At 35.7% G+C, this 72,089-nt stretch overlaps 1 protein-coding gene and 2 pseudogenes across 1 annotated transcript; 2 read left to right on the top strand and 1 right to left on the bottom strand.

Moving 5' to 3' along the window:
* Positions 1-13,378: 13,378 nt before the first annotated feature.
* LOC145822082 (7-deoxyloganetin glucosyltransferase pseudogene) lies at positions 13,379-41,548 on the top strand (annotated as a pseudogene).
* A 3,125-nt stretch (positions 41,549-44,673) lies between these two features.
* On the bottom strand, positions 44,674-55,952 carry LOC114279444 (7-deoxyloganetin glucosyltransferase-like; annotated as a pseudogene).
* Positions 55,953-60,231: 4,279 nt separating this feature from the next.
* LOC145822979 (beta-galactosidase 6-like) lies at positions 60,232-66,129 on the top strand. The gene is made up of 7 exons (XM_082921610.1): positions 60,232-60,537; positions 60,646-60,740; positions 60,930-61,038; positions 61,178-61,262; positions 61,340-61,458; positions 61,563-61,727; positions 65,826-66,129. Exons 1-7 carry the CDS (start codon positions 60,352-60,354, stop codon positions 65,859-65,861), a joined length of 795 nt encoding a protein of 264 aa, XP_082777736.1. The 5' UTR covers positions 60,232-60,351; the 3' UTR covers positions 65,862-66,129.
* The last annotated feature ends 5,960 nt before the right edge of the window (positions 66,130-72,089 follow it).

The following is a 72,089-nucleotide window of genomic DNA, read 5'->3' as shown; positions in this document are numbered from 1 at the left end:
TGTGTCCTTGATTTTCAGGGAGACTGGGAAAGTCATCTGCCATTAGTTGAATTCGCCTACAACAACAGCTACCATTCGAGTATAGGTATGGCGCCTTTTGAGGCATTATATGGCAGAAAATGTAGATCTCCAATTTGCTGGGCAGAAGTTGGAGATGGGCCTTTGCTTGGGCCCGAGATGGTGTATGAAACAACTGAAAAAGTGAAACTGATACAGCAAAGACTGAAAACTGCACAGAGTAGACAGAAAAGTTATGCAGATGTCAGAAGACGAGACAGAGAGTATGAAGTGGGTGATCACGTTTTTGTGAAAGTGACACCAATGAAAGGCCAGACTCGTTTTGGAGTCAAAGGCAAGTTAGCACCGAGATACGTCGGACCATATGAGATCATTGAGAAAATCAATCCGGTGGCGTATCAAGTTGCGCTTCCTCCTGAAATGGAGCATATGCATAACGTCTTCCACATTTCTATGTTGAGAGACTACCTCCGGGATCCCTTCCATGTGATTGAGCCTACTCGGATAGTGTTGAGTGATGACTACACTTACGAGGAACGGCCTATACAGATTGTAAACCGACGGATCAAGAAACTGAGGAACAAAGAGATCCCGCTAGTAAAAGTTGACTGGCAGAACCACGGTGGCGTGTATGCCACTTGGGAAAGGGAAGATGACATGGCCAAAAGATATCCTGAACTGTTTCCACTGAATCCTGTTTTCTTCCAGAATGAAGGTAACTCGAGTTGAGAGGACTAAACTCTTTATAAGGAGGGGAGACTGTAACAACCCTCATACTGATTACTGATTAATGACTGATTGATTACCGATTACTGCTAAACGGAACTGATAATGACTGATAACTGACGGATAATTGAACTGATTAAAGTACTGAACTGACTGACCGAACTTTAAACTGAATTAAATGAATACATCTGTTTGAATTGCATTCTATCTGTTTGACTGTATGATTATCTGTTCATGCTTATATGTTTAGACTGCTAATTGAAGGCCTTATCGGCGGCCGAATCCGGAATCGATTGATGTTTAATGATCCTTAGAATTAATGTGATTTTATAGTATAATTATCTGAAAACTGATTAGGTATGATTAAATTAGATTAAATTAAGCTAATTAAAGAGTTGGACTTAATTACCGTTTTGACCTTGAGTGGGCCACTACCTCTATACCTTGAGCTCATTATACTTGAGCCAAGAACATTTCATCAGCCATTTCTCATTGTGCCTAGCCGACCTTAGAGAGAGAGAGACTTGAGGAGTTGATTTCATCTCAATTTTGCTTGTAGAATTGCTTGGTAATTGAAGAAATTGTTGAAGTGATTGCATATTGAGCTCCCTTCTTGAACTACAAGACTAAAGGTAGCTCCATTGTCTTCTTGTCCATGTTTTGTGTTGATTGTTGCATGATTCATGCTTCATTGTAGAACTAAGTCATGTTTTGGTTCATTGTGGTTGAATTGAAGCTCAATCTTTGCATGCATGTACATATATTGAAGTTTTGAGGTTGTGGTTCATCATACCTCACATGCATGTCCATCTTTTGGTCATACTCCATGAGTTCATCTTGGTTTTGACGGCTTGAGCTCTTTTGAAACAGCATTAAAGCTTTGAAAATGATTTAAGATCATGCATGTCATGTTTGAAGATTGTTCTTGAAAATGATTTGAAATTGGTTTGAAATTGGGTTTGAATTAAACACCCTTGGGCTTTGATTTCTCAAATTGCGCTTTGAAACATGATATCCTATGTGTTTTTAAATGTTTTCCAGAAAATGGGCCCAAGAGGATTGGTTTTGATGCTTTTGAGCTTGGTTTTGGACCTGGAGCTCGAATCTGGGATTTCCAGATTTCAGTCGTCCGCTCGAGCGGGGGAAGTGCCGCTCGAGCGGGAAAATCGAGCTTCCAGCATCTTGCACTGTTTTACAGTCCGCTCGAGCGGAGTCATGTCTCAAGCTCGAGCGGGCGTCGAGCGGGGATTTCACCCATCCAGTACTTTTACAGTACGCTCGAGCGGGAAAGTTTGCGCTCGAGCGTGTACCTTTGTTTGCCTGTACGCTCGAGCGGGGAAACCTGAGCTCGAGCGGGACTCTGTTTTTCTGAAAATCCTGAAAATGCTTTTAAATGTGCATTTTTGCATCCTCATCCCATCCTAGGCATTCTTAGGCCTAGTTTAAGGCATTTAGATGAGGATATCGTTGTAGAACACACCAAGGCAAATTAGGGATTAAGTTATGATATTGCCCAACTGTGTAGCTTAGTGTGTGTTCAACCTGTGAACTGTGTAGGGTTGGCAACTGGGGAGACACGCTCTAGCATACTGTAGCCCAGAACTCTGTGAGTAACAATTGTGTAAAGATATGTTCAACTGATTATCTTTTGAATACTGAACTGAACTGTTTACTGAACTGGTATTATTTACTGAATGAATGTATGTCCTTTATTTCTGAACTGTACTATGGCATCCTTAGTACCTACTGTTTACTGTTACTGTTACTGCGACAGAATTCTCTGTCGGTTCCCTCGTGGAACCACTACTGTTTACTGACTGATGGCCATCATTACTGTTCGGTCTTTTAAGACCTACTGTTACTGTTATGCTAATGGATGTACCACATATGACTGTTTACTGTACTGAACAACTGAAATACTGGTTGAATTGAACTGTTTTCATTACTGTAAGGACATTCATTCTAAACCCCTTTACGCATTATGTTATTCACTGGGCTTTAGCTCACTGCTCATATATATATGTAGGTGTACAGGCATCAGATCGGAGCTAGGAGCGTCAGGGTAACTCCAGTTTTGTCAAGCCAGCCTTTGTGCCTCACTGCGAGGTTCCGAGTTGCCATGCTATGGCTTGGGGGTGTTTTGTTTGTTTTTCCCCCGCCTGTCTCCATACTGTCTGACTGTTCTGTATAGACTGACTGTTACCGTACCGTTATCAAGGGATTAGGTCCCTGTACTGTGTGATTGTAAATTTTGTATAGACCGTACTGTTTTGTACAGACGGAATGCTTTCTGTACTGTTTATGTATGAATGCATGAAAAAAATCTTTTTGGCATACAGACTGTCACAGCTCATTGGACATTGTTTAATTACTGTATTGGCTTCCGCCAGGCCCTGTACTCTGTTTTACTGTATTACTGTTAAGCAGGCCTTCGGTAATCTCGGATTACTGGCCGGTTACGGTACCAAACCCATAGGGCCGGGTTTGGGTCGTGACAGGCGGCGACTCTGAAATCTGACAATGCAATTATAGCGATCCCGGTTTCCCCTTTCTGTGTCTGTTGTTTTCCGGACTTTGGTTCCGTGATGTTGGTGGTAGTATACCTTGTTGTCATCCTTTAATTCCGCTTGATTGAGTTTTAGGATGTATTGGGCAGAGTTGTTACAGGTTGGTTAGACTTTGGTTTCAATTCCTTGTTGCCTAGTTTTTAAGAGGTCCGCTTGAGCGGGTATACTTGCGCTCGAGCGGAGATTGCACACTCCCAGTATTTTGGTGCTTTGCAAAACTTCTGCAAGCATGTTTATCACGCTCGAGCGGGTTTCTTTAGGCTCGAGCGGTTGCGCTCGAGCGGGTACTCTGGCGCTCGAGCAGGTAGTACATTTTTGGTTTAGGTTCTGGGAGGGGGAAATCTACGCTCGAGCGGACTGGTTTTCGCGCTCGAGCGGATGTACTTTATTCTTGTGTCTTGGCGCTCGAGCTGGCTTTCTTGCACTCGAGCGGACCTATTTTTTTGTTCTTGACGCTCGAGCGTTGTATTTTCCGCTCGAGTGGGAATGTCGTATAACAGAGGGCAGCTGGGCATTTTTGAATCATTTTCTACACTTCCACTCTCTCTCTTACTTTCCCAAAACCGTTTTTGAGAGCCTCTCTCTCTAGAAACTCCTTTCTCTCTAAGGTTTGATCTGGTTAGAGTGCTTCCCTCACCTTTGGCCTTTGTAAAAGTCGGGTTGATCGTCGAGGGCTACATTTTGATCCGAGAAACTTGTGGTTTGGGGCATTTTGGTTTTCTTCATCCTCTTCTCTTGGGTTTCGAATTTGAGGTAGGGATTCCTACTCACTACTATGGGTTTTAACCTAGATTTTTGGGCTTTTTGTTAAATGGTTGATTTTGGGACTTAGGGTTTCAAAAAGTATAAACGGGGGTTTTGTCATTTTGATTCTTAAATATATATTTTGGGTTTCAAAAAGGTGTTATTAATGTTGGTTATTGATATATAGACCATTGGGTCAATATTGGGAAATGGGGTAGAAAACCCTAATTGGTCGTATAAATTAATTGGTATAATTAATTTGGGAAAATTGTGATTATATGGAATTGAGTTGGAAATAATGAAATTGGTTCATTGTATAATAGAATAGTGGAGTTGGATTTATTAATCGCTCACTTTTGAAAACATTGATATTTTATCTGTTGGAGCTTTTATTATCTGTTTATAAATAATTGCTTGGGCTACCGGTGGAGGGTAGTTGTGATTGTTGTAGACAATGCATGATGATTAGGCAAACTAAAACTAATCATTTGGATATGTCATAGAGTATGACGGTTGATAGAATACATTAACGTTATGTATTGATTGATTGTGTATATGACCTATGTGTATATACGTTGTGTGTGTGGGAGGAGATAGGGGATGCACTCCGCGGTTTAGGGAAAGATAGAGGATGGACCTCTAAACCGGATGTTGTTTGGGAGGAGATAGGGGATGGACTCCACTGATACAGCTCATATGCTTGTCAGTTAATGTGTTGATATAGCTCATATGCTTATCTATGGAAGTGTTGATATAACTATTATGCTTATCTGTTGAAATGTGGATACAGCTTGTATGCTTATCTGTTGAGATGTTGATACAACTAGTATATTTATCTATTGTAAAATGGGAAACGTTTGATATGAGTCACTGTCTCATATAAGTGGTTGGCCAGGTTCTGAGCTGTTGATGTAAATTGTGAAATTGATAAGAAATGGAAACTGAAATGAAACATGAACATAGTGGTCATGAAATGGAAATGGGTTATGAATTGGTTTATGGAAATTGAATATTTATTAATTGCTAATGTCTTAATTATTGCTCATACTGTGTTTAGCATATTTCTACTGGGCGTTGGCTCACCCTTTATGGGACACTATTTTCAGGTGCATGTAGTATGCCACCTCCAAGGACATAGATTGGATGATGATAAGAGTTGAAGACTCTTTTTTGTTTATTTTGTCTGTATTACATGTATATCAAGCCAAGGGCTTATTTTGTATAGAGTTAGTACTCTTCTTTTGTGTAACCAGGTGTTGACTTGGAAAGCTGTAAGCCCATAGGGCACTTGCTTTTATTGTTAACATGTAACACGGTTGTAAGAACTACTCTGATGAATAGAAATGGTTGGTTTCTTTTATATCAATGCATGTATTAATTAATGGGTTTTATGTATTATTTTGAGGGCGTTAATTTCGGGGACGAAATTCTTTAAGGGGGGAAGGTTATAGCGATCCCGATTTTCCCTTTCTGTGTCTGTTGTTTTCCGGACTTTGGTTCCGTGATGTTGGTGGTAGTATACCTTGTTGTCATCCTTTAATTCCGCTTGATTGAGTTTTAGGATGTATTGGGCAGAGTTGTTACAGGTTGGTTAGACTTTGGTTTCAATTCCTTGTTGCCCAGTTTTTAAGAGGTCCGCTCGAGCGGGTATACTTGCGCTCGAGCGGAGATTGCACACTCCCAGTATTTTGGTGCTTTGCAAAACTTCTGCAAGCATGTTTTTCATGCTCGAGCGGGTTTCTTTACACTCGAGCGGTTGCGCTTGAGCGGGTAGTACATTTTTGGTTTAGGTTCTAGGAGGAGGAAATCTACGCTCGAGCGGACTGATTTTTGCGCTCGAGCGGATGCACTTTATTCTTGTGTCTTGGCGCTCGAGCTGGCTTTCTTGCACTCGAGCGGACCTAGTTTTTTGTTCTTGACGCTCGAGCGTTGTGTTTTCCGCTCGAGCGGGAATGTCGTATAACAGAGGGCAGCTGGGCATTTTTGAATCATTTTCTACACTTCCACTCTCTCTCTTACTTTCCCAAAAACGTTTTTGAGAGCCTCTCTCTCTAGAAACTCCCTTTTCTCTAGGGTTTGATCTAGTTAGAGTGCTTCCCTCACCTTTGGCCTTTGTAAAAGTCAGGTTGATCGTCGAGGGCTACATTTTGATCCGAGAAACTTGTCGTTTGGGGCATTTTGGTTCTCTTCATCCTCTTCTCTTGGGTTCCGAATTTGAGGTAGGGATTCCTACTCACTACTATGGGTTTTAACCTAGATTTTTGGGCTTTTTGTTAAATGGTTGATTTTGGGACTTAGGGTTTCAAAAAGTATAAACGGGGGTTTTGTCATTTTGATTCTTAAATAAATATTTTGGGTTTCAAAATGGTGTTATTGATGTTGGTTGTTGATATATAGACCATTGGGTCAATATTGGGAAATGGGGTAGAAAACCCTAATTGGTCGTATAAATCAATTGGTATAATTAATTTGGAAAAATTGTGATTATATGGAATTGAGTTGGAAATAATGAAATTGGTTCATTGTATAGTAGAATAGTGGAGTTGGATTTATTAATCGCCCACTTTTGAAAACATTGATATTTTATCTGTTGGAGCTTTTATTATCTGTTTAGAAATAATTACTTGGGCTACCGGTGGAGGGTAGTTGTGATTGTTGTAGGCAATGCATGATGATTAGGCAAACTAAAACTAATCAATTGGATATGTCATAGAGTATGACGGTTGATAGAATACATTAACGTTATGTATTGATTGATTGTGTATATGACCTATGTGTATATACGTTATGTGTGTGGGAGGAGATAGGGGATGTACTTCACGGTTTAAGGGAAGATAGGGGATGGACCTCTAAACCGGATGTTGTTTGGGAGGAGATAGGGGATGGACTCCACTGATACAGCTCATATGCTTGTCAGTTAATGTGTTGATATAGCTCATATGCTTATCTATGGAAGTGTTGATATAGCTATTATGTTTATCTGTTGAAATGTGGATACAGCTTGTATGCTTATCTGTTGAGATGTTGATACAACTAGTATATTTATCTATTGTAAAATGGGAAACATTTGATATGAGTCACTGTCTCATATAAGTGGTTGGCCAGGTTCTGAGCCGTTGATGTAAATTGTGGAATTGATAAAAAATGGAAACTGAAATGAAACATGAACATAGTGGTCATGAAATGGAAATGGGTTATGAATTGGTTTATGGAAATTGAACATTTATCAATTGCTAATGTCTTAGTTATTGCTCATACTGTGTTTAGCATATTTTTACTGGGCGTTGGCTCACTCTTTATGGGACACTATTTTCAGGTGCAGGTAGTATGCCACCTCCAAGGACATAGCTTGGATGATGATGAGAGTTGAAGACTCTTTTTTGTTTATTTTGTCTGTATTACATGTATATCAAGCCAAGGGCTTATTTTGTATAGAGTTAGTACTCTTCTTTTGTGTAACCAGGTGTTGACTTGGAAAGCTGTAAGCCCATAGGGCACTTGCTTTTGTTGTTAACATGTAATACGGTTGTAAGAACTACTCTGATGAATAGAAATGGTTGGTTTCTTTTATATCAATGCATGTATTAATTAATGGGTTTTATGTATTATTTTGAGGGCGTTACAGCAATCTATTTTTAGCATTTCTTGCAATTAGTGGATTTTTTTGTGATTTGCTGGATTTTGACTCTTATTTTCTTTTGTTTCAAATTGCACTCGTGAAACCAAATTCAGAATCACAGGGTCTGAACCGTAGGGAATCACATTCGATGAGACTAAACTCTTTTCTGAGGAGCCCGAAAAACCAATTACAACAGCACTCAGAGCCACTTTTTGCTGAGGTGAGCTCGGTTCAACATGTGAACTTCACCCATGAGACCATCATCTTGCTGCTGCTTAAAGCCCGACTGCACAATTAGCTCGGTTAGAGAAACGCAATGGCAACTACCAATGGTGGAATTAGCTCGGTCCTTTTTTTGTTCGGTACAAATTCCCTTCTCAATTATCATGAGCAGAGCAATTATGGAGGAGAAAATTTAGAAATGAGTTATGTTAGAGATCCCAAATAATTTATCAAACTTCTCACATGGGTGTAGGGCCCACACCTATGTAGATTTGTGTGGAATCCATACACGTATGAAAGATTTGGTAGAAAATTTGACAGATTATTTTGAATTCATAGCATTTTCTTTTAAAAATTTGAAAATATATCATTGCATTAATAATCACTATGTTTGGTTTCAATTTTCTGAAAATTGAGTTTTTTTATTTTTTGTATTTTTGTATTTTTAGTGAATATTTTTAAAAATTTAAGCAATTTTTTTACTTTTTTATATGCACCTTACTTACATGTATCTAAAAAGTAAAATATTTATAAAAAAAAATTAGTAAATACACAAGAATACAAAAAATGTATTGAATTTTCTTTTTTTTTTTTTGAAAAATTCACAAATATTATACTTTTTAAGTGTATTTATGTTAGGTGTTGATGATACAGTTTATCCCAGTGAATGAAGCGAACTGGTCCGAGCTCCTCAAGCCCAAGTCCAAATGATCAAGCCCACCGGATATCCTGCAAACAAGTTCCACGGGGAACGAGGTAGTCCCCCAGTGAACCCTCCGACGAGCAAGTTAGGAAGAGAAGTAAAGTATAGAGGGAGAGATTAGAGATAGAAAGCTTAACCTTCTTCTTGTCTTCAACGTTTGCTTATATTCTTTGGTAATCATTTCGTTGTCTCTTCCGACCTGCCCTCCTCGCCGAAAGTCTATGCTGTAGCTTACCTTGTTCAGGGTAAGGGGACCCTGTTCTGACGGGAGGTGTTGTCGTAATAAATGCTGTGACGCGCTGCATTAATGGTGATGCGCAGTGGCAATAACTTTGTAGATCTTTGTCTGCTGATGTAGCTCGTCCTTCACCCACCACGTGCCTGAATGCCATTGGTTCTTATGCCATATTGGATTCCAACTGTTCTGGACTTCTTCAGCTGGGTTATGTATTGGGCTCCGATTAATGGGCTTGGGTTGTTTATAGTGGTTCATGGCCTTTGTGGGCCTGTCAATGTCAGGTGTATTTAAAAATTTTAAAAAATTACTTAAAGTATTAAAAAAAATTTAGTAAATATAAAAAAAAAATAAAAAATAAAAAGGGTTAATTTTTAAAAAAGTGAATCCTAAAATAAAAAACCAAGCAAACTGAATGATTCCTTAAAAAGTATATAATTGCAATAATAATGATTCCTTAAAAAGTTGAGATTCTTGAAAAAGGATTATTATTTTGGGATAGAATAATTCTTAAAAACACTTTAGATAAAAATTTTAAATTCATAATAAAGCATTATTATTTAAATTTAAAAATTAAACATATTTTTTAAACTTAATAATATGATTACCAAATTTCTAAAGTGTGTCTAAAAAATAAATTTACATGTCATTTTCCTTTGTAATATACATCTAGCGTTGCTGCAAGTTGACCGTTGTTGTTTAGCTTTGCACAACAATGTTTGCGTGACATGTTTACTAATTTTAACATTTTTTTTAATAGATTGACAATTTTAACGTTGAAAAATAAGATTAAAGAATCCTTAGTTTGCCTTGACCGGCGTGAGTCTACATACACAATGTGAACGAGTTCTCGGTCAGAATTTCGGATTTGTCGACGACGCCGACTAACGTGTGAATAAAGTTTCGGTTGTTCCAGCCATCAATTAAGAGTCCAGATCGTCTGCCGTGTTTTCCTACGGTTCTTCCTGCGGCGGTCCAAAACGACGTCGTTTTGGACCCTTTTTTTTTTCTTCCTTCTTCTCTCGTCTTCTTTTGCTTTTCAGCCTCTCTTTCGTTTTTGAACCTAACCCCTCTCAGAGAGACGAACAGAGACCACAAACGGAATCACCTCTTCTTTTCGGGTTGATGAAAGTATTCATCTAATTCATCATCTACTACACTGTCTTCTTAATCGAACAAGTGGAAGAACGGTCGGTCCGTTCTTTTCCCCCATTAACATCTTCAAAGTTAACCATGGACCTCAAATCTGATACACAGACAAACAAAACAATATTTAGACCATTTTGCAACCAAAACTATACATGTTAAAAAGTTAATAACCATTTTTTGACATGCTTATGGAATCTGAGGACTTTTTGAAACATTGAGTTTTGTATAAATCTAATAATATATATATATATATATATATAAAATATTAAAAAAAATCAAAACCAAAAATCACAACATCACAAATTGCTCAGAATCAGAAATCACAAAATCACAAATTGTTCGGATCAACCAAAAAATTATTGAATTTAGATGTCAACTTTGACTAGAACAGTCCTTCAATTTTCCCAGAACACAAACACACACAAAGTTAAATCATAATTTCTTTATGAAAATAAAGAATAAAAAATAGGGAAATGAATAGATTTTGCTTGTTAGATATGAATTAAGAAAACCCCCAAAAAAAATTCAGGTGTAAATAATGAATCAACAAGCAGAGCAAACAATCAAAAGTACCATATAAAGAAATCAAACCCACAAAAAAAAAAAAAAAAAAAAAAAACAAGACCAACAACACCGGTTGTACCTCACCAGACCAACAACAAAACAAGAAGAGAGAGATGGGTTGATTGATTACAGATAGGAGGAGGAAAGTAAGGATTTGAGGGCAGCCGTGAAGTCAGATGAGAGAGAGAGAGAGAGAGAGAGAGATGTGTTTTGTATGTGAAATGAAGACAACTTCAATGAAGAGGATAGGGATAGCGGGCCCGGGGGGGAATACACTAAACAAAACGACGTCGTTTTTGAAAAAACGACGTCGTTTTTGTGAGCACCGCAGGAAGCGCTGCAGGAAAGCACGGCAGACGATCTGGACTCATCAATTAATATATTAATTAATATATTAATATGTATTGTAACATTATTATTTTAAAATTATGATTTTACCCACGATATAAATTATAAAAATGTAAAACTTTAAAAATTATATTATATTATCTGTTAATATACTAATTAATATATCAATTTGTGCATATAACATTATTCATAAAGTTTGGAGACCAAAAATTGAGTGGTGTTTAGGGAAGATGATAAAAAGTAATTTTTTAGCTTTTAACTAATCTTTTGACTTTTTTAGACAAGTGATTTGAGAAGTTGGTAAAAAGTTACTTTTGCCTTTTTTTATTAATATTTGTTTATGATGTCTAATCACAATAAAATGACTAAACTACCCCCATTCAATTTAAAATATTTACAATTTCACTCATGTAGAACATTTTGACCCATGAGAGGTAAAATTCTAATTTCACCAGTGGCTAAAAATTAATTTCCCTAATGTCTTCAAATACAAAAAGCCAACTTTTAACTTTTTCTACGAACACACAAACGTGGCTAAAAGCCAAGTACCCAAAAGAGGCCTGAATAATACTACAGAGTGTTTTGAGAAGATGGTTAAAAACTGTTTTTTGACTTTTTTATGAGAGAGGAAAGTGGGTTAAAAGTTGAGAAGTGGCTTTTAACTCACTTCCCAAAATAACCTTATATGTATCAATTGGTATACTTAAATATATTAACAGATGATATAGCATAATTTTAGAGATTTTAAATCTTTATAATTTATATAATGAGTGGGAGTCACAGTTTTAAAATAATAATATCATAACATATGTTGGTATATTAATTAGTGTACCAATTGGTGCTATACTGCAAAAAATTAGATCCAATTTTTAACAATGGTGCTACATGCACTATTTAGTACACTAATTGGTGCATATAATATTAATTGGTACACTAGTTAGTTCAATAAACAAGTAATGTGAGAATCAATTAGAATATTAAATGCAACACTTTTTCTCATATATTCTCTAACCATCAACCAATCATATCACTTAAACATCATTTACTTTAGAAAATGAGTTTAAAAAGTGAACTTGCATGTCATTTTTGTAAAAAATTTTTTATGTCCATATGGAAATATTCAATAGAGTGATATAACAATTTGTAGTGATTTTTTTGAATTTTTAGCTAAACAAAAAAGTCCCTAAACAAGACCTGAGTATTAATATTTAGATTCAAAAATTAAACACGCATTCCATAATTTATATAATGAGTGGTAGTCATAGTTTTAAAATAATAATGTCATAACATATATTGGTATATTAATTAGTATACCAACTGGTGCTACACCGCAAAAAATTAGTTTCAATTTTCAAGGGTGGTGTTACATGCACCAATTAATACACTAATTGGTGCATATAGTATCAATTGGTACACTAGTTAGTACACTAAACAAGTGATGTGAGAATCAATTAGAATATTAAATGCAACACTCTTTCTCATATATTTTCTAACCATTAACCAATCATATCACTTAAACATCATTTAGTTTAGAAAATGAGTTTAAAAAGTGAACTTGCATGTCATTTTTGTAAAAAAAAAATTTATGTCCATATGAAAATATTCAATAGAGTGATGTAACAATTTGTAGTTATTTTTTTTGAATTTTTAGCTAAAAATAAGTCCCTAAACAAGACCTGAGTATTAATATTTAGATTCAAAAATTAAACACACATTCCATAATGTAGCACTATATTAAAATATCTACATAAGTTCTTTTTCTTATTTATTTTTTAATTATTAACTAATCATCTTGATTGCATATATCACTGGATTTAAAAAATAACATGTAAATCATTTTATTTAATGAATAGTCAGTTAGCACATATGTCGTTTTCGGTCTAATAGTCGGCAGAGTTTTTTTTTTTTTTAATATAAAAAAATGATATACAAACTCACTTTCTAAATCAATTTTTTAGATTTAATAATGTATAAGTGATATGATTAGTTGATAATTAAAGCATATATATGAGAGAGTGCTACTTTTAAAATTCTAATTAATTGCCACATCACTAAACTTAAATAATTTTTAGGAGGAAGATCCTTTCAATTCCAGATATTGGACCGGAGCATGTTGTTTGCGCTCGTGGGGTCTTTCCGTTTCAATAATCCGAACCGTTCATTTTGTCGGACACTCGTGTATTTCATCAAAAAAAAAAATTAAGTCGATTTGATAATCGTAACTTGTTTAATTTTTCACTAAAAAAATAGACAACAATTATAAGAGAATGTTATCTTTAATATTTTAATTAATTGCCCCATTACTAAACTTAAAAAATAAATATAATTTTTAATCATAAATAAAAATGTTCTTTTTTTTTTTTTTTAATGTGCGACTGCCCATTTTTTAAATGTGCGAATGCCCACTACGCTCCATCCCCCATCCATCACCAAGAACCATAATGCGTGATTCATAAGCAATTAAGAGAAGAGGAGGAAAGCGAATGGGTTCCATGGGCAAGTCAGAAAAACCTCATGCAGTTTATATACCATACCCAGCTCAAGGCCACATCAAGCCCATGCTCAAACTCTCCAAACTCCTCCACCAGAGAGGCTTTCACATCACCTTTGTCAACACTGAGTTCAACCACAAACGCCTCCTCAAATCTCGGGGCCCCGACTCCCTCAACGGGCTCTCTTCCTTCCGGTTCGAAAGGATACCCGATGGGCTCCCCGAGTCCGATGCCGATGCAACCCAAGACATCCCATCACTGTGCGAGTTCACCAGGAAACACTGCTTGGCTCCTTTTAAGGACCTTCTTTCGAAGCTAAACGACACTGCTTCGTCGAACGTCTCGCCGGTGACTTGCATTGTCTCCTATGGGATTATGAGCTTCACTGTGGATGCTGCTGAAGAATTGGGCATCCCTGAAGTTCTTTTATGGACAGTTAGTGCTTGTGGCTTCATGGGTAATGAACACTATCGTAATCTTAAGGGTTTTATTCCACTTAAAGGTATTATTGATTCAATTAATATGTATATTAATAAAATTACATGTATACATTACATGCACACATATACATGTACATGCATTTAAGTATGATAGATCAGCACCTTTTTTTATTAATCAATACCTTTTTTTATTAATTAAAAATAATTCATTTGTACGAAAAATGCATAAACAATACTGCATGAGAGACATTTTGTTCTTTTTGTGTGAATTTTTTACATAAAAATTGTATTTATATAACTGTTGGCTTATTTTTCCTACGAAGGAAAATATCATAAATGCGAGCGTGCCAGCAAAGACTAAATAATTCTTACAGATTAAATTCAAGCCAATTATCAAGCGATTGCGTTGATGGTTCTTTTGCCTCAACAAAGAGGACTTCAAAATTGCCAAGTGTAGTGAAAAGAAAAATTAAAAGAAGAATGAGGGAGACGGAGAAAGACGATTGAGTGAACAATCAAAGTAATAATTACTTACCTCTACTCCTATGTTTCGAAAGGAAGTGCATAAAATGCTTTGAAAATGAAATGCTGAAAATAAATACTTCGAAATATAAATCTATGTTAAACTACTCCTAAGATAAGGAAAATGACAAGAAATATTGAAATCAAGTGTCTTTGATTTGAGTGCTGGATCCTTTACAATGTAGTCATGAATGGCTATTTATAAGCAAATATTTGTAGGAAAAAACTTACAGCAATAACTACCCAATAACCACCTAAAACTACCCACTCTTCCATCTTCATTCCTACAATGCCACATATTCTTCCATGTCTTCATAACTTCCTTTAACCTCCAATTCATGCTCCATGTTCTCTATTTTATTCTCCATCATCTTTTCATATTTCATAACCTCTCATAACCTCCAAATGAGTAGGAGGATGCCACATGTCCTGCAATTATATAAATAATACATAATAATAAAATTACAGATTTATGGTGCCAACATTACCCCCGCGGCCCTTAAAAGTGATGTTTATTTGAATTTTTGAAGGGCCGAACCAAGCACATGACTAATCTAAGCAATAAAGTGCTTCGAATAATATCAACAAAGTGTTTCGAATGATATAATAGCACCAATAAAGTGCTTCGAATGAGTATGAATTTATGACTAGATGACCAATAACAAGCTTCGAATGTGGTATAAAAGACCAAATTCATCGTTCGAAGGTTTTGCGGCACAGCTTTGAAGGAACAACATCACCTCTTGAAGGTTGGAAGCATTGATATAGGATGATGATACTTACAATGAATTTTCAAAGTTAGGCTTGATGTTTCGAATGTATCTTCGATGCTTTGATTGTGTACATACAAACAACTGGCCATCAATTTGAAAAGATAAGTCATTCTCAACCACTTATTTAAATGCATAGGCTTTTCCTAGCCTAGTTCATGCATTTTAAATGATCATCCCTTGTTCTTAGTGCTTCGAACTCATAAGAACAATTTGTTAATTTTATTAGCCACATCATCAGAATTATATTTTGGTGTGATCCACAAATCCAAAGCAGGTTTTGAACACCAAGAACCATAGTACAAGATGGCCTTAAAAATTCAAACAACTTGACATTTTGAACAATTTCAAAAAATTCAAATTCATGAACATCAAATTGTTCATCATTCTTAGCCATGTTTGAAGATATGTTATTTTCATGACTTGACTCTCTAAAATTTGATTTTTGGACCCCCCGAGTCATGCATGGAACATCATTCTTCGCCAAATTTGGTTCAAAATCATGCTCTTTCGTTATGTTAATTTCATAATTTGGCTCTTTAAAAACGGGCTCTTGAACCCCCCATGCCATTGATGAAATCAACTCTTTGTTTTTGATATTTTCAACCATGGAAAAATTTTGAAAAAATTCACCAATTCCGATCATTAAAGCCTCAATTAAAGACTTGGTAGTGAGAGTTGACAACTCATCATTCCATTGGCAAATTTCCATATCAAGTTCATGAATTTCTCCAACTAAATCATGTTTTTTTTCTTCCACCAAATAATATTGTAATTGATAGAAGTTTGTTTTACAAATAAAATGGATCTCTTCTTGAAGATCCAAAAATTTTTATTTACGCCAATAGATTTCATCTAGGCTATTTGAAATGGACGAATCTAATTCATTTTTCATTTCTTACACTTGACGTCCCACTAGGCGTGCCAAAAATTGTTGGCTTAGTTTTCTTACAAAGGAAAATATCATAAATGCGAGCGTGCCAGCAAGGACTGAATAATCCTTACAGATTAAATTCAAGCCAATTATCAAGTGATTGCGTTGATGGTTCTTTTGCCTTAACAAAGAGGACTTCAAAATTGCTAAGTGTAGAGAAAAGAAAAATTAAAAGAAGAATGAGGGAGATGGAGAAAGACGATTGAGTGAACAATCAAAGTAATAATTACTTACCTCTACTCCTATGCTTCGAAAGGAAGTGCATAAAATGCTTTGAAAATGAAATGCTGAAAATAAATGCTTCAAAATATAAATCTATGTTAAACTACTCCTAAGATAAGAAAAATGACAAGAAATATTGAAATCAAGTGTCTTTGATTTGAGTTCTGGATCCTTTACAATGTAGTCATGAATGGCTATTTATAAACAAATATTTGTAGGAAAAAACTTCCAGCAATAATTACCCAATAACCACTTAAAACTTCCCACTCTTCCATCTTCATTCCCACAATGCCACATATCCCTCCATGTCTTCCTAACTTCCTTTAACCTCCAATTCATGCTCCATGTTCTCCACTTTATTCTCCATCATCTTTTCATATTTCATAACCTCTCATAACCTCCAAATGAATAGGATGATGTTACATATCCTGCAATTATATAAATAATATATAATAATAAAAATTATAAATTTATGGTACCAACAATATCATTACTATTTTTTATTTTTTTATTTTAATTGGATTGATAACACGTCTTCTCCTATCTAAATTAGATTAATTTCTGTGATGGGTCACTACACTACAAGAAATGTCACTTTTGGCTACCAAAATATTGGTCGCCAAAAGTCACTTATTTAGTCGCCGAAGGTGTTTAGCGACCAAAATTTTTTGTCGCTAAGTTCGTCGCCTTTACCCTGTCGGCGATAGTATTGGCGACTAAAATTTGTTTGGTCGCCGAAAGTGTACACATTTGGCTACTAATCTTAGTTTAGTCGCCAAAAGGTATGTTTCCGCCACTAAAGTATTAGTCGCCGAATGAGACTTTTTGGCTACTAACTTGTTGTGGTCGGGGAAGGTATCACTTTTAGCTACTAAATAATTGGTTGCCGAAAGTACACATTTGGCTACTAATCTTAGTTTAGTCGGCAAAAGTTATGTTTCCGCCACTAAAGTATTAGTCGCCAATTGTTTTTTTCTCTCATTCTCAAATCTTTTAGCTACTAATTATTTGGTGGCAAAAACGTTTTGGGTTATGTTTTTGCTACTAAATTATTAGTAGCCAAAACTTTTGATTACCTATTTGGCTACCAAAACATTTGGTGGCCAATAGTTTCTTTCTCTCATTCTCAAATCTTTTAGCTACTAATTATTTGGTGGCAAAAACATTTTGGGTTATGTTTTTGCTACTAAATTATTAGTAGCCAAAACTTTTGATTACCTATTTGGCTACCAAAACATTTGGTGGCCAAATAATTTGAAAAAAAAAAAAATTGTAAACAACCTGTATTCATTTATATTACAACCTGTACCCTGTATAAAACAATATAATCTATCAACACCAAAATATGTTATCAACCATTAAAGCATTCAACAACGTGCACACATTTCTGTTCCAAGCATCCAAAAAAGTAATCTTCAACGTCCAATTCTATATATATTACAAATTCCATACAGTCCAAATCTAATCCAACGTCAATAATTTAAATCCATACATAATTTAAAATCTTCAAGAAAACACTTGAAGTGACTCAAAACATCCATATGGCAGCCTAAAGAATTCTACCACAAAGCACAACCACATCCAGACTTCAAACAATGGCTAAAGAATAACTAAAATGGTCTCTTCTCCGCGATACATTCACCTCTCATACACAAATCCTTCGATAGCGTTGAAATTTTTTTTTAGAACTCATATTAACTAAAGGAGCACGAAAAATGATAGCAAAAAGCTAAAGTCATGAGCATTAGTCAAATGCATCGTCATCATCATCAGGAAGGGGCTGGCTAGCCGCTGCAGCAAGCTCAGCTTCGTGCCTGTAAAGAATACCAAAGGGATAAGAAACACCACAAATTGATCATTAACAGCAACTCATAAATTTTCATTCCTGGACTCTAATGTTCCCCACAAGTTAAAAATTTAAGAACTGTGAACCACCACCACCACCACCACCAAAAAATAAAATTTGAAATTTGTTTACGAAATTTTGTTTTTTGTATTTTTTAATCTTTGGTGGATTTTTTTTTCATATTTTAATCAAATTTTTCTTATATGTTTAAATGCACCTAATCTAGATGCAACTAATGATATTATCACACTATTTTTTCATTACATCATGATGCAACTAATGATATTATCACACTATCTTTGATGGATTTTTTATCACACTATTTTTTCATTTTTCTAATGATATTAATTCAAAAGGTTCCTTTGGAGAGTTCCCCTGCAAAGATAAAGATAATTATTTGTGATGTTTTCTTGCTTATCTTTATCTAATAGTCTACAACTCCACCAGTATAAATAAACAAAAAATAAAATAACAAACAATGTACTATTCCGTTACCCTGCAAGCTTCCTGGCAAGGTGCAAGAAAGGTTTTTCAAAGTTATAGTTACTCTTAAAAGAGATTTCATAGTTGCTGCACATTGCCCATGAATGCTGTAAATAGAAACAGAAAATTCCAAAGCAAGTTAGAATTGATAATAAAGGTGGCCTCAAATGCCAATTACCACAAAACTGACCTTGATAAATTTCAAAATATTGCAATGGATCTACATTCTATTGAATAATAATATTAGAGAAATTATATTCACTCTCCCCCGTTAGCCTCTCACACTCCCGTTGTGAAAGGTTAAAAGAAAAGTGTGAAAATCATTTCACAAATATTATCTAAAGAAAAAATAATAAATTTTACAAATTACAAGTATTTCCAAGTAAATCAACCCATAGAAAATGATACAGCTCCATTTCTTTTACCAAATTTCTAAATATGTTGGATGTCTTCTACATAAATTTGAAAAAATTCACTTCTTTGGTTGTGGTGTTGCCTTGCCAGACACGAGAATAGTATTTTTGTACTAGGGCTACATATCCTGAATAATCTCACTCCAACTGATATTATAGCGAGCCAGTCATAAATCAAAACTAATGGTGAGATGACCCATTAGAAAACCTGACTTAAAATATAATCTCACTACATATCCTGATGTATAGTGGTCTCTGCACAATGAATTACTAAGCACCCATAAATGAAAAATATTGTTAAATGGCCTGACATAAGAGGGATTGCTTCAGCTATTCTGCATATTAGCTTGAAACACTTATATCACAGGCCAAATATATATATATATATATATATACACACATTAAAATTTCCAATTTGGAAATTTTAAAGGGGGTGTGCATATCCATTTGCTTGAGGTAAGCAACCAAACATTCTTATGTACCTATTTTTAAATTTTTAGGATTCTGGAAGTATGGGACCATGTACCTATATCATATTTATTACAGAAGTATGTTGAGTTACCCATCAAATCAAGTTCAATCCCACTGCTACAATCCAAACTTTTTAAAGAAAATATGATGTAATTCCCTCTATAACTAAAAACATGCTCAAATTAGAACCCTTAACATGTTTAATTTTTATTGCACAGTTGGGTTCTTCTTCCTTTTTGGAAAAAAGAAAAAGAAAAATGGGTATTCAGACCGATGACATGAACAACTTTTTCAAAAAAAAATAAAAAATCAATAAAATTGGCCAAAGTCCTGAAACTGACAATGAAGCATTGCAACCTTTTTACTTCATAACAACAGAGGTTCACACACTTAGCTTCAATCAGAAAGTGCAAGATCATAGACCCAATTAGAAGAAATAACAATACTTTAATAATAGAGAGTCAAGAGTCTTACTTGCCAAACTTCAATGCCTACATATTTTATTGGCTTCAACACACTGCTAAAATAGAGAGTCAAGAGTATATTGATTAAGATATTTCCTTGATTTTTTTTTTTAAAGGGAAATGATATCAACCACACTGCTAAAATATTATGAATCAAGAATATCAGCACCCATTGTTCCATTCTCCAAATCAGGTGGACTTTGTAATCTAAGACAGTGCACACACTACTATAAAACTAATACAAACTCTACTATAAAACTAATAAGCAATTCATCATCTCTTTTTCCTCTACAGTATAGTCTTGTTTGGATGGGGTTATTTAGTGAGAAATAATAAGAAATGAAGAGAAATAAAACTTGTTATGTGTTTAATGTGTTTAAGTGATATAAACGTATTTTCCTAAGTGTCCGCAACGTGTCTGCGTTAGAATTTTTTAAAATTCAAATTTCCTGCTCAGAAAGCATCACCTACACCATCCCCATCATCTCGATATCAATTTCCTGCTGTAATTGTGACCAAACTTCATTACAACATGCACTAAATATGCTTGATGCAAAATGTCAGCTGTGTTTTTCCTATTCACATGCTTTTTGTCTTCAAGTTATGCCTATATGAACCAAAGAGGTCAAATATCAATCCTAAATTTCAAAAAGCAACACAAACAGGTGGTGGTTTATCATAATTGAGGACTACAGGATCTGATTCAAAAATGTATCACTATAATACCACAAAAGTACAGAAAATCCCACTAACTTATTCCTCTTAACATCTATTAGTTTATGAGACCACATATGTATGAAAACATCAGCATCCCTGATTCTAAGGTGAAAAACTGAACACAGATGAACAGGTACTTGAGTTATCTACATGGACAATAGAATAGTCATACAAGGCAAAAGCTAAGAATATACCCATGAATAACTTGAATGAAGAAGGCATAGATCTTTTCTCTTTGGCCCAAAATACACCAGATTTCTGTGAATGGTATAAGCCTGGATCTATAAGGATAGGCCTTGCTCTTTGAATCCTGCAAATATACACTCAGAATGTTACTCCATATTAATGTTTCAAAAGATATGTAATATTTTTGACTGAAAGGTCAAAGGTAAAGACATAATGTTCTTGAAGGACAAACTCAAAACACAAATTAAAGACTATTGTAAAATGAGAAGCAAATATACAACTATAGCAAACAGAACAAAAAATTTATAAATAAAAAATAAAAAATGAAGAAGAATAAAAGATTGTGAACCAGTGAATTAAATCAAGTAAAACTTTAAAATCTTAGTATTTTGTAGCCTAATTAGTAGACAATAGATTTTACGTGGAGCCTTCTATAAACATATCCATTACCTTCCCACTTCTCAACTTCAAGCACTTAAAGCAAACCAGGCTCAACAACCGCTTTAGTTCGCTCACATGGGAAGGATGATATACTGGAATTGGTAATTCTATATACCCAAAGTGACCTAAAAGGTAAAAAAATGAACAAAACTTTAGCAATACTTCAATGTGTCCAGCGGTCATGACCATTCAAACTTCTAAGTGTAATCAGAAAATAAAAAGGATTAAAACATGAAAAATACCTTCGCATGTCCCCGGTTCCGCAGCACCACATGATTCACATCGAACAACTCTTTCCCAACAAAACAAAATCTCATAAGTTATTGGCAAAAGTGGCACCAAACATTCTAATAAATCAGTGAAACAGATAAAGCACAATACAAATTCTTGGATGAATTGTATTTGTATAATATAAATCAAACTAAATTATGGAAACAATGTAGTTGACAGAATACATCAGAGACAATGTAAATTGCCCTCCATGACGAATCACAAAAAATTAAAAATAAATAAGTAAATAGTGTATTTGTAAATGTATATTTGTTCCTATTTCTTTTTTTTGGCCAATGACACAAACAATAAATAATTTAAATAAAAAGTTAACCATAAGGAATTCAGCAGTGGATAATTTGATAAGAAATGAATCATGACCATAGCTTTGCTCTGTTACATGAGCCATTACAAGGCAAAGTACTCAAGATTTTCAACCAACTTATAACCTCTATGGACGTGTTTTGTGATGCATGCTTTAACAATTTCTTTTCTTTTCTTTTTTTTTTCTTTTTTTTTTTGGGCGGGGGGGGGGGGGGGACTATTGAATTTAAGGAGTTTATGCTTCTGTAATACACATTATTCTTATGCCATATCCTTACTGCTACCTACTTCAACTCTCCAATGGAAAATTATTGATTTGATTCGTCTAACATTTCCGGGCTTCAGCAGTAACACAAGATTAGAACTTCTTTGTTGTATGTATTTTTTATCAGCACATCTTAGCTGTATCTTTTGAATTCTAATAGTATTGAAATTTCAGTTCTTAGTGTCTATTATTCAGAAAAAGCATTTTGAACAACAAACCTGAATGAAAGTTGCCGGATCAGAGGAAATATTTAGAAAGCCCTTAATGCAGTCAACTATCTGGAAAGAAGAAAATAGACATAAGTTTCATGTGAAACATCAAGGGAATCATGGTAAATTTGAAACAGAGCATCAGTAAGAAGCATCAATATCATTTCGCTTGCCTTACATATAGTAAGCACAGTACAAACAGAATTTTGATAAGAAAATTTCAAATGAAAAAAGGAAGCTCATCATCTTCCTTGTCATTTGAAAACAATACACCACCCAATACCAATAAATATACCAATTTTCCCTGCTTCAATCCCATTTTTAAAATCAGTTTTTTATTTAAATTTCCTTTGAGAGAGGAAACATTACTTCAATAGGCAACTAGTATACTATAGATTGTATTTCTGGACATCCTGAACCAATTGATTAAATAATCATAAATTGATTTGTCATTGCTTTATTTTCAAATTGCCTTACACTCTAAGCATCTATTTTTTGAATTGGTAACATAGGATCCTACTATATTGGGTGTACTTTTTAGTTAGGGATATACCACATTAAGATTTCTAAAATGTACTTCAAATGCTATTTTATATGAAGTTTCAATGTCCATTGCCACTAGGTTATATAAAATAATGAAAGAACTAAGGAATAAAAACCAGCAATCTTAAGAAAAGATCAGTGGTCAGTCAACCACACCATCACAGAAGGACCACCTGCAAATATCAAAACCTGTATTGTTTCCTTAGCACAATATTCATGTTGGATTAGGTGGCATGGTAGTCATAACAGATGTAAAATACAGCTTTGATAGGTTTTTGTTTTTTTAGGAACAATACCACTTCATTTTAGAAAGACTCAAAGACTAGAATTTCCTCACAACTTTACCACATTCAATGAGAAAATAAAAAAGCAACAGCTTGTTGGTAACAACTTCAAGTACCAAGCCTCAAATTGGATAATAGAAAATTTTCTATGCCACTGTAACGTAGAATGTAATTTACAATGCCTCTGGAAAGCCAAACATCTAGTAAGAATTCCTTCTCTTTGTGTTGTTAGAGCAGATTTTTTTTTTAGTAAGACTACTGTTGTTAGAGCGATAACGTAGAATGTAATTTACAATGCCTTTGGAAAACCAAACATCAAGTACCAACTCTTTCCCAACAACTCTTTCCCAACAAAACAAAATCTCATAAGTTATCGCTCACCTCACTTTTTGAAATTTCAAATTTTAAAACACATACTCACTCTCTCTCTCTCTCTCTCCCCCTCAAAACACGCTTTGCTACCCCAAGAAGAAGAGGCCAAATCTATAAAGGCCAACAAAATAAAATAAAATAAAATAAAATAAAACAAAATAAAGAATTCTTACGAATGGTTCAGTTTAATTTATAGCAAATTTTTTATGTTAAATTTTGGATACTAAAACTTATAACGTTATAATTTAGATTTATGCAGGTAAGTCTTATTTAATTATGTGGTCCTTTTTAATTATATAAGTGGTGGGAATTATCGTAAGTCCATCTAAAATATTATGTACCTTAATCTCAATTGATTAAATTATGTTCCATCCGTAATCAACTAACTCACAATTATGTTCCATCCGTAAGTTTGTAAGTCCATCCGTAAGTCCATCTAAATTATGTTCCATCCGTAAGTCCGTAAATTATGTTCCATCCGGATCAACCAACTCACAATTCGTAATAAAAGCATCAAAATCTCTCATACGCCTTGAGACTCCATCCTATTCAACTTTTTTGAAGCAAATCCATTAACGTTAAAATCACCTCCCACAACAATTTGGCGAACACAACCCAAACAAACCAATTAACTCCAACAAACGACCATCTAAACCTAGGACTTAGGACCATAAACCCCCATAAGCTAAGCCACTCATCGTTGTCATCAAAATCTCTAAACCTTATAGACAAAAAACACCCTAAATACTACTTGTAGCTTACCGACCAAAATCCCCGAAGGATCTACTACTGAAAGATAAGGCCTCCTAACTCCTATTCCAAGTCCCCCAAATGCTCCTAAAAAAATTTCAATTTTACTTTCTAGAAAGATTACAATATCTGGATTATTCTTGATCAAAGTATCTTTCACTGCACTTCTCCTACTCCTAGACCCAAGACCCATACAAAATCAATGTGGCCTAGAAGATGAATCGAGTAGGGCCATTCTTATAAAGGTCAGGGGAAAGCAAAAGAACACAAACAAAAATATGTTAGTTTTAAAAGAGTCAATTATCCCTTATAAACATAATTAGGTCCTAGTCATAGGAAAGCACTAAAAATATACTTGAAGAGTAATGCCTATACAAACTAACAAATTTTACAAACTTTCCTTGATGGAGGAGGATCATATCATCTTTACTCACTTATTTTGGAACGGAAATGATTTGAAGCAGAAAACATAAGGAGATTAAGGTTCTTCTTTTCCGCTAACTTATACAGAAGGGATAAAGTCGACACTGTAAAATCAAAAGCAATGAGATAGAATCCGTACTAGATATCTCCGGTTAGGGATATAGGTGTAGGAAAATGGAGCTTTAACTAAGTGTGTAATTGTTGCAGAAAATTTAACCACAAAGGTAAGAGCGGTATTGACATGTAAATTAAATATTCCTTTGCCAAGAAAGCAATTGTAGAGCAAAAATTAAGTCAGATGAGTGGTTGAAAAAGAATAGAAGAAAATTAAAAAAGCCAAACTTAGAAATCAAACCTGCAAGCAAGCCAAAAAAAAATACCCATTAGATGCCTAATTCAAACTGTCGTCGAACATTCAGTCCCTTGCTTAGAACTCAATGGACCTGTCGGTATAGTTGGTCCAAAATCAATGAACAAACAGAGCAAAAACCAAGATATATATATATATAGCGATCCCGGGTTTACCCTTGTTGTATAGTGATCCGGACATGTGTCCGTGGATGTTGGTAGTTGTTTATTATCTTGTTTACATCCTTTCTTACTTTGTATTTGAGTTATAGGATGTATTGGGCGGGTTGGTTACAGGTTGGTTGAGTTTAGAAACCAAAACTAGTTGCCCAGATTTTTGGCCTGTACGCTCGAGCGGAGGTGTTGGCGCTCGAGCGGATAATACACCCATCCAGTATTTGTTGTGCAGTGTTGTACGCTCGAGCGTGGAGTTGGCCGCTCGAGCGAATCTGTGTGAGTGGCCGCTCGAGCGTAGGGATTGGGAGCTCGAGCGGAGGCCTGGTTCTGCAAAAGTGCTGGGCGAGTGCATTCTGCGCTCGAGCGGGAGGTTGGCCGCTCGAGCGGAAGTCTGTGAGTGGCCGCTCGAGCGGGGTGTTTTACGCTAGAGCGGAGACCTGGGTTAAAGTCCCGAATTTGTGACTCTTTAAATCACTTTTTCACTTTCTCTTCTCTTTCTTACTTTTCCAAAATCACCATTGTTGAGCCTCTCACTCTAGACTCTACCTTCTCTCTAGGTTTTGATCTAGTAGGAGTGATTTACTCACCTTTGGCCTTTACAAAAAAGTTGTTGATCGTCGAGGGCTTCATTTTAATCTGAAAATCTCGGGTTTTGGAGCACGTTGGATTTTGTCGTCTTCTCCATTGGAACTCCGAATTTGAGGTAGGGATAACCTACTCCTCTCTATGGGTTTTGTCTTTAAATTTTGGTATTTTGAGATGTTGGGCTTGGTTTGGTAATTTTGTGAAAGTTTGGGGCTTTTGTGTAATTTTACAAAAGTTGGGGTTTTATTCATAATAAACCTAGATGCATGTTTGGCATAGAAAAATAGAATGATTGTTGAATCATTGATGAAAATGGGACCTAAGGGTTGAAATGGTAATTATGGAAAATGGCCTAATTACATTGTATAATTAATTGGTGAGAAATGAGGAAATGAAATGTTGATTGAATATCCATTTGTGCATTTATTTTCTGTTTTAGAAATAACTGCTTTGGGCTATCGGTGGACGATAGTCGAGATTGTTGTAGACAATGCATGATGATTAGGTAAACGGAAACTAATCAATGGAATGTGTCATGGAACTTGACGGTTGATAGAATACATTAATTGTGTGTATTGTGTGATTGTATATAGAACCAATGTGTATATATACGTTATGTGTAGAGGAGGAGATAGGGGATGTACTCCACGGTTTAGGGGAAGATAGGGGATGTACCTCTAAACCGGATAGGTATTGGGAGGAGATAGGGGATGAACTCCGTAGACAGAGCTCATATGCTTGTCTAGAGAAGTGAAGATAGAGCTCATATGCTTATCTTTGTGAAGTGTGGATACAGCTTATATGCTTATCTGTGGATATTGTTGATATACATATCTGTTGTAGAGTGTGGATACAGCTTGTACGCTTATCTGTGGATATTGTTGATATACATATCTGTTGAGAATGTGGATATAGCTTTTATGCTTATCTGAATGTGAGATATAGTTTTTATACATATCTGTGGAAATGATGATAGAGCTAGTATGCTTATCTGTTGAAAAAGGGAAAATGAAATGTAATTGGGACGTGTAAGTCGTTGACATAAATACGTAATTTATGTGATTGTATCAGTGTTGACCAACTATCAATTGCTAATGTTTTAGTCATTGTCCATGGTTGGTTTAGTGTATTTCTACTGGGCTGTGGCTCACCCTATATGGGAATATCATTTTCAGGTACAGGAAGCATGCCACCTCCAAGGACATAGCTGGGAGGCTAGTGGCGGGCATAGTTTTGTCGTTTTACTTTTGATGTATTACATGTAATTTCAAGCCAAGGGCTTAATGTGTAAACGAGTTAGAACTCTTTGTTGTAACCAAGTGTTAACTTGGAAAGCTGTAAGCCCGTAGGGCATTTTGTTATGAGGTTAACATGTAATACTTATGTCTTGGAATTCTAATGAATGAAAGGAATGCAGTTAGTTTAAATGTAAATGCATGTCTTATCTGATGGGTTTATTGTTATTATTTTGAGGGCGTTACAACTTGGTATCAGAGCGTACCGGGTTCGAATACTTTGGGTACGTGGGAAGTGATTAGGATCACAATGGGTTTGTCTCGCTTGATAGAGACGTAGATGTAGTACCATATGCTATGTGTTTATTTGATAACATGCTTATGTGACTATGTGGGTATGGGATTTAATTTCTTGGATGTTGATCGGATCCTTGAGTTTCTGGGAGTCTTGTTGGAAAAGCACTTGATCAACGCTGTTTCTAACCGGAACTCTAGTAACGCCTCGGGACTATCATTATCCGGAAATGAAATTCGTAAGTGCTTATGTGTTTATGTGCTTATGTGGGGTGAATTACAGTTGTCCAGGCATTAGGACGTGAGTGTTTAGTTTCGGCACATTTATGAATGTGCTAACGTTCTGTGTTGCCTTTATTAGGATGTCAAGACGAGGAAGAGGTGCTAGGCGTGGTAGACCTGCGAGGCAGGAAGTACCGTTACAGGGTGAGATTCCGGCAGTGCAGGAGGGAGTTGGGCAGGCCAATGTGGCCGAGCCAGTAGGTCAGCAGGCTATGGGTGCCTTGGCCAGAGAGATAGCAGGAGCTTTGGGTATTCTTAGAGCTGGGAATCAGGCAGCTGAGACAGGGCCTTCCTTCTTGAAGAGGGAGTTCTTCCGGTGTAATCCGGACGAGTTTATCGGGGATCCTAAAGAGCCGCTTAAGGCAGATGAATGGCTCGAACAGACAACGAAGACGTTTGAGATGCTTGGCATCGAGGACGGAGCACTGAAAGTGACCTTGGCATCCTTCCAACTGAAGGGAGATGCGGGTCAATGGTGGAAGTACGAGAAAGCTCGTGTTGGTGGTACTTGGGAGGCGTTTGTGAATGCTTTTCAGGAGAGGTTTTTATCAGCAGCAGCTAGGGAAAAGCTGAGGGATCAGTTTAGCCGGCTTAATCAGCAGGGCTTGTCAGTGGCCGAGTTTGAGGCTACTTTTACCAGTCTGTCTAGGTTTGCACCTGAACTGGTGGCGTCTGAGGAACGCCGTTGCTATGAGTTTGAGCGGAAGTTGAGGCGGAGCCTCAAGTTGAGAATTGGTGGGTCTTATATTCGAGAGTATAGACACCTAGTGGACGCTGCAGCTCATATGGAGCTTATGATGCAGGAGGAGGATGAGGGCCAGAGAGGCTCCAAGAGGAGCCAGGATAGTCAGGGTGATGGCAGGAGGCAGAGGGGTTCTAACCCTCAGCAGTCGCAGGGTGGTGTTGCTAGATCGACCTTCCCAGTGCCGAGTGCAGGCTCCGGGAGAGGTGGTCAGGGGGATTTCACCTGTTACAAGTGTGGCCAGCTGGGTCACAAGGTATCTGTGTGCCCGCAGAAGGGTGGGGGTTAGAAAGCTGCTTCTTCTTCAGCTAGACCGCAGAGTCAGAGTTTGGGCAGGGGGCTGCTCTTGACTTGTTATCAGTGTGGACAACCTGGGCACATGAAGAGGTTTTGCCCACAGTTGAGTGCCACTTCGGGAGCGTCTGGTTCTAGACAGGCGCAGGGTTTTCAGCCAGCTCAGTCTGTGCAGGCCTCGAGGGCCAATCCGGGAGCTTCGTCATCCCAGTCTGTGCAGCAGTCTTTTGCTCCGAGAGGTGAGCAGGTAGACCAGGGGCCTACGGGGCGCGTGTATGCTGTTACCGCGCAGGATTTAGTACCGGCTCCATCAGTAGTGAGAGGTACTTTTCTGTTTTGCAACTCAGTTGCTAATGTGTTGATAGACACGGGTGCATCTCATTCTTTTATATCTGCTGCATTTGCATCTGTTTTGGAATTGGAGTTAGCACAGTTAGCATCTCCTATTTGTGTGGTATCGCCTTTGGGTGGTGAGTTGATTCTGAAACAGGGTGTTAGAGGATGTGATATAGAGGTCGCCGACTATAGGCTTCCTTTTCCGTTTGTTGTCATGCCCATGAAGGGTTTTGATGTTATTTTGGGTATGGACTGGTTATCGTCATACCGGGCTGTTATTGATTGCTACCGCCAGAGGGTCACGTTATGTACCTTGAGCGGGGAGTGGTTCCATTTCTTGGGAGACCGGGTTGGTAGTGTTTTGCCACCGGGGTATGATTCGCGAGGGCGAAGTGAGCTTAGTAGTTTACTTGCTAGCTTTGAGAGTGGTGAGCGTGGTGAGACCCATCTTGTATTACCGAGGGTGGTTTGTGAGTATTCGGATGTCTTTCCCGAAGATCTTGTTAGTTTGCCACCTCACCGAGAGATAGAGTTCTCTATTGATTTAGTGCCTGGTACGGCGCCGATTTCTATGGCACCTTACCGTTTTGCTCCAGCAGAGTTGGTTGAGTTGAAAGTTCAGCTCCAGGAATTGCTCGATAAGGGCTTTGTTCGCCCTAGTGTTTCACCGTGGGGAGCACCGGCACTCTTTGTTAAAAAGAAAGATGGTGCCTTGAGATTGTGTATAGACTACCGGAAGTTGAATCGGGCTACGGTTAAAAATAAGTACCCTATGCCCCGTATAGATGATTTGTTTGACCAGTTGAAGGGTTCCCGTTGTTTCTCTAAGATAGACTTGAGATCGGGTTACCATCAGTTGAGGGTCAGGGAGGAAGATATTCCTAAGACGGCATTCCGTACACGGTATGGCCATTATGAGTTTTTGGTGATGCCATTCGGACTTACCAATGCACCGGCAGTCTTTATGGACTTGATGAACCGGATTTTCCGGGAGTTCTTAGACCGATTTGTGGTTGTTTTCGTGGACGATATCCTTATCTATTCGTCTTCTGAGGAGGAGCACGAGGCACACTTGAGAGTGGTGCTTGAGTTACTTAGAGCCCATAGGCTGTATGCCAAGTTTGGGAAGTGTGAGTTCTGGCTGGGGGAAGTCAAATTCTTAGGCCACGTGGTATCCGGGGAAGGGGTGTCAGTTGATACATCCAAGGTTGAGGCAGTGCAAGATTGGGCACAGCCTAAGAGTATGTTTGAGATCCGCAGTTTTCTGGGATTGGCTGGGTATTACCGTCGGTTTGTGAAAGATTTCTCCAGGTTAGCGTCACCGTTGACTAGACTGACTCGGAAGGGAGTCAAGTTTGTGTGGAGTGAGACTTGTGAAAAGTCGTTCCAAGAGCTGAAAGTTAGATTGACCACCGCTCCGGTATTGATTATTCCGGAGAGAGGGTTGGGTTATGCAGTTTATTGTGATGCCTCACGAGAGGGTTTGGGTTGTGTGTTGATGCAAGAGGGAAAAGTGGTAGCTTATGGCTCACGTCAGTTGAAAATACACGAGAAGAATTACCCCACACACGACCTAGAGTTAGCAGCTGTGATTTTTGCCTTGAAAATCTGGAGGCACTACCTTTATGGTGAGAGGTTCGAGGTATTCTCGGATCACAAGAGTTTGAAGTATCTGTTTACACAGAGAGACTTGAATCTGAGGCAGAGGAGATGGATAGAGTTCATCGAGGATTATGATTTTGAGTTGCATTATCATCCGGGAAAGGCCAATGTTGTGGCCGATGCCCTTAGTAGGAAAACCATTAGTGATGTAGCTTGTATAGCCATCCGGGAATGGGTGATGTTGGGAGCACTTGGCGAGTTTGATTTGCTACTGGGCGAATCTGTTGAGGCTGCGGCCTTGTTTTCTGTTGTTGCGCAGCCTACACTTGTGGTTAGAGTGTTAGAGGCACAGAGAGGTGACTTTGAGGTAGAATCCCTCCGAGAAAAGATCTCCAGTGGGAAAGTTGAGAAGGGTTTGACGGTGTATCCCGACCTGAGTGTGAGATACCGAGACCGTTCGTTTGTACCGGAGGCTTGCCGAGAGGAGGTACTCCGAGAGTTTCACCATTCGCGCCTTGCGGTGCATCCGGGAGGTACTAAGATGTATCAGGATTTGGGTCGCCAGTTTTGGTGGCGGGGTATGAAAAGAGATGTGGCTGTTTTCGTATCGAAGTGCCTTACTTGCCAGCAAGTGAAGGCCGAGCATCAGAGGCCAGCGGGTTTGTTGCAACCCTTGCCTATTGCCGAGTGGAAGTGGGAGCATGTCACTATGGACTTCGTTGTAGGTCTTCCGAGGACTCAGCGGGGTAGTGATGCTATTTGGGTGGTTGTAGACCGGTTGACTAAGTCGGCGCACTTTATTCCTATGCGCGTGAGAGATTCGGTAGATCATCTTGCCGATTTGTATATTCGGGACGTAGTGAGATTGCACGGGGTCCCAGTGACGATCGTCTCAGATAGAGATCCTCGTTTTACTGCTAGGTTGTGGCAGAGTTTGCAGAGTGCCTTGGGCACTAAGTTGACCTTTAGTACGGCTTATCATCCTCAGACTGACGGGCAGTCCGAGCGTACTATTCAGATCCTCGAGGATATGCTTCGGGGTTGTGTCCTGGATTTCAGTGGGACGTGGGAGAGGCACTTGCCATTGGTAGAGTTTGCCTACAATAACAGTTTTCAGTCTAGCATCGGTATGGCACCGTTTGAGGCTTTGTATGGCCGACCGTGTAGGTCTCCAGTTTGTTGGGCCAAGGTGGGTGATGCACCTTTGTTGGGTCCGGAGTTGGTTAGGGAGACGACGGAGAAAGTTGAGCTTATCCGTAGGAGGCTTGTTACAGCCCAGAGTCGACAAAAGAGTTATGCCGACCGTAGGAGGAGGCCTTTGGCGTTTGAGGTAGGTGATCATGTCTTTCTAAAGATATCACATAGGCGAGGTCTGATGAGGTTTGGGAAGAGTGGGAAGTTATCCCCTCGGTTTATTGGTCCTTTTGAGATCCTTGAGAGGATTGGTGAGGTTGCTTATCGATTAGCCTTACCACCGCAGTTGTCCGGAGTGCATGACGTGTTTCATGTGAGTATGCTTCGGAAGTATGAGCCAGATCCATCACATGTGTTGGATTGGACTGATTTAGAGGTAGATGAGGATGCCTCGTATGAGGAGAGACCGGTTCGGGTCTTGGATAGGCGGGATCAAGTCCTGCGTGGCAAGACCATTCCTTTGGTGAAAGTCTTGTGGAAACATCACGGAGTGGAGGAAGCCACTTGGGAACGTGAGTTGGAAGTCCGTGAGAAATATCCGGACTTGTTTGTTGATGTGTGATCTTGTATTTAAATTTTTTCATTATGTTGAACTTAAGAGCTTTTATATATGTCTTAAGTTGTAAAACATTGAGAATGTTTTGATTATTGGAAGCATGTTTTGGAACTTGCCTCATATGGTAGTTGGATGTAACACTATATATGTTGAATATATTGTTGAAATTGGAAGGATAGTGCATAATGTTGATGCATGTTGAAAATACATATGTTGTTTACATATTGTGATATGTCTCTTGTTAAAGGGACGGGATGACCGGTAATGGGTCGAATTGTTGAATGTTAAAATGTAACATTGTTTAAAATGGAGGAAAACTTGTTTTTGAAAACTTGTGTTTAATTTCGGGGACGAAATTCTTTAAGGGGGGGAGGTTATAGCGATCCCGGGTTTACCCTTGTTGTATAGTGATCCGGACATGTGTCCGTGGATGTTGGTAGTTGTTTATTATCTTGTTTACATCCTTTCTTACTTTGTATTTGAGTTATAGGATGTATTGGGCGGGTTGGTTACAGGTTGGTTGAGTTTAGAAACCAAAACTAGTTGCCCAGATTTTTGGCCTGTACGCTCGAGCGGAGGTGTTGGCGCTCGAGCGGATAATACACCCATCCAGTATTTGTTGTGCAGTGTTGTACGCTCGAGCGTGGAGTTGGCCGCTCGAGCGAATCTGTGTGAGTGGCCGCTCGAGCGTAGGGATTGGGAGCTCGAGCGGAGGCCTGGTTCTGCAAAAGTGCTGGGCGAGTGCATTCTGCGCTCGAGCGGGAGGTTGGCCGCTCGAGCGGAAGTCTGTGAGTGGCCGCTCGAGCGGGGTGTTTTACGCTCGAGCGGAGACCTGGGTTAAAGTCCCGAATTTGTGACTCTTTAAATCACTTTTTCACTTTCTCTTCTCTTTCTTACTTTTCCAAAATTACCATTGTTGAGCCTCTCACTCTAGACTCTACCTTCTCTCTAGGTTTTGATCTAGTAGGAGTGATTTACCCACCTTTGGCCTTTACAAAAAAGTTGTTGATCGTCGAGGGCTTCATTTTAATCTGAAAATCTCGGGTTTTGGAGCACGTTGGATTTTGTCGTCTTCTCCTTTGGAACTCCGAATTTGAGGTAGGGATAACCTACTCCTCTCTATGGGTTTTGTCTTTAAATTTTGGTATTTTGAGATGTTGGGCTTGGTTTGGTAATTTTGTGAAAGTTTGGGGCTTTTGTGTAATTTTACAAAAGTTGGGGTTTTATTCATAATAAACCTAGATGCATGTTTGGCATAGAAAAATAGAATGATTGTTGAATCATTGATGAAAATGGGACCTAAGGGTTGAAATGGTAATTATGGAAAATGGCCTAATTACATTGTATAATTAATTGGTGAGAAATGAGGAAATGAAATGTTGATTGAATATCCATTTGTGCATTTATTTTCTGTTTTAGAAATAACTGCTTTGGGCTATCGGTGGAGGATAGTCGAGATTGTTATAGACAATGCATGATGATTAGGTAAACGGAAACTAATCAATGGAATGTGTCATGGAACTTGACGGTTGATAGAATACATTAATTGTGTGTATTGTGTGATTGTATATAGAACCAATGTGTATATATACGTTATGTGTAGAGGAGGAGATAGGGGATGTACTCCGCGGTTTAGGGGAAGATAGGGGATGTACCTCTAAACCGGATAGGTATTGGGAGGAGATAGAGGATGAACTCCGTAGACAGAGCTCATATGCTTGTCTAGAGAAGTGAAGATAGAGCTCATATGCTTATCTTTGTGAAGTGTGGATACAGCTTATATGCTTATCTGTGGATATTGTTGATATACATATCTGTTGTAGAGTGTGGATACAGCTTGTACGCTTATCTGTGGATATTGTTGATATACATATCTGTTGAGAATGTGGATATAGCTTTTATGCTTATCTGAATGTGAGATATAGTTTTTATACATATCTGTGGAAATGATGATAGAGCTAGTATGCTTATCTGTTGAAAAAGGGAAAATGAAATGTAATTGGGACTTGTAAGTCGTTGACATAAATACGTAATTTATGTGATTGTATCAGTGTTGACCAACTATCAATTGCTAATGTTTTAGTCATTGTCCATGGTTGGTTTAGTGTATTTCTACTGGGCTGTGGCTCACCCTATATGGGAATATCATTTTCAGGTACAGGAAGCATGCCACCTCCAAGGACATAGCTGGGAGGCTAGTGGCGGGCATAGTTTTGTCGTTTTACTTTTGATGTATTACATGTAATTTCAAGCCAAGGGCTTAATGTGTAAACGAGTTAGAACTCTTTGTTGTAACCAAGTGTTAACTTGGAAAGCTGTAAGCCCGTAGGGCATTTTGTTATGAGGTTAACATGTAATACTTATGTCTTGGAATTCTAATGAATGAAAGGAATGCAGTTAGTTTAAATGTAAATGCATGTCTTATCTGATGGGTTTATTGTTATTATTTTGAGGGCGTTACAATATATATATATAGATTCAGAGAGATTCAAATAGATATCAATGGACAAACAGATCAAAAACGGCCATGGCTTCGATCACCTTTTCTTCACTTTGTTCTTGCACCTCCATCTCTAAACGCTCGCCTCTCATCTCTTCTCTTCCTCACTCGTCGGCAGTAGTCGTGGCTACAACCGTTAGTACAATCGTGGAAAATGAATGGCAAACGACCATGGCTTCGATCTCCACAGATTGGAGCCTGGATACCATCTTAGTCAGATCTTCTCGAATTCGGTGGAGCCGTAAGAATTAGGGATTTTTGATTGAAGGGGATTTTTGGTTTTTCAGATTGGGTATTTTGGTTCAAGAGATGGGGAGGGGGGGAAGCCGAGCGGGAATGGAAAAAAGGGGGTGGAAAATTGAGCGGGAATTTTTTTTTTTTTTTGGTAATATTTAAACAGAAAAATGATTCTTTTTTTTTAAAAAAAAATAATTTTTTGTTAAAATAATTTTTTTTTTTATAGTTAATGAATTTATTTTTTTTGCTTTTTTATTTTTTCCAGTTATAAAGGTTGAAAATTTATTTGTTTCATTTTTATTTTAATGAATAAAAAATTATTCTTATTTTTTTACTTTGGTAGAAGTAGGAGTAATATTTTAATGCAAAATAATTTCCATAAATTTTATAAATTGGTTTTTGTTTATTTTTAGAAAAACATAAATTACAAACGCGTTTGGTTTGAACAAAATGTTTAAAAAAATTTAAAAACATAAACTAAAAAGCATGTTTGTTTAGGCCTAAAATATTTATATTTATTTTTTGTATTATTTATGACGATGGAATTATACACATTATAATTGAAAAAAAATATTTGAAAAAAAATATATTTGAAAAAAGATGAGAGAGATAGAGAAGAGAAATGAGTAAGAGAGATGAGTGAAAGAGAGAGAAGAGAAATGAGTAAGAGACATAGAGAGTAAGAGACAGAGAGAAAGAGAGACCCATTTCATTTTTTGACTTTTTCCTCTTTCAATAATAATGGGCTCAGAGAAAGAGATGAGTGTGATTGAGAGAAATGAACGATTGAGAGAGAAGAGAAATGAGTGAGAGAGAGAGAGACAGAGAGAAAGAAAAAAAGAGAAAGATAAACAAGATGAGCGAGAGATAGACAAAGAGAGAGGGAGAGAGAGAAAGACAGCAAAAAGAGATGAATAAGAGATATAGAGAGAGTGAGAGGGAGAATAAAGATAAGCAAGAGAGATAGAGAGAGCCAGCGAGAAGAGTGATGAGTGACAGAGAGAGAGAAAAAAAAAAGAGAGAGAAACAAGATGAGCGAGAGATAGACACAAAGAAAGAGAGATAGAGAGAGAAAGATAACAAAAAGAAATGAACAAGAGATAGAGAAAGCGACATAGAGAGAGAAAGAAGAAAAATGAACAAGAGAGATAAAGAGCGAATAGATATGAGAGAGCCAGAGAGAAGAGTGATGAGTGGGAGAGAGGGAAAAAAATTGGGGAAAGATAGAGGGAAAAAGATAGAGAGAGAAGAGAGATTTTTTATTTGGCGACCAAAACTTTTTGGTTGCCAAAGGTAAAAACAAATTTTTATTTTTCATTCGGCGACTAAATAGTTTTGGTAGCCAAAACTCAATATACGGCAACTAAAATGGTGGTGGTTGATGTGGTTGGCGGTGGTTCTGGTAACGGTAGTGCGACGGCGGCATTACGACAGGTTTGGCGGCATCGAGAGTGAGAACCCTAGAGAGAGATGAGAGAGACAGAGAGAGAGTGTGTGTGAACACAACAACACCCATCTCTTTCTTTCTCTGTACTACAACACATTAACAGAGATCCACCAACGTGAGAGAGAACATGGAGAGATAGAGTTCTAAGAGACGTGTTTGGCAGACGTGGGCGAGAGAGAGGGTAGAGAGTGTTTGGGCGGGAAAAAATTTAATCTGGACCCTTAGATATTGATTAGGAATCATCCCAACCATTCAAATGAAATGTATCTCTTATACATTTTAACATATTTTCAAAAACCTTCCTCCCTTATTATATAGATAGATATATATATATATATATATATATAATAAGAAAGAAAAGAAAGAAAGAAAATTAAAAAAAAAGAAGGAAAATTTTTTCTCCAAAAAATTATGAGCCAACTCAACCCTTGTTTTTTTTTTTTTTGGGGACTCCTGCATGACTAACTAGGCACTAATCAATTTTTTAGAATTTTAGAACATGCAATATGTATATTTTCTCATAGATAAAGACAGATGAAGAAATCATGTGTCAAGTGGATTTAATTAATTTATTATTCAGTTGTAACTAGCAGTCAAAATCATTTTCTGAAGCATATCTTAGCAGTCAAAATCATTAACATACAACTAAAAAATATATACGCACAGCCCCAGCTTAGGCCTTTAGTTCAATTAGCATTAAATCGCCAATTACTTTTATAAATCCCTCAAATTTTAAAAAATATATATATCTAAATTAAGTGAATCTAAAAAATAATTAAGTGAATCTAAAAAATAAACAAATTTGCTTTAAATATTTAAAAAAGTTGAAAAAATTAATTATTTAAAAATTAAGAAAAATTTTAAAATCTGAAATAATATCAATAAGTCTTACAAATATGTATTATTTACTCATAAGTCATGATGAGTGAATTTTTTTTACACACTTAGCCCTCGCAAAAAGTGTGAATTTTTTTTACACACTTAGCCCTCGCAAAAGAGATTAGTGGTGAAGTTGTGGTAGTGGTAGTGTAAATGGAGTGGCAGGGGTGAAAGAAAGGTAATGGTAGTAGTAGTGGTAGTAGTGGTAGTGGAGTGGTGGTGATGATAGTAGTAATAGTAGTCGTAGAGGTGAAGTGGCGATAGTGGAAGTAGTGGTGGGGGTGGAATGGCGTTTGTAGTAGTGGTGAAGGTGGTACTGGAGATGGATGGTGAGAGACAGAAAGAGAGAGAGAGAGAGTCAGAGAGTGAGAGACAGAAAAACGAAATCTGAAATCGGTCCTAATATTTGTCCTAAAATTATAAATTAAAAATATTAAATTATCTTAAATATTTGTCCTAATATTTTTTTTACTGAAAAATATTATAATATATTTTAAAATCAAACAATTCTTATATTCTTATATTATATATATATATATATATAAAATAAGAAAGAAAAGAAAGAAAGAAAATTAAAAAAAAAAGAAGGAAAATTTTTTTTTAAATTTTTTTTGAGCCAGCTCAACCCGTGTTTTTTTAGTCGCCAATTACTTTTATAAATCCCTAAAATTTAAATTAGAAATGTCTCCCTCCAAATTTAAATTAACAATAGTGTTTGATTATTGTTAACCGTGTATAACGTAAAAATAATTTTAAAAAGTTGAAAAAATTAATTATTAAAAAATTAAGAAAAATTTTAAAATTTGAAATAATATCAATAAGTCTTACAAATCAGATTTATTTACTCATAAGTCATGAGTGAATTTTTTTTACACACTTAGCCCTCGTTTTGATAATGAAATTTTTTTAAAACTTTTTAAATATATGTTTTGTGTCTGTAAAATGATTATTTCATTAGTACTGGTAATAATATTGAAAAATTTATTAAAATGATAAATAATTGGGATATTTTGTCTTTTATTTGTGAATTTTGATTTATTCTTAATTTATTAGTGTTATTGAAATATGATGATGTAAAAAGTATAAATCGTTTAATTGTACTTTTTAAAAATAATAAATTTATTATTAAAAATTAAATTCATCAGACTGACCTGTAACTATGCCTTTAAATTTTTGCAATGTAAAACTATCGACAAACAGACAATAACAAGTTGCCCATTTTAGCATACCTTTCGCGTGAGGGCCCAATTATTAAAAGATGTGTTCAACCCATCAGATGAAAGCCGACAACTTCTTCCATCTAAAAATAATAGTCTATTTTCAGAATTTAATTTCTTTTTATAATACAATTATTACATTTTAAAAATATTAATTTTTCAAAATTACCTTTTGATAGTATATTTTTGTAGAAATATCAATTGTCATAATTGTACTTTTTGTATTATTAATGGATTTAAAAAAAGGACAAAATAAGAAATTCATATTATTTTAATAATTAATTTTTTTTAAATTAATATTTTGAGATAATAAAAAATAAAATAAGATATTAATAATTTTGGATGGTGGGTGTACAACCTAAAAATAAAAATAAAAATAAAAATAACTATTTTGTTTAGTCAAATTTTCAAGTGGAGACTAATGGTATTGTTATTAATAAAATAAAATAACTATTTTGTTAATTTTTTTATTTTCATTCGGCTACCAAATAATTTAGTAGCGAAAGGTAGGTCTTTAGCGACTAAAAGGAATGTTGTCGCCAAAAGTTAACATTTGGCGACCAAAATTTTGGTCGGCAAAAGATTAAAAATTAATTTTTTTATTTTCATTCGGCTACCAAATAATTTAGTAGCTAAAGGTAGGTCTTTGGCGACTAAAAGGAATGTTGTCGCCGAAAGTTAACGTTTGGCGACCAAAATTTTGGTTGGCAAAAGATTAAAAATTAATTTTTTTATTTTCATTCGGCTACCAAATAATTTAGTAGCCGAAAGTAGGTATACAGCGACTGAAAGAAATTTTGTCGCCGAAACTTGACATTTGGCGACAAAAAGTTTGGTCGGGAAAGATTAAAAATTTATTTTTTTATTTTCATTTGGCTACCAAACAATTTAGTAGCTAAAGGTACCTCTACGGCTACTAAATTTTTATTTAGTCGCCAATTGTCATATGTTTAGCTACTAAAAATTGTTTTAGTCGCCAATTGTAATATCTTTAGCTACTAAATTTTTTTTAGTAGCCAATAATCAACATTCCCCTACTAAAAAAAATTAGTAGCTAAAAAGTTGACTTTTGCCGACTAATATTATTTTTGGTAGCCAATTCCGTGACTTTTGCCGACTAAATTAGTTTTAGTAGCTAAAAGTGGTCGGCAAAAATACTTTTTCTTGTAGTGCTAGTTTGACCTTAAAGTCAAATAAAAAATTTGAAAATTGACATTATTATACGCGCAAAAAAAAAAAAAAAAAAATGACAGTAGAGAAATAAATTTTAAAAAGATATTATGAGTCTACATCTGTACTCCTAAAAAAGTGTGGCAACTGTACCTAAGTTTGCGATCTCTTAAAAAAATTTAAAAATTCGTTATCTTATTTAAGTCATATTATCTTATTTAAGTCACAATATTTTTCTATCACATCATTTCAAACTCAACTTATTTTTTTTTTATAAAAAGTCAAAAAATGTATTTATTTAGAACATTCTAAACAACCCTTAAACTGTTATCCTATCTATATTTACCTTTATTAATTGATTTAGGTTAGAGATTTTGAAAGTTTTATTAAATTTTTTATTGAATGTTTTATATGGACATGAGATTCATATGGAATTTATAAAATGTGGGTCTCACATTTATACGAGATATTTGATAAAAAAAATTTAATAAATTTTTTAAAATTTCTAACATTAACATTATTAATTTATGAATTTATCGAGATTTTCAATACAATATCATAAGTTTGGTGATGATATTATTTTTTGGGGGTGATGTGCAGATGAGAAAAGTTAGGGATCATGAAATTTTTTTCATGAAAATGATCATGAAATATTTATGATCCTTAGATTACATTGATTAGTGTGTGGTGCTTTATTCTAAGTGTAATTCAAAGGTCACAAACCTTTCATGATTATTTTCATGAAAGGTTTTTCATGATATCTAGCATTGCTGTGTGCAGATAAGAGTTGCATGACAAATGGGTATTTGGATACAGTTATCGATTGGATACCCAGTATGCAAGGTATACGTTTGAACAATTTTCCAAGTTTTCTTCGAACCACAGATCTAAGTGATTTTATGAGTGATTTTGTGTTTGGTGAAATTGAGAGAGCTCGCAGAGCCTCCGCGATTATTTTCAATACATTTGAGAACTTAGAACATAACGTTTTGGAGGCTCTTTCATCCATGTTCCCTCCAACCTACACCATTGGCCCTTTACACTTACTAATGAATCAAATCAACGATGATAGTCTAAAGTTGATATGATCAAATCTGTGGAAAGAAGAACCCGAGTGTCTCTAATGGCTAGACACAAAAGAACCCAACTCTGTTGTTTATGTGAACTTTGGAAGCATCACTGTCATGACACCAAACCAAATGGTTGAGTTTGCTTGGGGACTTGCTAATAGCAACCAGACCTTTTTACGGATAATAAGACCTGATCTTGTCACTGGCGACTTGGCTGTTCTTCCACCGGAATTCATGGAAGCAACAAAAGAAAGAGGCTTATTGGCAAGTTGGTGCCCCCAAGAGCAAGTTCTTGACCACCTGTCTATTGGAGGGTTTTTAACTCACTCTGGGTGGAACTCCACACTTGAAAGCATTTCGAGTGGAGTTCCAATGGTCTGTTGGCCATTTTCCGCGGATCAACAAACAAATTGTTGGCATTGTTGCACCCAATGGGGCATAGGGATTGAGATAGATAATGATGTTAAGAAAGATGAAATTGAGAGTCTTGTGAGAGAGTTGATGGTTGGAGGGAAAGGGAAGGAGATGAAAAAAAGGCTATGGAGTGGAAGAGATTGGCTCAAGAGGCCACTGAGAGTTTATCTAGTTCATTTTTCTTGAATCTGGACAAGGTGGTCAACAAAGTTCTTCTCTCTCCAAAACATTAGCATTTTGTGAATTGAGTTAAACCAAGTTTACAATTGTCTCTACTATGTTTTCAATTTATTGTCATGTTTTGGGTTGTGTTGTGTTGATCTTTTATTTTATTTTTTATTTTTTTGTTTGTTATTAAGATTGAGATAAGAATAAACAAAAAAATATCTTTTGTATATATATATTTGTTATTGAGATTGAGATAAGAATAAACAAAAAAAACATCTTTTGTATATTTTTGTGTGGTTGATTTGGATATTTTGTCATTGTTCAGAGCGGTCTTATGGGACAAAAAAATTTGAAGTCATGAAGACAATTACAGTAAGTTTTTGGTTCATATCAATGATATCATGCAAGTTTTTTTGTTGGCGCCGTCGGAAGGTATTGTTTGGATGCAAGAATGAATGATGAGTCTTAGAATTATGACCCAGCAGAATGCATGGGGACTAGATATCGTTTTAGTAGACGAAAGGGGTTCTCGAATTCACGAGAAAAATAGAACCTTGAATCCACAAGGAAGAGAAATATTATTGAATGAATGAATAAAAGTTGTATAAAAGTTGTCTTTACCATAAGGCTTACATAGCTATTTAATAAACACCAAGGATCCTCTAGAGTGAAATTTCTTTAAAGTTTCCTAGAGTGCTCCATTGTGTGGTTGAGATTTACTGACAAGTCACATCAGAAAAATTGATGTAACTTGTCAATAAATCTCAACCACACAATAGAGCACTCTAGGAAACTTTAGGAAAAAATCACTCTAGAGGATCCTTGCTCCCTAAGAGAATAGGAAACTAGAATTCTAAACTATTTAAAATTCTAATCAAAATCTAATTCCAAAATAATAAAATTAAGAAACCTAATAATTTTAAATTATATATACTAAATTACAAGAATCCTAATAAAATAATATATCAAAAATATTAAAACTAAAAATATAAAAATTATTAAAATCTTGTCCTCCGTCAAATTATCTTAGCCTAAAGTTTTTGAAGTCCTCAAGCAGAACTTATGGGAACTGCTATGGTGAAATTTCAGTTTATCTCTTATTTATCAACATTAGGTTCAAATTAACTGTGACAATTTTTTGAACTTAATTTAATAAAAGTTACTTCCTCTATCTCCAAATATTAGTTTTTTATTTTATTTTTTATTTTCCCAAAATATTAATTTATTTCCAAAAATTAAGGACTAAAATAATATGAATTTTCTACTTTGTCCTTCTTTTAAATTTATTAACAACACAAAAAGTACAATTATGATAATTTTAGGATAATTTTAGAAAATCAATTTTTTTATAGTGCAATAATTATACTACAAAAAAAAAAAGTTAGATTCCCTAAAAGAGACTATTATTTTGAGGCGGAGAGAGTAAATTTTTTTACTTTTAGTAAATTTTTTTAATATTTTAAGAAAATGTTTTACTTCGTGAATATACTTCATATAAATACAATTAAAAAGTATAATATTTGTAAAAAAAAAATCTTTAAAAAATTTACTAAATCCCAAAAAATATGAAAATTTAATACATTTTCGTATTCTTGTGTATTTATTGATTTTTTAAAATATTTTACTTTTTTGGTATATCTAGGTTAGATCCATCTAAAAAGTAAAAAATTTGCTTAAATTATTTTAAAAAATTACTAAAATTTTTTAAAAAAAAGTGAAATTTTTTTTAAAAAAAAATCAAATTTCAAAAAATTAAATTCAAAAAATTGTGATGTGTTTATATTTTCAGAAGTCAGGCTCCTAGATGGAATAAAATATAATGGGGCAAATTATATTTGAATCTAAAAAGGACGAAAATGTCATAGGCATATAATGGGATTATATATGTATAAATCTGTATAAAATTTTATTTTTCGTTTAAGTCATTAACAGTGAACTTTAATTTACAAATTATAATAATAATAAAAAAATTGTGATATAAACTAGAGAGTGTTAATTAAGATTTGCCCAATTTCTATTAATATATGGAACCACTCCATGAATGAATCTTTAACCCTTGCTTCTAAATTCTTGTTAATTTCATAGAATAGATTTTTTTTTTTTTTTTCGTATATAGTCTGTAAATTATATGGTTTGATTTTGATGATATCTAAACTGTTATGGAATAATTTGTGATTTTGTAATATACATATTTTGCATTATTTGACACAATATTATTTGTTAAAATATATGTTGTATCATATATGTGTTATAAATATTATTTAAATAGATTGTACTGTGCATCATATATTTTTGGGGTATTTTTTTTAAGGTCCCTGATATTATGATTTTATAGTATAAAGGACATCAAATATTTTCATGATGTCTAAGGTCCCTCAACATCAATCCAGAGAAAATTGGTCTAGAGAAAATTCAAGTCAGAGAAAATTGGTCCAGAGAAATTTTGAATTTCTCTGGCCTTCCCAGACCCAGAGAAATTCTCAGACAAAGGGGATCTTCAACTCCTACATTTGAACTCTCTCTCTTCCACCTAAGCTGTTAGAAAACCACCTTCAACAAGCAGTTATGTCCCATGAATATGTCTGTGAACAGGTGGGGCATCAAAAGTTTTAACCACTTCCATCCATGGTTTGTCTACGATCAACACAGATTTTTTTGAAAGATGTCCAACAAATAAAACAGGGTCTCTGAAAGCACAAAATTCAAAATTCTTTCTACCATTGTGTTTCGTATCCAATTCGTGGCCTTTATATTTCTGCTTCAGTCTTCCATTAATGGGAGAGTTCTGCAACTTTTTCAGCACCGGATCATGACCATTTGCCAAGTCATTGTCATCATCTCGATCAACTGGTAACCCAAAGTCAATCAAGCACATTGCCCTTTATTTTCAGAGATTCTCTCACCCAGAGAATTTCTCTGGACTCCACAAACTAGAGAAAATTCCCAAACATATTTCTAGAGAAATTCTCTCAACCCAGAGAATTTCTCTAGACTCCACGACCCAAGGAAAATCCAGGAGCTTGCTTAATCCACCGAATAATTTCTCGTTGAAGAAAATCTGAGTAATCAAACCTCAAACATGACTAGTCTCTTACCAACAGGAGGAGAACCCAGCAAATGGCATCACTGGCCATATTCTCTATTCAAAAAATACCATGCAAAACCAGATCCTCATACCTGACTTCATTTTCTACACAAATGCAAAGCTTCGTCTAACAGCCGACTCGGGCCGAAGATTCCAACCAAATTCGCTCAGTATACTGTTGTCTCTATCGTTGCTGAAGAAGTAAACACTGTTCGAGTCAGCACCGAATGTCCAGCTCGACTCGGTAATCGCTGGATCGACTCTGTCCTTATCATCATCGTCCATGCCGAGTTTGGTGGCGATAGGGGGCAACCAGTGAGGAGCAAAATCGTAAATGATCCAATCAGGTGCGGAAGCTTGAAGGAAGCCAGCCAACCCAGTCTCAAGTCCGTCGAAGGCTTTCTTCAGGTAAGGAATATGGTCGGAGGAGACGTCCATGGTGGCCACTGCGTTTTCACGGAGGTGGTCGTCGACGCGGGTCAGATGATGAAGATAGTATAAAGGACTGAAATTTCTCTGATATATGTTTAGGGACCTTAGACATCAAAAAATAATTTTGTGGATCTCTTCCATTACGAAAAGTGGGAGAGGGACCCTAGACCGATTTTCCCTATATTTTTTAATAGAGAAGTTACGATGCAATTTACTGTGTTACTATTCAAGTTACTGTGTAACATCTGAAATTCGTTAAGTTTGGAAGAAAAATTAGCAGAATACTATTTATCAAAAGCGGCATTTGGCCTACTAATTCAAATCTTTGCTTGCCATTATTGACAAAAGAATTGTGTCCATACTCCACACCGCATACGTGATTCAATAGTCACAACGTCAAAAGAGGAGCGTCAGCCTCCCCTACAGATATATTTTTGAATATATATAGAAGTGTTTTAGTTGGAGAAAAATAAGAAGTGAAAAAGAGAAAAATAAGTTATATTAAATTCTCAAATATTGTATGATACTTCATTCAGTTATATTGAAATTCTTAAATATTGTATGACACTTCATTCAGCTATATTTTCTGTGAGAAAATTTCTTGAGAGTGGAGCAAAATTGTAAAAGGGTTTTCTATCCCTTACTCTTATTATTCTTGTAAAGGGAGAGCTTTTGTGAGTGATTTTTTGGAATAAAATCATTTGGGTTAGGTATGACTAAGCACCAGATTCAAAATTAGTTGGGATATTTTTGTGCGTATTTTTTGAATAAAATCACTTGGTGAGGTGTGACTAGGCACCGGATTTTGAATTAATCGGGGTGATTGAGATTGGTTACTTATTATAAAGGTTCACTAGCACCAGTGAAACTAGTAGTGTAATTATTATTTGAAAAATAGTGGAAAAATTTCTGATGAGAATACTTTGGGAGTTGATGTAGGTCCGGCGTACCAAACTACTATAAATTGTTGAGTTTTCTTTCTCTTCCCTTATCTCATTTTATTTCATTACTCTATTTTATATTATTGAGCAAATTTATTTATTTACCATTTGGGTTAATATTTTTAATATTGTGAAATTATTTTTAGAAACCTAGTTCACCCTCTCTTAAGTTGCCTATATGGGATAACATAGTCCTTTGGGTTAGCAAAAAGTCTCAGCACCAAAATAATAATAATATTAACAAAAAAAGAAATTTTTCAAAATTTTAGATTTTAGATTTAGATTTAATTTTTTATTGTGGGGCCACTCCATGAATGAATCTTGACTTTAAATTTTAAATTACCGCTCATGCCAAAAAATTCAAATTTAAATTTTCTTTAATTGTAGGTCCAGATACTAAAACACTTTGCCCATAAAAACAAGCTAGTGTAAAATGACCAAACTACCCATTTATATATATGTTATACGGTCATTCACAACGCTTGCCTCCCTTCCACTCTCTTTTTCATTGCCGCTCTCTCTCTCACCGCCACCAAAACCACTCTATCTCCTCCCTCTACCAGTATCGAGCATGCAGATCTAGATCTATCACCATCGTGGAGCTTTCACTATCGCTGATGTAGCCAGCGCTTTTTTAATAGTGGCGGAGATGCAGATATGGTTTGAAATGTGCTAGGGTTTGTATGTATGTGAACAAAAAAATACATACATAGACATAGACATAGGCATACATTCTATATGTAGATAAGTATGTATGTATATGTGTATGTGTATGTGTATGTGTATGTGTATGTGTATGTGTATGTGTATGTGTATGTATGTACGTATGTATGTTAGTATTTGTTATCCACTTGTATTTAGACTTATATGACTCATAATATACTATCACTTACTCATCAGGTATAGATCTCAATCCAACTTTGGGAAGTAGTTTTTTGTTTTTTTGTTTTTGTTTTTGTTTTTGTTTTGTTTTTTTGTTTTTTTTTTTGTTTTTTTGTTTTTGTGTGGCTTTTCGAGCTAAAATAGTTAATAAAGACAAAATAGATTAAAATAGTTAATATGACAAAATATCACATCTAAACCATAATTTTTTTTTATTTTTTCTCTTATAACTATCAAATCAACTATAAAAAAAAGCCTACTATTTTTCCAAACATAACTTTTTCAGTCAGGCAAAAATAGTTAAATAGTCAAAAAGTCAACTAAAATAGCCAACTAAAATAGCCAAATTGCCAAACAAAGTTACTTGAAAGTTACAATAATGACATAGGTTGATGGTTACAATTACAAAGTGAAATTTACTCAATCACATGTTAGGTTATAATTAGTTGGTAGTATCATACGGACACAATCACATGATATCAACATTACACTTAAATTTTACTTTATGGTTTCGTAAGAAAGAGGTTCCCTCCAATTCAGGTTCAAGGGAGGCTTATCGGATTATAAAAAAAAAAATTAAATTATGTATATCATTATTTAATGACAAAAATAGAAAGCAAAAAATTAAAAAAAAATTCTAACCAGAAGAACTTCTTTATTAGAAAAACATAAAATACAATTATGAGACACAATGACAAATCAAACTACTAGTCCTTCCCCAAACCCCTTGGCATTGAAATACTTGCACATGATTATTTCAAACAGTAAAAAACTTATTTCAAAAATTGCTTGTAGGATGGAAAATTGGCACACACAACTACTTTGATTTGAACCAGTGGACATGAGCACAGATCTGACCAATTTATCAAAATTCAAGTAAGATGACCCGACAGAACAAGATGTGGCATCTTCACCCAAATTCGTCCACTCCATGACCTTTCTCTTCATCTTTTTCCCTTTCTCTCCTCCACCCATCAACTCTCTAACTAAGCTCTCAACCTCCTCTCTCTTCACATCACTGTTTATCTTCATTCCTATACCCTAGTCTTTGCAACAGAGCCAACAGTTTGTCAGTTGCCTTGAAAAAAAAAAACCAACACAACATATGCAAAGACTTTCAAGAGTTGAATTCCATCCACAGTGTGTCAAGAACCCTCCAACTGATGGGTGACTCAGGACTTGTTCTTGAGGACACCAACTAGCCAATAGACCGCTTTCTTTAGTCTTATTCACAAAATCTGGTGGAAGACTTGCCGAGTCACCGGTAACCAAATCAGGTCTAATGATCCACAAGAATGTTTTCCTGCTATTAGCAAGTCCCCAAGCGAATTCAATCAACTGTTGGGGTGTCATCATAGTTATGCTGCCAAAGTTTACGTAAACGACAGAGTTGGGTTCTTTTGAATCAAGACATGGAAGACAGTCATGTTGTTCTTTCCAGAGACTTGATCCAATGGTGTTCAAGTGATTTTTGTTAGTCCACTGCCCAAATGGAGAAACCACTATGGATGGTGGAAGAAGATAAGTAAGGTGGCCCTCTCACTCTTCCACTCCACCAATCTCACTAGCTAGTGGAAGGGGTAGGTGGTGGCCAATCAAAGCCTCCTTCATTTGTGTATAAATGAGGTGAAGAGGAAGAGCTAGTTAGATATATAGATTGCAGTGTGTAATCTGAAAGAGATTGTGAGCAAAAAACACAGAGTGTATGTGTAAGTGAGAGTGCTATAGTGAGTGAGTGAGGTGTGAGTGGTATAAACTCCCTCCGGGAAATTCTATATTGGATAACTCTCCGTGGATGTAGGCAATTGCCGAACCACGTAAATATTCTTGTGTTATTGTGTGTGATTGATTTCTGGTATCTCACAGTCCTAACAAGTGGTATTAGAGCCAAGTCAGTTGCGTTTTCGAAAAACAGAGTGCATTTTTTTTAAACTGCCAGAAATTAAGTTGCTCAAAATCAGGTTTTGAGCACACTAGGAGCAAGGTCTTGAAGAGAGGAGTCTAAAGCTACAAAGCAGAGCTCCAGAAGCCTTGCCACGAGCCCACACGCGCCCCCCAAAGAAAGCGCGTGAAGCCTAGTTTCACCACGCGCCTTCACGTGTCGTTGACACAGTCGGCGCGTCATCCCACGCACACACACACGCCCCACGCGTGTCTGAAGGAGGAAGACGAGCCACATCAGTGCCCTGTCAGCGCCCAGTCATCGTCACGTCATCCAACACTTCATCTGCCACATCTGTGCCACGTGTCAGCTTGTCAGGCACGTGTCGACCACGTGTCAGACACATGTCAGCCACGTCAGCCCATTTAGTTGACCAGTCAACCTTCCAGAGGAGTGATCCAGTGCTTCACAGCTATGGTACACCCGTAGATCTGAACTATCCAAACTGTTTTGGCTTTATCTGAGCTATTCTCTGTCTGTTTTTTGACGATCCAATAGTGCTTTCCAACTATTTGGAGTATTTTGGACACATCTGTACAGTCAAATTTTGAAAATCCTATTTCAAAAAAATTTCAGTTTGTATTTGGACAATTCGAAGTTCTTTTTCGGCTAATTTGACTAGTCCGGACTCAAACGACGAAGCCTGTTTTTCAAAAAAGAGATTATTTTCTGTATAGACAAGTGTTGATGGAGGAATCAATGTCAACTTCAGGATCTATGTTCAAGTTGACTCCTTCCAATTATGCAATTTGGAAGTCACGGATAGAAGACACCTTGTATTATAAAGACCTGTTTGACCCTATTTTTGTAAAAAGGATTAAACCAGAAGCAGTGAAGGATGATGACTGGATAAAGATGAACCGCAAGACTATCGGTTATATCAGACAATGGATAGACCACGGTGTGTACCATCATGTCGCCGAGGAGACAGATGCCTATTCTCTATGGACAATGTTAGACGACATGTACCGGTCAAAGACCGCTCGAAACAAAGCCTTGGTGATGAGAATGCTTGTCAATTTAAAATTAAAAAATGGTATGTCTGTTGTCGAGCACACCAGTGAATTCAAAAATCTGGTGAATCAGCTTGCAACCGTCAAGATGCGCTAAGACGATGAAATGCAAGCCGTTCTACTGCTTAGTTCTTTACCGGATAACTGGAAGACGTTGGTGGTTTTTCTTAGCAACTCTGCACCAGAGGGAAACTGACCATAACCATGGTCACAGATGCCATGTACATTGAAGAGACAAGGCGGAAATACTTGGGTGGAGATCAATCCCATGCTCTCGTCGTAGAAAATAACGGTACAGGCAAAAACAGAGGAAGAAGCAAAAGCAGAGGACGCAGTAGAGGAAGATTTCAAGACAGAGGGAAATCCAAAGAAGGTACGAGCCGGTCGAAGTTCAAGTGTTACCATTGTGGCCAAGAGAGTCACATAAAGAAATATTGCTATGCCTTGAAGGGAGAACAAAAACAAGGCAATAGACAGCCAAAGAGTGAAGATGGGAACACTGCATTTACTGTCTCAGAGGATATTGCATTATTCTCTGTTGAAGAAGAAGAATGTCTTCATATGTCAGACAATGACACCGAGTGGGTGGTAGATACAGTAGCTTCCTACCACGCCACACCCCGGAAGGAGTTCTTCAGTACGTACCAAGATGGAGATTTTGGTACAGTGAAGATGGGCAAGTCCAGTTTTTCAAAGATTGTGGGAATCGGTGATGTTCGCATCCAAACCAAAGTTGGGTGCATGATGGTGTTGAAAGATGTCAGGCATGTTCCTGATTTACGCCTGAATCTTATCTCAGGGATAGCCTTAGATCGACAAGGCTATGAGAACTACTTCAGCAAAGGCATGTGGAAGTTGAAAAAGGGATCTCTGGTGGTAGCCAAAGAACAGGCAAGTGGCACGTTGTATAAGACTCATGAGGAGGTGCATTCAGATAGCCTCAATGCAGCAGAAGATGAGACATCACGAAATTTTTCGCACAAAAGGCTGGGTCACATGAGTGAGAAATGGTTACAGATTCTGGCAAAGAAGTCGCTTATTCCCTTTGCCAAAGATGCAAAATTGAACCCTTGTGACAACTGCTTGTTTGGGAAGCAACATAGAGTCGCTTTCCATTCATCATCCAGAAGACAATCAGAGTTGTTGAGCAGAGTATACTTTGATGTATGCGGTCCCATAAAAATGGAATCTTTAGGTGGCAGAAAATACTTCCTGACGTTTATTGATGACACATCACGGAAGGTATGGGTTTATGTCTTAAGAACCAAAGTTGAGGTGTTCCAGCATTTTCAAACATTTCATGCTATGGTGGAAAGGGAGATCAGAAAGAAGCTGAAGTGTCTCCGAACAGACAATGGTGGCGAGTACATGTCAAAGGAGTTTGAAACCTACTGTGCTACTCGCGGCATCCGACATGAGAAGACTGTTCCTGGAACCCCACAACACAATGGTGTAGCTGAAAGAATGAACCGAACCATTGTAGAGAAGGTCAGATGTATGCTTAAAATAGCAAAGCTACCAAAGCCATTTTGGGGAGAAGCTTTTCGTGTTGCATGCTATTTGATCAATAGATCGCCATCAGTTCCACTGAATTTTGAAATTCCAGAGAAAGTATGGTCTGGAAGGGAGATTTTTTTCTCTCACTTGAGAGTGTTTGGGTGCAAAACATTTGCACATGTATCCAAGGTGCACAGACAGAAGCCGGATAATAAAGATACTCCATGCATCTTTATTGGCTATGAAGATGAAGAATTTGGATACAGATTATGGGATCCAAAAAATAAAAAGGTCATTCGAAGCCGAGATGTGGTATTTCAAGAAGGCCAGACCGTAGAAGACTTTGGGCAACCAGCCAAACCCAAAGTTAATGATGTTTTAGAAATTATTCCCAATCCTGCACCATTACAGCATGCCATTGATGAAGAAGAGCTACCTCAGCATGCAGCCAATGATGTAGAGTTACAAGATGGATTGCCAGAAGAAGAAGATCTAGAAGAAGAGGGTGTGAAGTAGGGGGAGCCACAACCCCCTCCGCCAGAGACTGTTGGTCCACAGTTGCGAAGATCAACTAGAGATTCTAAGTCGTCGTCAAAATACCCTGCTTCTGATTATATTTTGCTTACTAATGAGGGGGAGCCAGAAAGTTTTCAAGAAGCTCAGAATCATAAGGAGAAGAGTAGCTGGCATCAAGCTATGCAAGAAGAGATGCAGTCCTTGCAGAAGAATCAGACTTATGATTTGGTAAAACTTCTCCAGGGTCGAAAACCATTGCAGAACAAATGGGTGTTCAAGTTGAAGAAAGATGGCAGTAGAAAGCTAGTCAAGTATAAGGTTCAATTGGTTGTCAAAGCTTTCGGGCAGAAGAAAAGTATTGATTTTGATGAAATCTTCTCGCCAGTTGTGAAAATGGCATCCATTCAAGTAGTTTTGGGACTAGTGGCCAATTTGAATTTGGAACTTGAACAGATAGATGTGAAGACGACATTTCTCCATGGTGATCTGAAGGAAGAAATTTACATGGAGCAGCTAGAAGGTTTTGAAGTAAAAGGGAAAGAAAACTTAGTCTGCAGATTGAAGAAGAGTCTTTACGGACTCAAACAAGTGCCTAGACAGTGGTACGAGAAGTTTGACTCATTCATGGTGGGTCATGAGTACAAGAGAACTGCTGCAGACTAGCGTGTCTATGTCAGGAAATTTCCCAATAGAAACTTCATCATACTCCTGCTCTATGTTGATGACATACTGATTGTTGGACCGGATGCCATAACAATCAGATCACTAAAGAAAGAGTTATCACAGTCCTTTGACATGAAGGACCTAGACCCTGCACAACAAATGTTGGGCATGCAAATTGTGCGTGACAAGAAAGCCAGGAAATTATGGCTGTCACAGGAGAAGTACGTTGAACGGGTGATTGCGAAGTTCAACATGAAAGATTCCAAGCCAGTCAATACTCCGCTGGCTAATCATTTCAAGCTGAACAAGAGTTCTTGTCCCTCCTCTACTAAAGAAAGAGAAAAGATGGAGGCTATTCTCTACTCATCCGCTGTAGGGAGTTTGATATATGCAATGGTGTCTACCCGACCAGATATTGCTCATGCTGTTGGAGTAGTAAGCAAATTCCTTTCCAATCCAGGAAAAGAGCATTGGGAAGCAGTCAAGTGGATTCTAAGGTACCTCAAGGGTACGTCAAAAATGTGTTTGTGCTTTAGAGATGCTAAACCAGTCTTGGAAGGCTATACAGATTCAGATATGGCAGGAGATCCTGATGGTAGAAAATCTACATCAGGATTTCTGTTCACTTTCGTAGGGGGAGCTGTGTCTTGGCAGTCCAAGTTGCAGAAGCGTGTTGCTTTATCTACAATTGAGGCAGAATATATTGTCGCGGCGGAAACTGGGAGAGAGATGTTGTGGTTGCAGCGGTTTCTCCAAGAGTTGGGATTAAAGCAAGAAAAGTTCACGGTACATTGTGATAGCTAAAGTGCCATTGACCTAAGCAAGAATTTGATGTACCATTCTCGCACAAAGCACATTGATATTCGGTATCATTGGATACGCGAAGTGATGGAAAAACAGTCATTGGAATTGATCAAGATCCATACAGATAAGAATCCAGCTGACATGCTTACAAAGGCGGTCTCGAGAGACAAACTCGAAATTTGCAGAGACATTGCTGGGATGGACTTCAACTGAGAAGTCAGTTATCCATATGGGCGTGGAGGGGGAGAATTGTTAGTCCACTGCCCAAATGGAGAAACCACTATGGATGGTAGAAGAAGATAGGTAAGGTGGCTCTCTTACTCTTCCACTCCACCAACCCCACTAGCTAGTGGAAGGGGTAGGTGGTGGCCAATCAAAGCCTCCCTCATTTGTGTATAAATGAGGTAAGGAGGAAGAGCTAGTTAGATATATAGATTGCAATGTGTAATCTGAGAGAGATTGTGAGCAAAAAACACAGAGTGTATGTGTAAGTGAGAGTGCTATAGTGAGTGAGTGAGGTATGAGTGGTGTAAACTCCCTCTGGGAAATTCTATAGTGGATAGCTCTCCGTGGACGTAGGCAATTGCCGAACCACGTAAATATTCTTGTGTTATTGTGTGTGATTAATTTTTGGTATCTCACAGTCCTAACAATTTTGTGGGGTTTGGTTGAGGAGTGATTGAAGAGGACCAAGGATGTAGATAGGTGGGAGTATTGTAGATAGTCCTTCCAAAACATCACGCTCAAAGGTATTGAAAATGATCGCTGAAGCTTTGTGAGCTACGTCCAAAACGAAATCGATGTTTGGTTCGGTGGCTCGAACGAAACTTGGGAGATCCTTCAGTCGTATGCGATTCATGCCTGGTATCTAGTCTATGACAGTGCCAAAATAAGTTAGATAACCATTGGTTAAATAACTTTTATCTGCAATTTCAACCCAAAAAAAAAAAAAAAAAAGGAAGACAAATTAATGCTACTTTAGAGGTCTTCTTTTATAGCTCTAAAACATTTTTCATTCATAAATTATGAGTAATGATACATACCTCTAATTTGAGAGCTCTAATGAGAGAGAGAGATAGAGAGAGGAGAGTGGGCCCCACCTTCACATGGGTACTCTCCACATCATTAAAGTTGCATTAGAGCTCTCAAATTAAAACTCTCAAACATTATTGATAAATTATAGCTATCGTACAATGTATGTAGTGTCTACTACATGTAAGGTACGCTGTAATAAATTAAGATTTTACAAATAGAATTAGGAATGAAATATTTTAATTGTCAAAAGTGTTATTATATTTTTATTTACAAAATTAAAATTTATTGATGAATTATTAATCTTTTTAGATCAAAATTTTCGTCTAAAAAATTAAATATTTTTGGTTTGAAATTATTTTATTTTTAAAAATGTGTTTATTAGCTATAAACATAATATAATAAAAAAATAAAAATGATATAAAAGTCCATTTTCTGGATCTATTTTTTAGACTCAATGATATCGTAAGTGATATGATCAGTTGATGATCAAAGAAGATATGAGAGAGTTGCCTTAGATATATTAATTGATAATATCATTGAGTTTAAAAATTAGGTCCAATTTTTGGACTTTTATAGCAATGCCCTTAAAAAAATGAAATACATTACTTTATGTAAAACCCTATATATAGAAACAAATTTCTTACACTAGACACAAATACGAGTATTGCTATTTAGGTCCAAAAGTTAGACCTACTTTTTAAATCGAGAAATTTTTGTATGCGGGTAGGGTACATGCCATGTGATACCTTCTACTATTGTGATTGGTTTTGACAGTAGGGTCCACTACATTTATGTTGAGTGTTTGGGGAACAATAGTGGACATATACATTTGTGATTAGTGAAAGGTAGCGCCACGTGGTACCCGATTGGCATTCAAAAATTTCTCTTTTAAATCCAATGGCACGGCACTCTATTAACATATCTAAGTCAACTCTCCCTTTCAGTTATTTTCTAATCATCAACCAATCATCTTGTTAACATATGACTGAGTTTAGAAAATGAATTTAAAAAGTGAGTTTATTTATCATTTTCTACACAAAGACTTGGATGAGGTGAGAAATTTATGTATTTATAACATTACTAAAAAAGAATTAAAAAAAGAGTGTTTTTTAAAAAATAAAAAAATAAAAGAGTAAATAGTAAGTCCTTTTGAGTGGAGTAAGACCCTTTTCCATGAGTTTTGGATACTGCATATAGCCCATGAAGCTACTAGCACTCGAAGTGTTGGAAAAAAAATCAAGGATGCCCAGTTCTTGAGCCGCTTTCACAGTGAACCCCACTGTAACATCTAAAACTACACAAGTCATCAAAGGGTTGAGTTTGGTGAGTAGGACTCTGAAGGGATCTAAGAAGTTATGCAAAATGGAGTGACAGAGTAACGGAATGTCCTGAGTGGCGTCAGCCACGGAGGGAGGGAGGCTGTCAGGGATGGTTTCAAAGCGAAAGGAGGCGGTGCCAGAGAGGGAGTGGTGGCCCTAGGATTTAAGGAGGCAGTGGTGGTTGAATTTGGTGTTGACGAAGGTGATGTGAAAACCATTGTAGTGGAGTAGCTTTGCTAGTTTCAACATTGGGTTAATGTGGCCTTGTTGCTGGGTATGGTATGCACACCGCATAAGGAAGGCATGGGCTCGGTGGTTTTTGTTGTGACTGAGAACTCATCTCTCTCGTGGCATCATGTTAAGATTCAAAAGAGCTCTTCTGAAGAATTTATATATGGCTAGTTACGCCAAGCATACATATTCCACTATTGTCTTTTTAAGCAAAAACACTTTTTGACTGTTGGTTTGGGTTGATTTAGACGCAATCATCATGTTTGGTAAATACTAATAATAATAAATAAAATAAAAAAAAATAAGTTCATTAAAGACGAGACACAAAAAAAGAAAAAAAAAAAAACATGGCGACATGAACCTCTTGCTAAATATATGAATGAGAAAAAAGGATTACTTTTTCTAATAACTACTGTAGTATAACAAATTAAAAAAAAAAAAGGACAGAGAAATGATACCTTCTCGTCAAAATACATTTGAAAATTATTAAAAATTTAAATTTCTTTTGTACATTTAATTTTAATATGGCTATATTATACTAAGAATGAATGTCACCTCACCGAAAATTATTAGGTATTACGTGTTCATACTCTTTCATTAATTATCATGTTTCCTTATATTTCTTAATTATCCAATACAAAATCATAATATCTTATCTCACTATAAGAAAAGTGGGTATATGAGACGGGACTATTTGCGACGGCACACTTGCCGTCTCAAAAAGTCACTTTTTGCGACGGCAGAAAATGCCGTCTCAAAAAAGCAGGGTATTTGCGACGGCACCATTTGCCATCTCAAAAAAGCAGAGCATTTGCGACGGCACAATTTGCCGTCTCAAAAAATAAGAGCATTTGCGACGGTATTTTCTACCGTCGCAAATACTCTACTTTTTTGAGACGGCAAATTTGTGCCGTCGCAAATGCTCTTCTTTTTTGAGACGGCATTTGGTGCCGTCGCAAATACTCTGTTTTTTTGAGACGGCATTTGGTGCCGTCGCAAAAAGTGACTTTCGTGTTTTTTGTTAATTTTTAGTGAATATTTTTAAAATTTTGAATCTTTTTTTTAGATGCACCTTAGATGTATCTAAAAAAAAAATTATGAAAAAATATTTTTAAAAATTAATAAATACAAAAAAATACAAAAACAAATGTATTGAATTATTGTATTTTTGGTATTTAGTGAATTTTTAAAAGATTTTTTTTACAATTTTTAAAATTTTTAGGTGTATTTATGTTAGGTGTGTCTAAAAATTAAAAAAAAAATTACTTAGAATATTAAAAAAATTCAGTAAAAACAATATAACACGGAAACACAAGAAAGTATAATTTTCTCAAAAGAGTTTTTGGAAAACTCTAACCTAGCATAGTGATTGTTGTTTTGAGACAACTTCATATATATACAGTCACAAAATGGTTTGAATAAATTCTAGTACTTTTTTCTGTCGCAAAAAAAATTAAAAAAACAATGTCTTCTTACTCTTTTGATATAACATTTCTCTTTTCATTCATTTTTTCATCTTCATGTCTCTCTGTCTCTATCTCTCTCTCTTCTCTTTATCTCTTTCACTCATCACTCTTCTTTCTTTGTCTGTCTGTTTCTCTCTCTCAATTTCTCTCTGTGTCTCTCGCCTATCTCTCTTCTCTCTATCTCTCTCATCTGTTTTCTCTCTCTGTCTCTCTCGCTCATCTCTCTTCTCTCTATCTCTCTCATTTATTTTTTTTCTCTCTCTCTCTCTCTTATCTTTCTATCTTTCTCGTCCATTTCTCTTCTCTCTCTGTCTTTCTCTTTTTCTGAGTCTCTCTCTCGCTCATCTCTTTTCGTTCTATTTCTCTATTTTTTTGTCTATCTCTCGCTCATCTGTTGTTTCTCTCTCTTTTTCTATCTTTCCCTCTATCTCTATCTCTCTCTCTCTCTCTCTCTATCTCTTTTTCTGTCTATCTCTCTCTCCCTGTCTCTCTCTCACTCGTCACTCTTCTCTCTCTCTCTCTCTCTCTCTCTCTCTACTTGTCTATTTGTCTATTTCTCCCTCACTATGTTTGCCTTGCTCACTCTCTTACTCCCATCTTCTCTATTTATCGAGCTCCTTCTCGATTTATCGATCCACTATAAACGACGTTGTCTTACTCTTTTGAACATTTCTCTTTTCACCCATTTTTTCATCTTCCTATCTCTCTGTCTCTGTCTCTCTTCTCTTTTCCTCTCTTACTCATCACTCTTCTCTGTCTGTCTGTCTCTCCATTTCTGTATGTGTCTCTGTCTCTCTTCTCTGTCTCTCTCTCACTCATTCACTCTTCTCTGTCTGTTCGTCTCTCTCTTTCTCTCTGTGTCTTTGTCTCTCTTCTCTTTCTCTCTCTTACTCATCACTCTTCTCTGTCTGTCTGTCTCTCTTTTTCTCTGTGTCTCCCGTCCATCTCTCTTCTCTCTATCTCTTTCATCTATCTTCTCTCTCTGTCTCTCTTCTCTCTCTATTTTTTTTTTCTCTCTCGCTCATCTCTTTCTGTCTCTCTCTCGTTTATCTCTTTTCGCTCTTTTTTTTTCTCTTTCTGTCTCTCTATTTGTCTATATCTTTTCACTAATTTTTTCATCTTTTTCTCTCTATTTTCTTTCTCTCTCTCATTCATCACTCTCCTCTCTCTGTCTGTCTATTTGTCTCTCTCTCTCTCTGTGTCTTTCATTCATCTATCTCTTCTCTCATCTCTTTTCTCTTTCTGTGTGTGTGTGTGTGTGCCTCTCACTCATCTTTCTCTCTCACCACTCATCTCCTCTACCACCTTCACCACTACTGCAAACGCCATTTCACTACCACCACTACTACCACGGTCGCCATTTCACCTCTACAACTACCATTACTACTACCATCGCCACCACTATATCTCTCTCTATATCTCTTTCTCTCTTTGTCTCTCTCTCTCTTATCACTCTTCTCTCTCTCTCTTTCTCTCTCTATGTCTGTTTGTCTGTCTTTCGCTCTTCTCTCTCTCTCTCTTTCTCTCTATGTGTCTGTCTGTCTGCTTGTCTCTCTCTCCCATTGTGTTCACCTTGCTCACACTCTCCCTCATCTCTTCTCTATTTACCGAGCTCTCCACTACAAGAAAATGCACTTTTAGCGACCACTTTGTCTCTCTCTCACTCATCACTTTGTCTCTGTCTATCTGCCTGTCTCTCTTTCTCCCTCTCTATCTCTCTTCTCTATCTGTCTCTCACTCATCTCTCTCTCACCACCCATCTTCCCTACCACATTCACCACTAATGCAAATGCCATTCCATTATTACCACTACTAGGGGTGTGCGCGGAGCGGGTCGGTGCGGTTTGAGAGAAAAATAGAAACCGTATGGTGGGTGGCGGATTGATAAAAGTGTCACTAGAATTTGCCATTTTCCTTATCGAAAACCAGCGGTTCGGTTGGCAAATAATGGCGGATTTGCCTAGGCGGTTCGGGCGGATTGGCGGTTTATAAAAAATATAATTCAAATTACAAAACTTAAATCAAAGAGTAAAAAAAATACGAGAGATATCGTAATGTTAAGCATCTTGTGAAGCTTTCTTCTGATGCAGCAAGTGTAGCAACAACATGATAATATCAACGACTATACCATCAGTTCATTACAAGCATCCATGGAAGCTACAATGATCAAATACAATACATAAAATTCCCCTCGAGCAGTAATGTAATACTATATTCTAAGGTATAGAACAACAAGCAAACTTAAGTAAAAAAGAATTTTTAGAATCCTATAAAACATGATTTAATAGCGGTGCGGGTTGGTGCGGTTTGGAAGAAAAATAGAAACCGGCGGATTGATAAAAGTGTCACTAGAGTTTGCCATTTTTCTTACCAAAAACCGGCGGTTCGATTGACAAATAATAATGAATTTGCCTTGGCGGTGCGGTTCGATGCGGTTTTGGCGGTTTCGGCGGTATTATGCACACCCCTAACCACTACTACCACTGCAAATGCCACATTGACCACAAAAAATTAACTTTATTTGAATGGAAAATATTATCCCTACTTCTACCAAATAAAAAAATAATAATAATTTTTTATTCATTAAAATAAATATGAAACAAATAAATTTTCAACCTTACTAAATGAAAAAAATAAAAATAAAAATTCATTAACTATAAAAAAATTATTTTAATAAAAAATAATTTTTTTTAGCAATGACATCCTCTGTTGCAAAAAAGAAAAATCATTTTATTATTTAAATATTTATTTGTAATGAAAATAAAAATAAAAAAAATCTAAAAAAATTTCCACCCCCCTCTTTTCATTCCCGCCCGGTTCCCCCCCTCCCTCTTTCCATTCCCGCTCCCCCCTCCCCCTCCCCCCAAAATCCCCAATCTGTTCAACCAAAATCCCCAATCGGGTTCTCCCCCTCACCCCCCCAAAACCCCAACCTCTTCAACCAAAATCCCCCCCGAAAAACCCAAAATCCCCAATCTCTCCTTCCGTTTATCTCTCTACCCATTTGTCTCTCTAGGTTTTAGGGTTTTGAGTGTGAGAGAGATGGGGCAACAGTCTTTGATCTACAGCTTCGTGGCTAAAGGAATCGAGAACGAGTACCAAACTATAGAAGGGGCCTTTCATGAGAAAGGCCCGGCTTACGTTCGTTGGGCAGCACAAATGGCTGTGGGACTTCAAACTGGAGTGCCATGGACTATGTGCAAGCAAATTGATGCTCCTGATCCCGTGGTTAGTTCTCTTTACCTGGAACATATATTATTGATATAGATCAAGATGTGGTAAGATCATAAATGTTATTTCAGATCGGATTAATGGATTTTTTTTTTCAATTTGCAGATCAATACATGCAATGGGATGAGATGTGGAGAAACATTTGTGGGACCAAACTCACCAAACAAGCCATCAATCTGGACTGAGAATTGGACAACTCAGTATGTGCCTACTAAAACTTCTAAATGTTCACTTGTAAAATTATGCATTTGTGTCCTATACTTGCAACAAATAATAGAATCATGTCACTAAAAAAAGTTATACACAAGAAAGCACATTTACTAACAGCTAGACTCAAAAAGATTAACCACATCTTATAAGTTATCTTCTGTCTTTGTTTTCCTGTGAAGATTCACCAAATACGGCGAGAATATAAAAACAAGGTCACCTGAGGACATTGCATTTCATGTTGCACTATTCATTGCAAGGAAGTATGGGAGCTTTGTCAATTACTATATGGTAATGTACAAGTAGCAAGCTCTATGATAATAAGAAGCTCTAAACTGTTATATTTTCCAGCTCACCTAAAATAACCTACTAACACAAGCTTCTAAATTTTACTTCATTTAATGGAATCATTTTTTATTTTTTCCCCTAGTATCATGGAGGAACAAATTTTGGAAGAACAGCCTCAGATTATATACCAACAAGTTATTATCATCTAGCTCCTCTTGATGAATACGGTATGTTATCAAATATTTGACTTACCCTGGTATTATAGTTTCTAAGCAAAAATTGATGTCAATATTGAATAATTCAGGCCTAATTAGGCAACCAAAATGGGGTCATCTCAAAGAGTTACATGCTGCAATAAAGCTATGTTCAGAGACTTTACTTACTGGATCACTAACCACATCATCTATTGGTGAACAACAGGAAGTAAGAGCATTAAAAAGGAATTTTCATTGTTTTCATTACCAGTGACTTCCTTTTGTTATTAAACATGGGATCAAGTCCGATAATGTTCAATTTATTTAATCCAGGCCTATGTCTTCCAAGGTCAACCAGGACAATGTGCAGCCTTCCTTGTGAACAATGATGGTAGAAATGATGTACAAGTTATGTTTCAAAATTCTTCATACGAATTGCCTCGGAAGTCAATTAGCATCTTACCTGACTGCAAGACCGTAGCCTTCAACACTGCCAAGGCAAGTTCTGAAATTGTTTGACAAAGTTTATCATTTTCCACTACTCCTATATTTTTAATTTTATTCATTAGTATAATGTACAGAATATAGTTAAAAGGTTCAAACAAAAAATGGTAGTTCATTGTTTAATTATAAGTTTCAGATTAAGATATTTCAATGAAACAAATTGAATGTCACACAAAATCAAATTTTGCACTTGCACTTCTGAACAGGTAAACACACAATACAATACAAGATCAACAGTACCACTAATCAAGTTTGATTCAGCTGAAAGATGGGAAACATTCAAAGAAGTTGTCCCCAAATTTGAGTTAGTATATATAAGATCTAAACATATAAAACCTCTTCTCAATGATCACCTATTGTTTTAATCAAGCGAAACTGTTGTCACCTTCTTAATAAATAAAGTTTACATTCAAGTCTCTAATAATATACATTGTTGGGTTTTGACAATTAGCAAGGATACACAAAGAAATTGATCACAAAAGACTAACCTAATTAAAATTAATATATACTTTTGAACATGAATGTAGCTACTAGGAAGGGCATTAAAATTAATATATACATTGTTATACTCTTCCTTAAATTGATCACAAAAGACTAACCTAATTAAAACAATCTGCCATTACTCTTCCTTATTTGTTGATTTGTCACCATGGAATGAGACTGTTGTGTGAAGATAGCTTGTTATATTAGAAGAAAAATGCTACTTCCATTTACTTTTGAACTATGGAGACAACATCAATTGTTTAATTGTGAAATTGATGGTAAAATGATTTTGATCTCACTCCCATTTGGAAATCTGTTTATATGGCATTGCCTTTCAGGTTTCATAGGTCTCTTGTTTTTCCATATTTTTTGAATAGCAGATTTTGGAATATGAGTCTACCTTCATAGAACAGTGTCATGCACCACTCACTTTAATTTAACATTGTCCAATAATTTCTTTTCCATTTAAATGATTTTCTTTTAAAGTTGCCACTTCTCTTTGCATTGTATGAGTAGTTATTCTCACTATTTTAAACTTACCATCAACCTCTCTTTTAGTTATACTCCACCCTCTTGTAATTCCACAAAAAAGTGTGTATTCAAATTAAAATTCTTTTATGATCCATTTGGTTCATGAATTTGGTAAAGGGAAAAGTAAAAGATAATGCTAAGGAAATTATTGTTCCTTGTTTGAAAGTATGTGAGGAATTTTTTGTTCCAAGTATAATTTCTTCTTCTCCTCATTGCACGAATTTTTATTATTACATGAAAAATGTCAATCTAACTTTGCTTTAAGTAGGAGGGAAAACACGAAGGATAAAGATTTTCCTTTCCTTTTACCTTACTAATTTCAAGTTCCAAACAATGCCTTGATAAAATTACAAAATTCCACCGTATTTCCCTAGTCGATGGAAAGAATGTAGAGTGTCAAATAAATTAGTTGGTTTTGAGGAAGACAAACGTAGCTTCAAAAAAGAGGATCCCCAAATGAGGTGTTAGCTACATTGAGTGAATATGAATACTCCTTTCCTCGAAAGATGCTTTTAATCATTCTCATGTTTTTAATGGTTTTCAAAGGAGTTTCTTTTAGGTGTTAGCTTAATGCAGTAGTATGCATAGATCAAAACTCAGTTGCCATCTTCATTTCACATCCTGTCAACTGCAGAGTCTATTCACCAAACGGAAGAAGTTGCTTTATGTTATTCTTACATTGCACTGTTCAAATATCATGAAGTTTTGAGAGAGAGAGAGAGAGAGAGAGAGCAAGATGAGTGGAGCAGTTCTGGTGGCTGTTGCTGCAGCAATGGGTAACTTACTACAAGGATGGGATAATGCTACTATTGCTGGTAATTTATTCTTTCATTTATTTTTACTCTTTTTTATTGTATTGTTATATTATGGATCACAACTAATAAATTTTGTGCTTTTGAATCCCCAGGCGTTTTATTTCTTTACAGTAGGAATTCAAAATTCGTTTTTATCTTCGATATTTTCAGAAACAAAAACAATAAAAAAACACCCATTCATCAACTTATCTTTTTTATTTTACGGTTTTCTGTAGGATTTTGGAGTTTCCTCAATACTTTTTTTTCCTTCTTTTTCATTCTTTTGATTTTCTTGTGTGATTGTACTCAGGTTGTGCCCCCTCTCTACTTTATCTATTACAATCTTCTTTGTTGCTTATCAGAAAAAAATAATAAAGTGTTTCCAATAGAAGTGTTTCAGCAAATCAATTTGTCAAACAAAATTTTCATTTTCCCAATTTTTGAGAATAGAATATGAAAACAAAAATGATACCAAACACACCCTGAATTTTACCAGTACTATAGAAATTCACACCTATAAATATCTATCACCTATTTCCAAGAAGTCGAGAAACTTTAATGTCTCAAATCATAAATAAATTGTTTTAACAAAAAAGCCACTCAAGTAGATGAAGTTTTAGAATTGATAAGATGAGATTTTTTTATTGTAGCCTTGGACTCAATCTACTCCTCCTTTTAAACCCTTATTCAGTGAGGACTAAACTAGGCATGCTTTCCTTGGATCTCATAGAAAATTGTTCATGTCAACACAACTTAGCTGAAAATAATTTTCTATGCGACTATCACCCCACATTTCTTGGGTAGAAGATGAATCTTGCACTACAATTGATGTTCTTTTAGAAATTTTGATCATATAAAAGATTTAAAATAAACAACACTGTCAATTTGATGCATCAATTTGCACGTAGTAAAAAACAAAAAATTGACTTCAAATTACAATTCCATCTAGTTTAGGTCCTAATTTGAATAAATTACATCAATTTTCAAAATGATTTGTACTAAATACATACACAAACAAATGATTTTCTTGCATGGACTTTGTAGAGTAGAGTAGAGTAAAGTTGACCCAATGGAGGATTGGGATGTTTTGGGATGTTTAGAATTGGACTAAATGGGCAGTGTGTTCAAACTCCTTTTCCAGTGGTGACAACTATTTTAAGGTTTTCATCAAACGAACAATTATATGTAGTAAATAAAAATTTAATTCCACTCATACCTATGTGGAGTTGCCCCTGCTTCTATAGGAATCAAATTTGCTCCACAGAAGTGCAGGTTTTTTGGTGGAATTCCTCCTCATTATCTGTTTACTTTTTGTAGGGTTTTGATTACTTAATCATTTGTTGCATAACCTTCTCTTTCAAAATGATGCATATGCTATGTGGGCATAAGCAAAGCTTTGGCATCCACATGCTAGTTGGGCTGACTGAAAAATTAATTCTTACTTTTCCAAGATAAGGAAATGCAGTAGTCTCAAATGTGTCTGTCAATGCACAAATTTTGCCATGATGCTGATTGGTGAATGTTGCTGTTGCCTTATCTGATCATCCAAATTTAATAAAATTTTACCTTGTCATCATCTTCTTTAAATTGATTACTGATGGATGTGTGAAAGATAGGATTAGAAATGAATATATGCGCGAAATGGTAGGAGTACTATCAGTTGAAGATAAGTTGAGAGAGAAGATGCTAAGATGATTTAGTCATGTATAACAAAGACCTATGGATTCAATTGTAAGGAAGAGTGATGTAATCACTATAAATGTAAATGTTATGAGGAGGGGAAGACCTAAATAGACATGGGACGTCTTAGTAAAAAAAAAAAAATCAACTAAGCATATAGTCTTTAATACGACACAGTGGTGAAAAAAGATCCATGTAACCGACTCTACTTGACTGGGACATAAGCCTTAATTTGGTTTGGTTATCATATTCGTTAAAATGCCATGCATGTTTTTTTGAGTGGTTGAAATTTTTTTCTATTTTTTTTTTGAGTGGTTTTTTTTTCTATTTAGATCTGTTCCCTGCAGTGAAAACTGTTTTGTGTAATTGCAATCATTCCATGGGGTAAAAATTACAACTGAACTCTGCCCAATTGAATCAGTTGCATATAAGACTAGTAGATGGAAACTATTTTAGTGTTTGATGATTTAGTGAAGTTACAAGAAAAGAAATTTGTTAATGATTGTTCCTAAGCTTTTTTTTTTTTTTAAATGTTATTGTTCCTTAATTGTGGTTGGTTTCTCCAAAAGATTATAATTTGCAACTGTTATCTATTTATTTGTAGGTCAAAAGGATAAATTTTGCCGAGGGGAAGATCTGATTCTAGAAGTAAGGAATTTGCAGCTTGATTTTTAAAATAGGCTCAAAATTGAGATCTTGTTGGAAATTTTTTATTTTTTTATTTTTTGTAAGAGCAATTAAATATCCAATGTGCTAATTGGTGAATTTTAGATTTTATTTTATTATTTTATAGGATTTGGGTGAATTTTATAATTTAAATATGCTTTTATGAACATGTACAGTTTAATTATTCTTTGTAAAATATTGAATTTGATGGTTTGATCAATTTTTATTTTTATTTTCTGTTATGATGTTTTTGTGAATGGAATGTAAATAATCAGCTCTTAGAGAGTGAGAGACGGCACCACCGTCGGAAAAAATAGAAAATTTTAATATTTTTATTAATTTTGTTATAGGTTTTACTTTTTGTGACGACATTATACTGTCGCAAAAAATAGAAATTTTATTATTTAAAATAAAAATTTTATCATTTTTTAATATTTTTTGCGACGGCATTACACTGTCGTAAAAAATAAAAAATTTCATATTTTTTATACTTTCTGCGACGGCACCATACCGTCGCAAAAAAAAGTGTTATTTTAAAAAAAAAAAAGACTATTAGCGACGGTATTTTTTGCTGTCTCAAATAACATTTTTAGCGATGGTAAAATAGGGCCGTCGCAAAAAAGTCAAGAAATTTCAAACGTTATTAGCGACTGCACGGTGCCGTCGCAAAAAAGTAAAAAATGTCGTCGCAAAACATTAGCGACGGCACTTACCGTCGCAAAAACTCTTTTGCAACCCCTGCAGTTGCGACCCCCCTCTTGCCGTCGCAAAAAGTCATTTTGCCGTCGCAAAAAGTATTAGCGACGGCATTAGGAGTATTAGCGACGGTATTTTACCGTTGCAAAAAGTCAATTTTTTTGTAGTGTCTTCTCCACCGATCATAATAACATCAAGTATCACACCGTACAGATAACCTACTAATCCACATGAAGACGACATGGACTCGGTGGTTTTTGTTGTGACTGAGAACTTATCTCTCTCATGGGCATCATGTTAAGATCCAAAAGAGCCCTTTTGAAGAATTTATGTATGGCTAGTTATGCCAAACATACAAATTCCACCCTTCGTCTATTTAAGCAGAAACATTTTTTCATTATTGGTTTTGGTTCATTTAAATGCAATCATCATGTTCGGTAAATACTTGTTAAAATAAATAAATAAATAAGTTCATTGAAGACAAGACACAGAGAGGAGAAAAAAAAAATGGCGACTTGGATCTCAATGGCAAAGTCAGAAAAATAATTCAGATTGGGGCACTTGTTAATGAATTTTTTTTTCTCATAATCAATAACAATAGATAATAATTATTAAATTAATATTAAGCACAAAATATTTAATATTTAATATAAAAGTTTTTTATTTTTTTGTTTTTATAATTGACCTTGTGGAAAATTAAAATTATAAATATATGGTATTACTTATAATTAGTGTATTATAGGCCATGCAAAAAACTCTTGTATGTCTTATGATATATTATATAATAATATATAAATAATAGTTATACCACATTATCATCACTGTATAGTATCACTAATTAATAGTAAAATAAAGCATAGAAAGTCAATTCCACTTGTCAAATGAAATTAACAATTTAATAATTTCTCATTATTTTCGTAATTTGAAAAATGTCATTAAGAAATCATTCTAAATGTTATTTGAGTAAATTACAAATACACCCCCTGAGGTTTGCGTAATGTACAGATTGCCCCTTGTAGTTTGAGAAATTACAAATACCCCTCGTTAAAATTTTGTATTTAATCGAATTAACTAAAAAAAAAAAAATTTATAATTGTTCTCCTATACAATAATAAAAACTTAAATTATTAACTGAAACATATTTATAACATCACTAAAAAATGTTAATTGACTTGATAATTTATTAATAAAATGAGCAATTTGTTATGAAATTAAAAATCTCAAGGGGTGAAATGTAATTTCCTGAACTACAAGAAATAATTTGTATTTTAATCAAACCTTAAAAGATGTATTTATAATTTATCCATGTCATTTCTATATAAATTTTTTATTTGATAATTATTTTACTTATTTCAAAAAAAAATTACAAAAAATGAGGGGACACGTGCCCCTACTGCCTTAATAGCTCCGCTAGTGATGGACCTCCCCTAAATTTATGAATGACAAAGAAAGGGCTACTTTTTCTAGTAACTATTGTAGTATAATATATTTTTAAAGGAGCTTTCTTAAGTGTGCAAGTGCACACCATGTGCCACTTACACAAAAAGTGTAAGTGTAAGGTGTAAGTATAAGTATAAGGTGTAAGTGTAAGGTATAAGTATAAGGTGTAAGGTGTAAGTGGGTTGCACATGGTGTGCAACCTCAAAAAAGGTGTAAGTGTAAGGTTTAATTTTTTACAAAAGGTGTAAGTGTAAGGTGTAAGTGTAAGGTATAAGGTGTAAGGTGTAAGTTGCACACCATAACCAAACCCATTTTAAAAACACAAGGACAGAAAATTGATACTTTTCCAACAAAATACATTTGAAAATTGTTAAAACTTATTTATTTATTTTTTTGTACATTTAATTTTAATATGACTATATTATACTGAGAATGAATGTGACCTCACGAAAAATTATTACGTATTACGTGTTTATATTTCCTCATTATTAATCATTTTTTTTCATATTTCTCAATTATCTAATACAAAATTATAATATCTCACCTTCTTTACCAATCATGATACCATCACGTACTACATCGTTCTGGGAGTACCTACTAATCCGCATGAAGAGGGCATAGGCTCAGTGGTTTTTGTTGTGAATGAGAACTCATCTCTCTCGTGAGCATCATGTGAGAGGATTCAAAAGAGCTCTTCTGAAGAATCTATGTATGGCTAGTTATGCCAAACATACAAATTGCACTCTTCAATTTAAGCAAAAACATTTTTTGACTGTTAGTTTTGGTTGATTTAAATGCAATCATCATGTTCGGTAAACACTAGTAAAAAAATAAAATAAGTTCATCGAAGACAAGACACACACACACACAAAATTGGCAACATGGACCTTAGTGACGAAGCCAGAAAATAAGTTTAAAAGGACACTTATTAATTAAAATTTCATTTTTTTTCCTCATAATCAATAACAATAGATAATAATTAAATTAATATTAAGCACAAAATCTAAAATATTTAATATAAAAGTTTTTAATTTTTTTGTTTTTACAATTGACCTTGTAAAAAATCAGAATTGAAAATATATGGCATTACTTATATCTAGTGTATTATAGGCCATGCAAAAGAATCTTGTATGTCTTATGATATATTATATAATAAGATATAAATAATAGTAAAATTACATCATCATCGATGTATGATATCACTAATTAATAATAAAATAACACATAGAAAGTCAATCATACTTATCAAATGTAATTAATAATTCAATATATTTTTATTATTTTTTTAATTTAAAAATTGTCATTAAAAAGTCATTCTAAATGATTTTTCTATATAAATTATTTATTTATTAATTATTTTACTTATTTCTTAAAAAAAAATTGCAAAAAATAAGGGGGCCACGTGCCCCGCTAGTTCCTTAATAGTTTCGCCACTAATGCACCTACACCTAAATTTATGAACTACAAAGAAAGGACTACTTTTTCTAGTAACGATTGTGGTATAATAATTTTTTTTAAAGAAAAGGACAGAGAAATAATACCTTCCCATCAAAATACATTTGAAAATTTTTAAAAATTTAAATTTCTTTTTTACATTTAATTTTAATATGGCTATATTATACTAAGATGAATGTGACCTCATGAAAAATTAGTAGGTAAGTATTACATGTCCATACTCTTTCATCAATCATCATTTATCATACTTCCTAATGTTTCTTAATTACCTAATATAAAATCATAATATCTCATTTTCTTCACTAATCATAATACCATCGAATACAACACCGTACTTTGGAAGTACCTACTAATCCGCATGAAGAGGGCATAGGCTCGGTGGTTTTTGTTGTAATTGAGAACTTATCTCTCGTGGGCATCATGTTAAGATTCAAAAGATCTCTTTTGAAGAATTTATGTATGGTTAGTTATGCCAAACATACAAATTCCACTATTCGTCTATTTAAGCAAAAACACTTTTTGACTGTTGGTTTTGGTTGATTTAAATGCAATAATCATGTTCAGTAAATACTAGTAAAGAAAAACAAAATAAGTTTATTGAGGACAAGATACACAAAAAAAGAAAAAAAAAATGGCAACATGTGTAACGCCCTCAAAATAACAACATTAAACCCATCAAATAAGACATGCATTGACATATAAACTAACCACATTTCTTTATTCCTTAGAGTTCCATTACATAAGTATTACATGTTAACATCATAACAAAATGCCCTACGGGCTTACAGCTTTCCAAGTTAACACTTGGTTACAACAAAAGAGTACTAACTCGTTTACACATTAAGCCCTTGGCTTGAAGTTACATGTAATACATCAAAATTTAAGCAACAAAGTATGCCCGCCACTAGCCTCCCAGCTATGTCCTTGGAGGTGGCATGCTACCTGCACCTGAAAATGATATTCCCATATAGGGTAAGCCACAGCCCAGTAGAAATACACTAAACCAACCATGAACAATGCTTAAATATTAGCAATTGATAGATGGTCAACACTGTTACATTCACATAAATTACACATTTATGTCATACAACTTATGAGTCTAAGTTACCTTTCATTTTTTCCCTTTTTCAACAGATAAGCATGCTAGCTCTATCATTATTTCCACAGATATGTATAAAAACTATATCTCACATTCAGATAAGCATAAAAGCTATATCCACATTCTCAACGGATATGTATAACAACAATATCCCACATTCACAGATAAGCATATAAGCTGTATCCACACATCACAAAGATAAGCATATAAGCTCTATCTTCACTTCTAGACAAGCATATGAGCTGTATCTACGGAGTTCATCCCCTATCTTCTCCCAACACTAACCGGTTTAGAGGTACATCCCCTATCTTCCCCTAAACCGCGGAGTACATCCCCTATCTCCTCCTCTACACATAACGTATATAAACACATTGGTTCTATATACAATCACCCAATACATACAGTTAATGTATTCTATCAACCGTCAAGTTCCATGACACATTTCATTGATTAGTTTCAGTTTGCCTAATCATCATGCATTGTCTACAACAATCACGACTATCCTCCACCGATAGCCCAAAGCAGTTATTTCTAAACAGAAAATAATGCACAAATGGATATTCAATCAACATTTCATTTCCTCATTTCTCCCAATTAATTATCCCAATTAATTAAACAATGTAATTAGGCCATTATCCATAATTACCATTTCAACCCTTAGGTCCCATTTTCATCAATGATTTAACATTCATTCAATTTCTCTATGCCAAACATGTATTCAGGTTTATTATGAATAAAACCCCAACTTTTGTAAAATTACACAAAAGCCCCAAACTTTCACAAAATTACCAAACCAAGCCCAACATCTCAAAATACCAAAATTTAAAGACAAAACCCATAGAGAGGAGTAGGATATCCCTACCTTGAAGTTTTAGCCCAAAAGGAGATGAAGACTCCAAGATCAACTTGCTCCAAATCCAAACTTTTTCAGATTAAATCGAAGCTCTCAACGCCCTCTATCTTTTTAATAAAGGCCCTAGGCTAGATTCACACCCTAGGGAGATCAAACCTTAGAGAGAGTGCAAGTTTAGAGAGAGAGAGGCTCGGATCAAGGGTTAGATCAAAGAAAAGAAGTGAAAAAGTGATGTTTAAGACGCTGCTGTCCGCTGATATAAAACACGCTCGCTCGAGCGAAGACTTGGTCGCTCGAGCGACCAGACACAGAAAACTCTCGCTCGAGCCAAGAAGTTCTCGATCGAGCGAAGAAAAATCCAGACCGCTCGAGCGAAGGAGGCTCGCTCGAGCCAAGAAAGACAGCTCTCAGGTCCAGAACCAGACGCAACACAACTCTCGCTCGAGCGACAACTCCTCGCTCGAGCGAAGAAAAATCCAGACCGCTCGAGCGAAGGAGGCTCGCTCGAGCCAAGAAAGACAGCTCTCAGGTCCAGAACCAGACGCAACACAACTCTCGCTCGAGCGACAACTCCTCGCTCGAGCGAAGGACCAAAAATCTGGGCAGCAACACTAGGCTCCCAAACACAACCAACCTGTAACAAACCTGCCCAACACATC

The sequence above is a fragment of the Camellia sinensis genome, chromosome 3 (assembly GCF_055761805.1).
Source record: "Camellia sinensis isolate YWXY chromosome 3, ASM5576180v1, whole genome shotgun sequence".
Lineage (NCBI taxonomy): Eukaryota > Viridiplantae > Streptophyta > Magnoliopsida > Ericales > Theaceae > Camellia > Camellia sinensis.
The sequence above is the reverse complement of the archived record's forward strand: the minus strand, read 5'-3'. Positions and strand labels throughout refer to the sequence as shown.

What these genes read in the sequence shown, in the direction of transcription:
- LOC145822979 (XM_082921610.1), top strand. Translation starts at nt 60,352, where the DNA reads ATGGGGCAACAGTCTTTGATCTACAGCTTCGTGGCTAAAGGAATCGAG. An exon ending in ACTGAGAATTGGACAACTCA is followed by an intron (nt 60,741 to 60,929) that starts GTATGTGCCTAC and finishes TTTCCTGTGAAG; the next exon opens with ATTCACCAAATACGGCGAGA. An exon ending in GCTTTGTCAATTACTATATG is followed by an intron (nt 61,039 to 61,177) that starts GTAATGTACAAG and finishes TTTTTCCCCTAG; the next exon opens with TATCATGGAGGAACAAATTT.